The following is a 72,089-nucleotide window of genomic DNA, read 5'->3' on the forward strand; positions in this document are numbered from 1 at the left end:
GCAAAGGGGACTGAGCATAAGCACTGTTCTCCATCCAGTAAAGTTGTTTCTCAGGGATTATGGATTAACAATTCTGAAACCACTACGCATGTAGGATGGAATCGAACAACTAAGTGAATGGATGGCAGGTGGTGGGGGCCACAATTCTCACTGTTGAAGTGGGAGGTTACAGACAAGCTAGGGGAGATTTTGAGAGTGAACCACGGGTAAAGGATTAGAGTTGGAGGCATCAGTATGAACTCATGGTTAGCTTAATGTAGATACAAATGGTTACATACAGAAATATTTATAGATACTTTATATACACTGGTTATTATACACACATATATTTCCTTGCTCTGTCAGCTGAGAGGGCCTGGAAACTATGGCTTCTCAGTAGCAACAAGCACACCCGGCAACCAGATCTTGGTTTCTAACACCATTCTCCACAAAAAGGAATCAAGGCTCGTTGGAGAAATGGTTGATTCTAGGGCTGCGGCAAGGAATATACAAGATGAGCCTGGAGCATCTCATAGTGCCAGAAAGTAAGGAAGTGCTCAAAAAATACAACAACGAGGGTATGTCAAAGGAACACAGGCGCCAACTGAAAGAGCTGCCAGTGGCCAAAGCTGGAAAATTTGCGCAATGAACTAAACAATGTACTGTTGGATTATACCCCAAAGTACATATAAACATCCATGAGTCCATAATGATATAGATAAATGATTGAGTAAATAAATAAATGAAGGAGAATAGACAAATTTATTTGTCTATTGTTGAAAAGAATTCAAAATAATTTATGTAGATACTCTTCCTGCGAGGAGATGGAGCATAGTTATTCATCTTTTAAGTGTGGGCTGCACATGTGACTTCCTTCCAAAGAGTATAGAGTGGGAATGCGGACAAAAGTAGAGTGACTCCACAGTGGAGAAACCTGACAAGCACTTCAGCCAGGTGATCAAGGTCAACATCAACAGTGATAAGCCGTGTCGATAGCATGTACCCCTGATACGATGTAATGAGGATGGCACTTCGCTATTGTGGCCTTTCTCCCCAAACCCAGAACTCCAGTCTAATTATAACGAAAATGTCAGCCAACACCAATTGAGGGACAGTTTACAAAATACCTGACCAGTACTCAAACTGTCAAGGTCATTACAAACAAGGGAAGTCTGAGAAACTGTCACAGCCAAGAGGAGCCTAAGGAGACACGATGACTAAATGTAATCTGGTGTCCTGAATGGGATCCTAGAACAGATAAAGAAAATTAGGTAAAAATGATGGGACAATGGAAATCTTGATAATATATGGGCTACTTTAGTTAATAATAATGTATCAGTATCTGTTCATTAGTTGTGATCAATGAACCCTATGAATGTAAGATGTTAACAGTAGGGGAAATTGAGTGTAGGGTCTATGGAAACTCTGTACTATCTTTCCAAATTTTCTGTGAATCTAAAACAGTTCTTTAAAAAAGCTTATTAAAAATATAAAGCTTAAAATAAAGCCTGTTTTATTTGTGCATTTCCTTTATCCTCATTCCTGTAGATAATGCAAATATAAGTAAATAAACAAACACAAAAGAAAAAAAACAAAAAACCAGGCTGTGCGCTTCCTGTGCATCTTCGCCTACCAATATTCTGGGTGTTTGGAGGCTGAGTTGGTCCTTCACATCCAGGGATGAGCTGGCTGGCACGTGAGCAGCCTGCAACTAACCTTCTGTGGGCCAGCTGCGTTACAGGGCCAGGAGTGAACAACTTTAGAAATGGCATTTGGAGTCCTGTAACTGGATTGGCAGTCACATAAGCACCTGGGTTCACCAGAGACTTCTGAAGTGGAATAATACATTCACCATGCTTAATGAAATAGTGATGATAATAACACTAAAATCATACTCTACTTTTGTATTGTGCTATATGGTTTTAATATTTAATCTTCTCATTCACTGTTTCTAATCAGCCTCCAATGCAGGCAGAGGTTGGCTGTCACTGTGTTGGCCTCTTAACCGTCCTCTTTCACCAACTATGGTTGCCCACACAGACAAACAGGCAAACAGGCAAAACCACCCTGGACAGCATTACCTCTTCTGGAAATTGCCCCTGACCAATTCATTAACTGGCTTCTATTGCTCTGGTCTCCCAGCTCCAAACCCCGGTTTTAGAATGTTTTTGGCTTCCTCCATTTTAACAGACTAGCATATTCTCCTGTTTGTGATATTGGACCAGGTTTAACACTTGTCTCGGAGCTTTGTTCACTCCCTAATTTCAGCAGCTTTAGTTAGAGGTCCCCATCTCCTCCACAGCTGGCCTCACAGAACGCACCATGGCACTATTGCCCACATCCTCAAGGAGGGCTGGGTATTTTATTGGGCAGTGATTCTCAAACTATCTGATGTAAAGGACCAGTTGTGTTCTTTGTTTTCTTTTTTGTTTGTTTTTTTAATTTCCACTTGCTCAATGCTTTCATACAGTAAAATAACAATAAATTACTGGAAAAAAGTAAAGAAGACACACAAAAATATAAGCCTGATTTGTTTAGTATTATTAAATTCAACAGACATAAAGTTACTCTGTCGGATTGCTACTGAAGTTTCTAAGTGCTTTCTCCAGTTTCTGTATTTATGCTGTTGTGGGCGGGTAATGGTTTGTGGGTCAGCAGCAGCCCCAGGACCACATTTTGAGTAGCAGTGTGATGGAGGGTGCGGCGACCTCCCTGAGGAATGCTGAGTGTGAGCAGCTGAGAAAGGACTCAAACCCAGGTCCTCTTACTCCACGTCCAGAAAAGCTTTTGCTCCCCTGCAAGTTTGCCACTGCAACCACCTAGAAACTGTGTCTCCCCCTTAAGCCATGGCCAGAAGGTGGTCCCTGAGGTGGGCTGCAGTTCTCCAGACACAGCAGTTGAGCAGCTCTTGGACTTGAAGTTCTTGGGGAAAAGGAGGACGAGGTCATTGCCCCTGCTACTCTCGCAATGGGCTCTGAACTGACAAGGGTGATACAGAATCCATCTTTGACCGAACAAGGAGAAAATGAATGGGAGAGGGCTTCCAAATGTGGTGAAAGGCACATGAGCGGGTGGGTGAAGGAAGACCCCGAGAGGGGACCCCGGCCCTTACAAATCCCAGGTAAAGCTGACAAAGCCAGCATTTCTCCAAGGAAGGCAACACGTCCTGAGGCAAAACAGAAAAAAAAAATCCTTTCTTTGGAACAAAGGGAAAGAAGTAGGTGGGATGGTGATTGGAGTGTTGCTGAACCCAGTTTGATGTGGAGAGAAAGAGCGGAATTTTTGGCAAATGGGGACACAGGGTAAGCAGCCTACTGTCGAGGCGGGGTGAAGGAGGGAGACGGGCACTGTGGGGAGCCCTGCAGGAGCTGACCTCTGTGAAGGGAAGGAGGCGAGTGAAAGTCAAAACCACCTCCCGCTCTCCCAGCGTCTTACCTCATACACCCGTGTGAACAGGGAAGGGATCTGCTAACCTCCAACAAGGCCCTGGACCCCATCCCTAAAGTGCCAGTGAATAACTTTTCTCAAAGAGTTAATTCTCACCTGTTCACAATCAGGAAGCATCACCTTGAAACATTCCTTCCCAGTCAAAGTCTTCAAATATTCAAAGACAGGTTTCACTCAGAAATGAGTAACAACCAAAGAACCCGCACAGAAACTGTACTCGGAGAAGAAAGAGATGAATGGAGCAGAAGAAACAAATGGCAAATGAAGAACATTCACCAGAAGATTATTGCCCCCAGATTGTGCCAAGTATATGTCACAGTTCCCCAAAACGTAATGAAGCAACCACTTGCACATAACTAAAGCTGAAAGTCTCCATCTAAGAATGTGAGGGAAATGCCTCCAGACAACAAAGGAAGATAAGACAAGAGCTAGTAGAACACAGGAATGGCGTGGGTGAGAAAACAAAGCCGTTACACGACTGAGGCCAAACTGGAGGGAGAGAAAGGAGAATAAACTGCTCAAGAGGCAGAAGGGACTCAGAAGACAGGGCTGAAGGAAGTGGGCAGAAAGGAATGGAAATGGACAAAGTTGAAAAGTATTGGAGAAAAACCAGATGAAAAAGAAGGCGATGAGGGAGAGCCAATGTACGCGATTCACATCAGTGTTTCTGAAGAAGAGAATGGAATACAAGTATAGGAAAAAATAGTTCAAGATATAATTTATGAAAACTTTCCAGAAATAAAAGAAGATTTGAACTTACAGACAGAGTATACATTGAGTTTCAGGACCAATTTATAGAGTTATTAGCAACAAATACAGCCTACTAAAATTGATGGAATGAAACAATTAAAAAAAGAAAAGAATCCTTTGAGCAGTCAGGCAAAAAATCAAATCATTTATGAAAAGAAAAAATACCCAGACCCAGATGGCTTGACTTCTTCAAAAAAACAATCAATTCTAAAAAACAGTAAAGCAATGCCAATGAGATACTCCAAGGGAGAAAATGTGTCTGGGAATTCCATAGGCAATACTTCATTTCTTTTTTGTTGTTGTTGTTGCAGTAACATTGGTTTATAACGTTATATACATTTCAAGTGTACATCATTATATTTTGATTTCTGTATAGATTACCTCATGTTCACCACCCAAAGACTAATTACAATCCATCACCACACACATGTGCCGAATCATCCCTATCACCCACCTCCCTCTCCCCTTCCCATCTGGTAACCACCAATCCAATCTCTCTCTTTATGTGTTTGTTTGTTGTTGTTTTTATCTTCTACTTCTGAGTGCAATCATACGGTATTTGCCTTTCTCCCTTTGACTTATTTTACTTAGCATAATGCCCTCAAGGTCCATCCATGTTGTCATAGATGGCTGGATTTCGTCATTTCTTATAGTTGAGTAGTGTTCCATTGTGTATATATACTACATCTTCATCTGTTCGTCCCTTGATGGGCACGTAGGTTGCTTCCAAGTCTTGGCTATGGTGAATAATGCTGCAATGAATATAGGGGTGCATGTATCTTTATGCATTCATGTTTTCATGTTCTTTGGATAAACACCCAGCTGTGGAATAGCTGGATCATATGGTAGGTCTATTCTTAATTTTTTGAGGAATCTCTGTGCTGTTTTCCATAGTGGCTGCACCAGTTTGCACTCCCACCAGCAGTGTATAAGAGTTCCCTTCTCTCCACATCCTCTCCAACACTTGTTGTTTCCTGTCTTGTTAATTATAGCCATTCTGACTGGTGTGGGGTGATATGTCATTGTAGTTTTGATTTGCATTTCCCTGATAGTTAATGATGTTGAACATCTTTTCATGTGCCTGTTGGTTTTCTGTATCTTCTTTGGAGAAATGTCTGTTCATGTCTTTTGCCCATTTTTTAATTGGGTTCTTAGTTTTTTTGTTATTGAGATGCATCAGTTCTTTATATATTTTGGAGATTAACCCCTTATCTGATGTATGATTTGCAAATATCTTCTCCCAATTGTTATGTTGTCTTTTCATTTGTTGATGGTTTCCTTTGCTGTGCAGAAGCTTTTTAGTTTGATGTAGTCCCATTTGTTTATTTTTTCTATTGTTTCCCTTGCCTGGTCAGACTCGGTACTTGAAAACATGTTGCTAAGACTGATTTTGAAGAGCATACTGCCTATGTTTTCTTCTAGAAGTTTCATGTCTTACACTCAAGTCTTTATTTCACTTTGAGTTAATTGTCATATATGGTGTAAGATAATGGTCTACTTTTATTCTTTTGCATATGGCTGTCCAGTTTTCCCAATACTGTTTATTGATGAGACTTTTCTTTCTCCATTGTATGTTCTTGGCATCCTCGTCAAAAATTAGCTGTCCATGGATGTGTGGGTTTATTTCTGGGATCTTGATTCTGTTCCATTGATCTTTGTGTCTGTTTTTGTGCCAGTACCGTGCTGTTTTGGTTACTATCGCTTTGTAGTATATTTTGAAATCAGGGAGTGTGATACCTCCAGTTTTGTTCTTTTTTCTCAGGATTCCTTTGGCTATTCAGGATCTTTTGTTGTTTCATATACGTTTTAGGATTCTTTGTTCTATTCCTGTGAAAAATGTTGTTGGAGCTTTGATAGGGATTGCATTGAATCTACAGATTGCTTTAGGAAGTATATATATTTTAACTATGTTAATTATTCCAATCCAAGAGCACGGAATATCTTTCCATTTCTTTGTGTCTTCTTCAGTTTCTTTCAATAATGTTTTATAGTTTTCAATGTATAGATCCTACACCTCTTTGGTTATGTTTATTCCTAGGTATTTTTTTCTTTTGTTGCAATTGTAAATGGGATTATATTTTTAATTTCTCTTTCTGCTACTTCGTTGTTAGAGTAGAGAAAAACAACAGATTTTTGTAGGTTGATTTTGTATCCTGCAACTTTACTGTATTCATTCATTATTTCTAAAAGTTTTTTGGTGGATTCTTTAGGGTTTTTCTATGTATAAAATCATGTCATCTGCAAATACCGACAGTTTCACCTCTTCCTTTCCAATTTGGATCCCTTTTATTTCTTTTTCTTGCCTGATTGCTCTGGCTGAGACTTCCAATACTGTGTTAAATAGGAGTGTGAGACTGGGCATCTTTGTCTGGTTCCTGTTCTTAGAGGGATAGCTTTCAGTTTTTCACCATTGAGAATGATATTAGCTGTGAGTTTGCCATATATGGCCTTTATTATGTTGAGGTACTTTCCTTCTATACCCATTTTATTCAGAGTTTTTATCATGAATGGATGCTGTATCTTGTCAAATGCTTTCTCTGCATCTATTGAGATGATCATGTGATTTTTACTCTTCATTTTGTTAATGTGGTGTATCACATTGATTGATTTGTGGATGTTGAACCATCCCTGCACCTCTGGAATAAATCCCAGTTGATCATGGTGTATGGTCTTTTTAATGTATTGTTGTATTCGATTTGCTAGTATTTTGTTGAGGATTTTTGCATTGATGTTCATCAGTGATATTGGCCTGTAATTTTCTTCTTTTGTATTGTCCCTGTCTGGTTTTGGTATCAGGGTAATGTTGGCTTCCTAGAGAGAGTTAGAAAGCTTCCCCTCCTCTTCAATTTTTTGGAAGAGTTTGAGAAAGATAGGTATTAAGTCTTCTTTGAATGTTACGTAGAATTCACCAGGTAAGCTGTCCAGTCCTGGACTTTTATTTTTGGGGAGGTTTTTGATTACTGTTTTGATCTCCTTACTGGTGATTGGTCTATTAAAATTCTCTATTTCTTCTTGATTCAGTTTTGGAAGGTTGTATGATTCTAAGAATTTATCCATTTCTTCTAGATTATCCAATTTGTTGGCATATAACTTTTCATAGTGTTCTCTTATAATCTTTTGTATTTCTGAGGTGTCTGTTGTAATTTCTCCTCTTTCATTTCTGATTTTATTTATTTGAACTTTCTCTCTTTTCTTCTTGGTGAGTCTACCTAAAGGTTTGTCAGTTTTGTTTATCTTTTCAAAGAACTAGCTTTTTGTTTCTTTGATATTTTTCTGTTTTTTTTTTTACTCTATTTCATTTATTTCTGCTGTGATTTTTATTATTTCCCTCCTTCTACTGATTTGGGGCTTTGTTTGTTCTTCTTTTTCCAGTTCCTTTAGGTGCACTGTTAGATTGTTTATTTGAGATTTTTCTTGTTTGTTGAGATAGGCCTGTATTGCTATAAACTTCCCTCTTAGAACTGCTTTTGCTGTATCCCATAAATTCTGGCATGTCGTATTCTCATTTTCTTTTGTCTCCAGGTGTTTTTTTATTTCTCCTTTGATTTCTTCATTGACCCAGTCGTTGTTCAGTACCATTTTGTTTAATCTCCACATATTTGTGGCTTTACTGATTTTCTTTTTGTAGTTGATTTCTAGTTTCATACCGTTGTGGTCAGAAAAGATGCTTGGTATTATTTCAACCTTCTTAAATTTATTGAGACTTGTTTTGTGGCTTAATATGTGATCAATCCTACAGAATGGTCCATCTGCCTTTGAAAAGAATGTGTATTCTTCAGTTTTTGGATGGAATGTTCTGTATACATCTACTAAGTCCATCTGGTCTAGTGTGTTATTTAAGGCCAATGTTTCCTTATTGATCTTCTGTTTGGATGATCTATTCATTGGTGTAAGTGAGTGTTACAGTCCCCTACTATTATTGTGTTATTGTCTATTTCTCCTTTTGTGTCTGTTAATAATTGCTTCATATATTTAGGTGCTCCTATATTGGGTGCATAGATATTTACGAGTGTTATATCCTTTTGTTGGATTGTTCCCTTGATCATTATGTATTGCCCTTCTTTGTCTCTTGTTAAAGTTTTTGTTTTAAAGTCTATTTTTTCTGATATAAGTATTGCTACCCCAGCTCTCTTTTCATTGCCATTTGCATGGAGTATCTTTTTCCATCCCTTCACTTTCAGTTTGTGAGTGTCTTTAGGTCTGAAGTGTGTCTCTGTGTGCAGTATATATATGGGTCTTGTTTTTTTGTCCAGTCAACCACCCTATGCCTTTTGATTGGAGCATTTAGTCCATTGACATTTGAAATAGCTATTGATAAGTCTGTACTTATTACCTTTTCTTTTACTTTTTTTCTGGGTGTTTTAGTAGTTCTTCTCTGTTTCTTTCTTCTTCTCTTGCTCACTTCCCTTGTGGTTTGATGGCTTTCTTTAGTATTATGTTGGGTTCCTTTCTGTTAATTTTTTGTGTATTTATCATAGGTTTCTGGTTTGTGATTACCATGAGGTTCATATATAATAACCTACGTGTATAGCAATCTATATTAAGTTGATGGACTCTTTAGTTTGACCACTTTCTAAAAGCTCTACTCTTTCACTCCCCAACTCCCACATTTTATGTTTTTGATATCATATCTAACCTCTTTTTTGTGTGTTTGTATCCATTACCCTCATCATGGAAACAGGTAATTTTTTCCTATTTGTGGTCTTCTCTTTCCCCCTTAAATAGGTCCCTTTAGCATTTCTTTAAGGCTGATTTCTTGGTGATAAACTTCTTTAGTTTTTGCTTGTTTGGGAAACTCTTTATCTCTCCTTCCATTCTGAATGATAACCCTGCCGTGTAGCGTATTCTTGGCTGTAGGTTTTTTCCTTTCAGCACTTTAACTATATCGTGCCACTCTCTTCTAGCCTGTAAGGTTTCTGCTAGAAGTCAGCTGATAGCCTTATGGGGTTTCCTTGGTTTATAACTTGTTGTCTTTCTCTTGGGGCTTTTAGGATTCTCTCTTTATCTTTAATTTTGGACATTTTAATTATGATGTGTCTTGGTGTGGGCCTCTTTGGGTTTATCTTGTTTGGTGCTCTCTGTGCTTCCTGTACCTGGATGTCTGTTTCCTTCCTTAGGTTAGGGAAGTTTTCAACCATTATTTCTTCAAATAGATTCTCTGCCCCTTTGTCTCTCTCTTCTCCTTCTGGGACACCTATAAAATGGATGTTAGTGCACCTGATGTTGTCCTGGAGATCCCTTAGGCTGTCCTCGTTCTTTTTAATTCTTTTTTCTTTTAGCTGTTCAGTTGGGTGATTCCCTCTAGTCTTTCATCCAGCTCGCTGATCCGTTCTTCTGTGTCATCTACTCTGCTTTTGAGTCTCTGTAGTGAATTTTTCATTTTCAGTATTGTACTCTTCATTTCTGATTTGTTCTTTTTTATATTTTCCATTTCTTTGTTGACGTTCTCACTGTGTTCATCCATTCTTCTCCCAAGATCAGTAATCAACCTATGACTCTTTGTTTGAACTCTTTGTCAGGTAGATTGTTTATTTCTGTTTCACTTAGCTCTTTTTCTGGGGTTTTGTCCTGTTCCCTTACTTGGAATGTATTCCTTTGCCCCCTCATTTTCCCTCTTTCTCTGTGCTTGTGTCTATGTATTAGGTAAGTCAACTACGTCTCCTGATCTTGGAGAGGTGGCCTTATGTAAGAGATGCCTTATGAGGCCTAGCAGTGTGCTTCCCTCTTGTCACCAGTTCCAACTGTTCCAGGAGTGACATCTGTGTGGGCTATGTGTGTCTTTTTGTTCTGCCAGGGTTTCTCTTGCTGCAGGTGCCCAGGGAGGCTGGGTTGTCCCCCTTGCCAGCTGGTTGTATTGTTCAGCTGTGTGTGGCTGCTATGGACCCTTCAGTCACTTTATTGTGTGTGTGGGGCCCCAGCACAGTTGGCTGCAATGTCTAATAGCACATTCCTCTTGTGGTTTTTCTGTTAAGTGAGTAGGCCCCCAGTGTGGCTGGTTGTTAGGCTCAGGGACTTACAATTGCTGTAGGCCTCTGGCCTACAAGGCTCTTGTCAGCTGGCAGCTGAGTGGGCCGGCCCCAGGCACGGGAGCACCTGATTGCTTCAGATTTTGGAAGGTGGTGCTGATCCCTTGTGTGGGTGTTTGAGAAGCACAAGTCTTCTGCAGCTGACAAGCCCCACTGCTCACAGGGCCACACACGCCATCAACACAGTCCTGCCCCATGCGCACACCCCGACCCTCTGAAGTGGACACCGTTGTCCCACTGCAGAGGCCCCACACACTCCACCTGCTCCTCGAGCATGCCCTGCCCCACAGAGGTGGACCCACTCATCCGGCTTCAGAAGATCCAGGCACCCAGCCTATGCAGGCCCACCAGTTGCCGGAGGGCTTACTGTTGGGTGGGGCCAGTCCCTGGGGTGGGCTGCCTGCCCTGGCTGAGCTGGATTAAATTGGTGCTCTAGTGGGTGGGGCAGACCCTGGGCTAGCAGGCCAGAGGAAGAACTCCAATGGCATCTGCCAGCATCTGTGTCAGCACACCTGTACTAGGCCACAATAATGGCTGCTACCAATGTCCCAGTCCCTGGAGAGGTCTCACCTCTCACCAAGATGCACCCGGAGACTATCAGGTGAGTTTCTTTTCACCAAAGGACTGTGTACCTTTCTTTGTGGTGATTTTAGGTTGCTTTCCGAAATGGGTAAATTTGTGCATGGGCCCTTTAAGAGCCAGCTTTTTTTTCCTGTGTGTCTGATAGCTTTTCTGGGGGTATTCCCCACCACTGTTTGCAGCCAGCAAAGCGAGATATCATGACACTTGTCTCAGTTGTGCTGGGACCAAAAGCTGCTTATAGTGGCAAGCTCCCCTGCTCAGGTCCCCCACTCCTCCAGGGAAGGCTGCGTATCTTTGGATTGCTCCCGGGCAGCTGTGAAGCACTGTGGCTTGCAAAGGTGGCTTTGTTTCTCTCCAGAAGGGAATTTCTGCCTCTTCCACCTCAGTCAGCACTGTCCCTTGTTGTGGGGGTTCTTTTTATCCAGTTTTCAGTTCTCTCTCAGGCGTAATTGTTCCAAAAGTAGCTATGAATTTGTTGTGTTCGTGGGAGGATGTGAGTTCAGAGTCCGCCTACGCTGCCATCTTGACACCAGTGGGCAACACTCTAAGCTTTTGCTAAAGTGTAAAGGCAAGAGGAAAATATTTTAATATGTAAGAATACAGGGTGTGTGGTTTCCATGAAGCATTCCTAAAGAAACTAACAGAAGATGAATTTCAGCTAAACAAGAGATGAATCGAGTCACTATCACAAAGAAAGACTGGCAAAATAAATCAGTTTATTTAACTGTGGGATCAAGACTAAAATAAATAGAAGGATTGTGGTTACAGAAAAGAATGCAAATGTAATAAATCCTGATGATATGTATATTATATTTCTAATAAAATTTGGGAATAGGAGATGGGATAGAGGGTAAAGGATATAATTTAAAGCCTAGAAATAAAGTAATGGAAACATATTTAAAAATATAAAGGTAAGCAACATAAAACCTAATATTTGGTGGAGAAAGAGTGCACAGGGAGGGCTGTCATCACAGTGATGCGGTGATGGGGAATTAATGAATACTGTCCAAAGAAACTGATGATTAAGTGCATTACATAGAGTTATGTTTATAAAGGTAGTCACTAAAAAAACCACAATTTAAAAAAATTATTGAAATCTCTTTTCCCCAAATGCAAAGAAAATATAGGCATAGAGTGAAAGAAACTGTACTAATAGGAAGCATAACAAAAACTATGACAACTGAATTAAACTAAAACATGTCATAGCAGTCTATGCAAGTAGATTAAACTCACTGATTAAAGGTTGGATTGCCGTGCAAAATCCAACCCTTGACTCTCCAGGAGACACTCAGAAACACTGCTGAAACAGGATGACTTTGAAAGTTGGAAATTAAAGACTGGACAAAGATATTGTGGGAAAATGGAAACAAAAAAAAAAGCGGAGACTGCAATCTTCATTTCCAGCCAGGTTAATAACACCACACCATGCGACCCACGGTGAAGTTGTAAAATTTGAACATCTCTGCTCCAAATAACACGGGATCAATGTTCATGAAGCAAAAACTATGGGAACTGAAAGGGGAAATAGACAAAAACATGCTCTTACTAAGAAAGCTGACTTCAGTCCCTGTCAGAGCAAGGGAGCAAAAAGGGGGCAGTTATAGAAGATCTAAAGAACACATTTAAAGGTAAATAAATTGACATATGTTGAACTCTATGTTCAGCAAATAGAAGTTAAGAAAATCTGACCATCAATCGGGCCATGAAGGAAATGCCAAATTGTCCAAAAAATTGAAATCGTGCAGATAACTCTGTTCTGTTAGGAGTGTGTATTGGTATAACCTCAATGGAGAGTAAATTTTTAATATCGATAAATTAAAATTGCATATATCGTCTGACTCATCAGTTCTGCTTTTAAGGATTTATCCTACAGATGTTTACTCTCAAATGTGTAAAATAACGTGTACAAGTACATTAATTGTATCAGTGTTTATAACAGCAAAAATTTGTAAATTATCCAGGTATCCATTCATGGAGACTCATTAAACAAATTATGGTAATCTGTACAATGGAATATTATGCAACCATAAAAAAGAAATACGCAACTACATGTGCATCTACCTATGTCTCAAAATAAAAAGTTTATTTAAAAAAAAGAATAAGGCAATCTTATAAATACTGATATGGAGTGATCTCCAAAAAAATTATGGAGAAAAAAATTAATGTGTAAGATCATGTATATAGAATGTTTCCAATGTGTAAAAATATAAAAGATGATGCTGATCTACTTCTATTTTCTTAGTCTATGTCTGGAAGGACATGTAAGAAACTGCAGACAAGTAAGGCAGTTGTCTCTAGACAGGGTAACTGGTTGGTACCTTTTGAATATTGTAAAATTTTGTACCATTGTATGTATTACTTATTCAAAACAATAAATTAAGCAATCTATTTAATGAAAACAAAGTGACACTCCCATGACCCCTGGATAGCCTTGCCTCCTCAGTGTCCCCATGCCGTTCTGTACTCACTGATCACCCTGAGTTGTAAGGACTTTCTCGGCATCTGTCCTTCCCAGTGGACAGTGAGACTTTTGAAGCCATGTGTCACTCATCTCAGTATAGTGTAAAGATTCAAAACATAGGTTCTGGAGCCAGACTTCCTAGGCTCAAACTCCTGCTCCAGCTCTTACTAGCTATGTGACCTCAGGGAACCACCTGAGTCTCTCTACACCTCAATTTCCCATCTGTAAAATGGAAATAATAGCGTTACCTGCCTTATAGGATTTTTGTAAGGATTAAGTAAGACAAATCTCAGAACAGAGTCAAGGCATGTAATAAGTTTTAAGTAATTGTTAGCTCTTGGTGACATCTCTGCATTCAGGTGCAGCTAACAGAGGACCTGGCAGATCGTAGCACTCAGCATTTTCCTGGAGTAAATACATGCATACCTCCCTGTGATCCAGTGCTCACAAAGCTGTCTTTCTTCTATGTAGCTGGTAGATAATTCTGGATGATTCAAGTTGTCCAGTAACTCCACATCTCTGACATGATAAAGGAGATGGTTATTTCAGTAGAAACCTGGAGGCATGTCCATTTGTGCCAACCCTAAAAATATTTTTGTTTATCTCAGGGATCCAGATAACTCCAGGGAAATAATGGGATCTCAGAATGAGGCTTAGTTACCAGACTTTCAGATAGAGAGGCCGGCCTTCATCTGATCACAAAATAGCACCTGAAGCACCAGCAATCCAGGCGCAGCATAAATGGATTTTTCTTAAGTATCCTTCTCCATGGAGTTTCCCTCCAGTGAACACTCCTTGGTCAGGCAATATTATTTAGGTAAGCTGAATTGAGATCCAATTTCTTTTTGAAGCTCAGTCTAGTGGAGAAAATGTTAGATCAGCATTAGAAAATTCCTGCTCTCTGAATGACCTTGGTGGAGTCATTTCATTCACAGTGCTGTGGCATTGCTCTCTCGTCTATCAAGTCACGATAAGAAAACAAACACATAACCAAACCCGTGCTCCCTGGCACCAGGAGGATATTGTGAGGTTAACGTCAAGCTTGGGCTGGGCAATGCCTAGATAACTGCCACGGAAACACGGAGATGATTCTGCAAACGTGTGCTGAGCATGTGCCACGTGCCAGGCCTTGCACTGGGGCCTGGAGACTTAGAAATGGATGAGATTCATGTTAAGTAATGTTTGCAAGAGCACTTAAATCATTTGACAGATATTTACTGAGTCCCTACTATGTTTCAAGCACTGTTTCAGTGCTTGGGATATATCAGTTATCAAAATCCACAACAACCCATCCTTTGGCTTTCCAAGTCACTTGGATGCTGTTGGACACTGGGGCGCTATTGAGAAGAAACAGAAGGAAGGCCTATTTACTTCTCTTGGGAACTCGTGTTTCAACTTTCATCTTCTAACATAAGCACTAACACTTATGAATTATATAAACATTATTGTGTAATTATGGTCTCAAAAAGGAGACATGATTTTTCTGTAACAAAGGGTATGACCATTATCTCATTTGGACACTGCAAATCAATAGGCAATTAGGACAGACTGTGTCTCCTAAACTTATTGAGGCCTGAAACTCATTGACTTCCCCACTCACCCTTGTTCCGGGACAGCACATTTCACTCCCCTCCCACTTCACCCGAGGAAGTTAAAGAACTCAAACAGTGGACAAAACTCCTTTCCCCTACTATCTTCTTCCCTCATCTCTTCTTCACGGCAGCTCCTCCCAGGGACCTCACTCAACGGGAGGTGACAGCTGGCAGCTAGGATGTTGTTTGGGGACTCTCCTCCATGAATCCCAGAATCCTGGAACATCAGGATGGCAAAGGTCTCTAGGGATGACGTGATGCAAACTCCTCACGCAGCAGGTGAGGAAACGGAGGCCTAGAGAGTGCAATGCCTTGCCCAAGTGACGCAGCCAGAGAGGAGAGAGCTGGGATTGGAACCCAAGCAGCCTGCCTCCTCGGTCCGTGCACCACCCTGCAGCTCACGTGTTGTCCAACATGGCCCTGTATCCTGCAGAGGAGACGGAGCAGCAGGAAGTGCTCGTTGCCTGGTGAGTTCAGCTCCAATGTGGCTGACACTCTGAGCTGGACCTCAGTCTGGTCTCCTGTCTGGGATTTCCAAGGCATGAGAATTTCCAAGAGTGGAAAGCCAACTGCTCATTGCCAGTCAGGACTCTGTGTTGCCAACATCAGACCCTGACTCTGGTCTACATGGGCAGGAAAGGAATTTATTGGAAGGATCTCAGGAGCTGCCTGAATCAGTGCAAAGGCCAGAGACTCAGACTTGGAAAATGCACTGAGGGAAATTGGGGGTGCAGTGGGGCTGGAATCACAGCCAAGGTCTTGCTACAAGAAGGGTCTCTTTACGGCTCTGCTGTTCCCTCTACTAGACCCAGGCCATGGCACTCCAGATGCTACCACTACTAGTGGTGGGACAATTTCTGAACTGTCACTAGATTCTCTTGCACCATCACTGGCTTCAGATTCATAGCATCAGGGAAGAGCACTGGGTTGGCCAAGCTTGGGCCACCTGCCCACGCCCAATCTGCCAGGGTTCGGGAGAAGGGGGGTATTGAAATTTCACAATGGCAACTTCCTCCAAAATAAGAAGAGAATTCAGAATATAGGCAGCCAAAAAAATAACAAATATCCTCTGTACCTGCCGAACATACCACCACAGCAGCCTCTGCTTGGAAAAGGCCACTTGCAAAGCAGAAGAGTGAAACCCAAAGGTTCATACTCAACTCAGAGCATGTCCAGCCTGGGGCCCAGCACCCTGGAGATGGCCAGGGGTACTCCTAGACTCACCTGGTCTGCAGAGGCCCCCAGTCTCCAGCCTGACTTAGGGAAGCTCCTAAGCATTGTGGAAGTGCTCTGAGCACCACCACCTGGCAGCATTTCAGGAAATTTGGGCAGTTGCCCACTGTGAACATTGGGCTAGGATTCAGAAGACCTCGGTGCTAGTTTCAGATCTGTTCCTAATGCACAGCGTGGCTTAGAAGTTGACAGCTTCTTCTGGGCTTCATTTTCCTGATTGGCAATCTGCTGACACCAGTGTCTACCCATGTAACTGACAGCCGAGTAATTAGCATTGGGAAGCAGCTCTATACTCCACCTCACCCCAAATTTGTGCCTCATAAGCCTATTACTGTGCCTGAAATCCCTGCCACTGATTAAACTCCTCTGGGAACAGATATTATATCAAAAAGGCTTTCCTTGAGAGGTGAAGTAGAGGGCAGAGATTGCTGTTTTCCTTCAGTTTAAAAACCAGCATTTGAAATGATCTCTGAGATTCATTTCTGCATTATATATATCCTTTCAAGACCTCAGATATGATATAGGACAAGTGAGGTTTAATAGGATGGGATCTAGAAAGCCCCAGGTTCAGGGTGAGGCACATTAAGTGCTGTACTGGCAGGAGACAAGATACACAGGAGTAAGAAGGATACAGGATTCTTGGGCTGCTCAGAGGAGAATCAGAGAGTGAGCTGCTGAGCACTAGTCCTGGGCACCCATGCCAGTGGCACGATTTTTTTATTGTGCTGCTTGCCATTTTGTCAAACCAGCAAAGCAGCATCTCCTCTCGGGGTCTAAAAGATCACAGCTCAGCCTTTCAGCCCAGAGGAGGGAACCATTTCCCTGTGCCTCGGTTCCTTGTTCATTGGTACAATCAAACGTTTACCTAGATGCCCAAGATGTAAGTCTTCCCTCCCTCTCCCTCCCTCCCCACTCTTCCTTCCTCTCTCTCTTTCTTTCCTTCTCCTGCCATCTTAAGAGCCACAAACGTTTGTTGAGTGCCTATTGAGACTCGCACTTTGCATTTATTCAATCTTCCAAACGACCTTATGAAGGTTCCTATTCCACTTCTAGAGATGATGAAACTGAAGCTCAGAAGAGGTTAAGAAATGTCTCAAGTTCACCTAGACAGTCAGTAGATGAGCTAGAGACAAAAATCTTTGTCTAATGATACCGCATCCAGTACCTGTTTCTAATACTTCAATATATCTCAAATGTACCCAAAGGAGATCTAATTACGATGGACCAAAGGTATTAATGTGTGAACATTCACAGCCTCCCCCCAGCTCTGTCACTAAAGAGAATTCTGATTTTGACCACAATTCTCCCCTTTCCCCTCTAGAGGGAGGAGAATGAGTATGTAAATCTACATAATAAAGAAGAGTAGAGAGGGGGAGGGAGAAAGAGAAACACAAAGATGTGTGCTATGTATTCCGAGAGCATTTGGGGGATATTGGAAAGAAAGAGGCTCTGAAACAGCTGAGGTAAGAAGCAACTATAGAAAAGAGATAGAAGAAGATGTTAGTCCCTGAGAAATTCAAGTAAAAGATATGACAAACAATGAATTTCTTTTGGCTGCCGGACTGTATTTAATTGGACACTTTATTGAGACTGGGTCACATGAATCCTCATGGATTTGTTAAGGCTTCATAATCAAGCTCAGATTCTGTAGGATGGAAACCAACCATATTTCTCAGCCCAAATGCTAAATTTAAGTAGAATCCAACATTTCAAATGTTAAAGAAACAAAAACAGGTCAAGTAATTTGTCCATGTTCACGTGGGTAGTTTATATCATTTAACAGATACCTATAATCAGATCCTCAGATTCCAAATTCATTGCAGTTTAGCTTACACTTTATTGGATTTTCACATCTTTACCAATGATATATGAAGTGAAATGTGGGGATCTGGGAAGGACACCATAAGAAATGGGGAGAAAAGTGGAGGCTGGATGGTTACTGGGTACTGAGTCCATTCTCGTCTTCATGGTCTGGTGCCCAGTCCCCATCTCATCTTCTGTCTCCTTCTGTTTCCCAGACTAAAAAAATAATTTTTTAAAATCTTTACTTATCCTGGGGGTATAATGTCGTGAATTTGCATCATTTTTCCCAACTTTTATGCCTTGGGCTCATAGATAAATGGTGACTATTATTTGGTATCCTTCTAGCACAGGAAATGATGCAGAGAAATGACCTTCTCTCTTCCCCAGCTAGGGAAGATAGATGTGGGTACATAGTGTGGGTACACAACGTCCCTCGTGTGTGCAGAAAAGTAAAGGGAATCACAGAATTCCAGCCTCTTCCCGGAGAGCAATGTGAGGGAGAACACCGGTCAGAGGTGTTATCATCCCTGTGCCTCTCCCTTTCCTGGGGAGGGGTGAGAAGCCAACAGAAAGCGAAAGGAATACTTCCCAAGGCTTTAATGGGGGGCTTCTGGGACAGGCTCAGGAAATCAGGAGCCAGGACGGGGAAAGGGCAACCAGTTGAATCCTCTGTCACTATGAACACCACTAGCCAAATTCTGACTAGAATAGAGTTGGATTTTAGCGTCAGAGATCTACACTCTGCGTGTTCATTTCATGCTGTTTTAAATTTAAAATGTTGGTTTCCAAAATGGTTTTTCAGAAAAGAAATTAAATAAACCTCTAGCCTGTCTCAGCCGAACTAAAGGAGAAAAAACAAATTTTTTGCCCATTCTTAGCTTTAGGAAGCTCTGGTTTTTCCTCCTGGAACCTGGTCTCTGTGATGGTATTTTCTGAAGAAATAAGAAAGAACAAGAAAGTAAACTTAGAGGAAGCGAAAGCAGATACTGCACAGCTTCCTTGCTAAGTGGTTGACGTAGGTCTACCATTCTCATTTTGGGGAGAAATCCTCTGAACTAAAGGGCGGACCCTGAGAGTCCCAGGAGCTCTTTGGCTATCCCCAGCCTCCTCCCCTCACACCCCTTATTCCTGAGCTTACACCTCTCTTTGCCACAAACACTATTGAGACAAAAGACAGAGGCAGAACTATTTACGAATTTTAAATCCCTGGGGAAGGTAGAATGAATGGAACAAACTTTACTTCCACCTTACCCTTTCAAATCCTTTTGCCCTTTCCTTAGAAGAGGTTTGAACTCGCCTCCCAATGAGGTACTAAAGGCAAATTAATTTAGAAACTCGGGCAGAGAAGAGCTCTGGGAAAATCAAGTTGTCAACACTTGTCACTCTGATCAGGCAGTATTTAAAGTATCCATATATGAGCAGGTTCACTTTTAGAGCGTTGTCGCCAGCCACATCCAGGCAGCGCATGGAGGGAGGCTGAGACCGCGATCTGCGTTCCCCGGGCCGGCGCTCAGACCACAGGTAGCAAACGCCGGAGCCGGTGTCTTGGCTGCGCTCCGGGAAAAGCCAGCGACCACGGCCCAGGGGAGAGTTCTGTTCCCGGGGAGGTACGCTCCTCGGCAATTCTGTTCCGCGACTCGGTGGGGGACTTTGCTTTCCTTTCGAATTGGGATCCCAAGGGTCTGAAACATGACTTTTTTTGCGCTCTTCTTGACGAGGGGACCCAAAATGCTGTTAATGTGAGCTTCCCCCCAGCCGCGGGGACAGGACCTGTATAGATGGTGACACCAGAGGCAGCTACTGCGTTTCAGCCCCACTGCAGCGCACAGGGTGACTTACGAAAGGCCTCCAGTTCTGATCCATGTATCCAATTTGACTTTTGGAAACCCACCCCAGTTGCGTTGGGCTTGGGGAGTGTGCGTCTGTGTGTGTGTATTTGTGCTTGTTTGCGAATGGGGTGGTCATGTGACCTTCAGTCTCCAATCTGGGTACCAATTACGCCAAGACTAGCCAAGAGGGAAAATCAATGAGCGAAGTGATCACTTTGCCCTGGCCTTGCAAAGGACTGCGGAGTCGGAGGCCGGGGAAGGGCGAGCCGAGCGCACCCGGGAAGAGGAGAGGCGAGGACGTCGTTCGCTCCCGCTCGGCCGCTGGGGGCCGCAGTCACCTTCAGAGCAGGGTAGTGGGGAGACGAGAGCCCCGCCGGCGGCTTCGGCTGCCGGGCTCCTTCCAGCGCGCAGCCTCCGCTCGCTCTCCCTCAGCGCTGCAGGCGCGACCCGGGACCGAGCGGACGTCGCCTTCCCAGAGCTCTGGCGGCGCCCGCACTCCCGCTCTTCCCGGCTGCAGCCTCCAGCCCGGCACCCCCTAGGCGCGTCCGCCGCGCGCCTCGCCGGGCCCGCCCCCTCCGGCCCCCAGGGTGCGCGCAGTCACTGCCCGTGCGCTCTGCCTGCCCGCGCGCCCCGGGCGGGCGACTATGGACAAGCCGAGCCCGGCTCTCTGCCGCCGGCTTCCCGGCCCGCGCTGCTCACTGCCCCCAAGCCCGTGACGTGGCGGAGCTGGCCGAGACACAAAGACCGAGGCGGGGGCCGCCCGGGGGCTGAGGCCGCATCCCGGGGCCGCTGCGAGCCCGAGCGCCATGCGAGCCGGCGCTGGCTACCCGCTGCCCGGGAGGAGCCCGAGGGCCCGCCTCAGCCGCCGTGCGCCGGCCCCAGCCCCGGCTGCAGCCCGGTGGGCGCCGCGCAGGTGAGGGCAGACCCCGACCCGGGGCGGCAGAAGCTGCCCGCGCCCCACCCCCCGGGGTGCAGCCTGGGGCGCGGAACCCGAGCTGCCGGGAGGCGGGGACTGGTGGGCTCCAGAGCCTTTCCGAGGCGCGGCATTGGAGGCCGTGCGGACCACGGCCGGAAAGAAGCGGGAGACCCGCGGGGCGGTGTGGGCCCTGCGCCGGAGGAACCTCGAAGGTAACTTCGGAGAGCCCGGGACGGGCGGGGGGTGGGAGCGCACGTGTGCGTGTGTGCCAGTGCGAGGTGTGTTCGCCGTGTGCACGCGAGCGGGGTGTGAAGTCCAGGGCTGCGGGCGCACCTCCCTGCCTCCCCTCGGCTTCCGAGCACTGCGGGCCGCCGGGGCGCGGGGGGGCTTGCCGCGGCGCTCTGGGCTGTGGCGGAAAGGTGTGTGTGCGGTGCTGGGCTTGACCAAACCTGGTGGAGAGATCAGGGATTCGGGAAGAGAAACAGCGGGAAAGGACCGCAGTTTGGGCGACAAGTTTTCGTGGCTGAAAATTCGCTTCTCCAGAACGATATTTTGAGGGTTAAACATGCGAGCTATGTGTGCAAAAAGCCTGACACATCAGAGGCGCAAAGTAAGATAGAAACCTGGACAAACCCCATATGGACCGACCAGTGCATCCAGTTCTTAAATTGAGATTTCCAGTCACGTTGACGTGGAACGGCATCGTTGTTCTTCCCGAGGAGATGAGGTGATTCAACTTCACCTGCCAGAAAACACAGAGGCCAGGCCGAGGGGGCGGGGCGTGTACTTACATGCTGTCTAACTCACGCATATGCAGCATCTCCTACCTGCTCCACCATCGCTCCTAAAGCCAGCATTCCGAGTCTTCCTCGGGGCTACTGAATCCAGCTCATTGTCTGCTCTCCGGGAGTGCCCGGATCTTCCAATAGCATTTGAGTAGCTTAACTGTAATACCACTCAATCAGCATTGTTTTGCTGGGAGATTGTAGCTGTGTTAAACTGTTGTATACACGTTTGGTGGAAACCTATGGAGAGGGGAAAAATTCAGAGTCTCTGCTATAAACAATAGAGGTCTACCTTAAAGGCTTCAAACCCATTTCTCTTGTGAATGGGGTGGTTTAATGGGGAGATGGCAGAGTCCGTGCTGCCGCCCTCATGGCTGCGATTGGGAGCCTCATTGCTGGGCTCTGCTGTGATTTTATGCATGACATGAAGAGCAGCCATGAGGAGTCTGGCAGCAGCTTATGGGGCCGGTTATGCACCCCTTCCTCCGACAGACAAGCTGCTGCCGCCATCTCTCTGGGCTGGAGAGGGTCGGTGCATCCTTCCCATTTCAGTGACCACCAGCATCAGTGGAGCCTGCTCTGCAGGTAGAAGCCAGCAGACAGCTGTGGCTGCAAGATGTCTTTTGGAATGAGCTCGGGGCCACCGGCTCATCGAGAGCCTGGCAGCAGTATTTTGAGCATGTTGGAATAAGAGAAAGGAGTTAGAGAGAGGAGGGTGTCTGATGTTCTAGGGAGAGTGGCACAACCCCCTTTAATGGGCTTTCTTCTTGTATATCAGAGGAAGGTGGAGCAGGAGAGAGAGGGGAGTCTGCAGAAAGAGCAAATTTGGTGATTTTCTTAGGTTACTGGAGCCTAGAGGGAAAACCTTAATGTCTGGCAAATAAAGTCTGATTTTTATGGTGTGTGTCTGAGAGATTTGTATGGATCTGGGACTATGTGAAAATAAATGTCAGTTGCCAGGGAAAGAATAGATCAAACAGTTTATTTGCATTTCTGATGAGTTTGGTGAGGAAGTGTTGTATAGCACTTAATGCTTGGAAGACAGACAAAGGTTTCTTTGTTGGTGGTGTGTTCTTTTTGAATTTTACATATATAGTGTGTTTTTTTTCCTAGCCAATGCTAGAGGCAAAATTGTTGTGCCTTTCCAGCTCTAAAAGGCTTTGTGTGTATTAGCTCTCTGATACTTCCTCTGAAACATTCACGCTCCTGGAAGGTTAAGATGTCTGTCCTGTCTCTATCCACAGCACACAGAACTGGTCTAGGGGTTGTCTCACTCAGGATTCCCAAAATACGTCCTTTCTCGAATCTTGACAAATGTGAAGCAGAAACCAGTGGTGCAGCTCTGGCTTTGTGCCTGCTGGGCAGGAATTTGATGACCGGGAGACGGAAGGGGGAGGCCCTGCTCTCCGCTCCAGCCAAGTGGTGACGCGTATTCTCAAACTAGCTGGGAAAAGCTTCCAGATTTCTCTGTGAATATGTTACTAAAGCCCACTGGTTAGCTTTTCCCACTGACATTAGGATCTGATTTTTGAAGCTTTACCTGCAAGCTTGGTGTAAACTGAAAAAATAAAAAGAAAGAGAAGAGGGCTCTGGAGTTGAGAGACAGGGAGAAAGTGTTGACGGCCAGGCTCAGGTATGCCTCTAACTCATTATAGGACCTTGGTAAGTTACTGAACTTTTCTGCATGTTTATTTTCACATATATAAAATGAGAGAGCATCAGACCAGATGATTAATTTTCTTCCCTTCTCTCTCTCTCTTTAAGTTAAATCTTATATGAAAGTTAAGTATATGAAATAGATTAAACAGTGAAGAAGGAAGGACATGGCGGTCTGTTCCCTCCCAGTGTGATTTCTGATGTACCCTTTTGGAACCCCTAACAGCTCCGCAGAACACAGTTTGAGAATCACTGGAAGGCTTCTCTCTAGAATATGACATATTCCCTCTTTGAGTGTTTGAAATGAAATATGTGGTTACCTAGTTCTGTGTTGTGAATGTGTCACGTACTTTTCACTTGCTTCTGATCCTTCTTGAAGGCTAGTTAAACCCCTGCAATGGGAGCCCCAGGAGGACCATTACCTTCTCAGCCCTAAGTCTCCTGAGTCTAGCACAGTGCCTGGCACGTGAGTAGGTGCATAGTAAATGCTTGCTGAATGGACGAGGAAGGGAGGAGGGAGGAAAGGTGTTTTGACCAAACAAGGACTTAGGACAGATCCACTACAGTGTGAATCTTAGCAGGGCAGGGACTTTGATTTATTTGTTGCTATATCTCCAGTGCCTAGAACACTGCCCGGCACAGGCAGATTTTGGCTCATTGTAAGACAACCTTTAAACTAGTTAAAGTTGTTAACTAGGAACTGATTGCTCCAAGAGGTAATAAGCAATATATGTGTGGTGGTTATTAATTCCGTTCATAAGGATTCTGAGTCTTTCCTTCTGAGCATGTGTAGAACTGCATTTCCCTGCTCACTTGACATTAGTTGTGGCTGTGTGCCTTGCTTGGCTAGAGAAATGTGCATGAGAGCTTTAAGAGTTAGCAGGTGCCTCCCAGGTTCTTCCTTTTCCTCTGCTCCAGTGACAGTGAAAACTCCAGAAGGTGGCTGCTCCCTCAGCCTGGGTCCAGGATTGAAGATGGTGTGGAGCAGAGCCCCTAAGTGATTCACGTTGACATGTAGCATGGATAAGAAGTAAAGCATAGGTGTTTTAAGCCACTGGAATCTGGGGACTGTTTGTTGCTGCAGCATAACCCAGCCTATCCTGACAGATGCAATATGTAAAGAGCTGAGGACGATGCTGGCTTTGGATCAGAACACATCAGGATAGCAGTGTTGTCCAGGAAGGCCAATGGTTGCTGAGACAGAGCTTCATGGGGGCCAGGACCTGAGTGTGATTGCCACATTGAGGCATGTGGTCATGATTTTTGCTGGTTGGAGAGCTCATTTGATACTATACCCTTTTAGAGAAGGACCCATGATAACCAAAAGCCTGGTGTATAAGCCATAAAATGCTGGTTTAATAGTGTAGTGGGAAGAAAGTGAAGCTGATAAATGTGTTCACTGATCAGGGAGAAATGACCATTACAAGCCAGATAACAAAAAGAAGCTGCTTGGAATTAAAGCTGGAGGTGTGAGTGGAATGAGCTGAACGGCCAGTGTCATATGGCTATGACACGCTGATGTAGCCCTCTTTATCCAAGTTAGAGAACTACCTGCTGAATGGACTACATACATACGCATGTACATCATTTAATACCATTCTTAGTGCTTGATTTGTTGAACATGATTACTGTATGATTTTTCTGGTGCTCTGAGCAATTCCATGCCCTCAGCCAGTGAGAGCTTTCATGACAGCCTTTTCTGCTGGCTTGGCCTTAGAGAACAGCGTATTGCAAAAGCTCTCGGCCAATGAACCCTCCACTGTCCTCTCTGCCTCGAGTGTCTTCCTCAGGGTGCCCTCCGTCAGCTGTGCCCTTTCTTCCTGCCATTCCCTTTGTGTTCTGCTGAGCAGTTTTGACACCTCCAATGGCTGATGTGCAGTAATGAACACATTGCAGCCTCTGTGATAACACTGGGATTTTGAGAAAGAAAAGTTTTATGAAGGATGCTAAACATGCAAGTTTTATGGTTACTTGAGGAGACTTTAGTAAACAGCTGAGAAAACAAACCGAAAAAGGTTTGTTAGGTATTGGTGGGAGTCCTGTGAGCACAAATGGCTTTAGAACATCATGGAAGCCTGGAGGATTGACAAGGGTTGTGAGAATGCCAACCAAGAGAAATGAGGAATAGGGACCTGTCTACAGAGTCGAAGTTGAAGAAAATGGGAGTCATTTGTCAATGTGAGTGCAGGATGGGGAGTAGCTAGGGAATGGGGGTTGGTAGCGAGTGGGTGTGGGGTGTGAGTGCATTGTGAGTGGGTGTGGGGTGGGTAGTGAGTGAGTGGGAGTGGAGATGGGTAGTGAGTGGGTGTGGGGTGGGGGTTGGTAGTTAGTGGGTGTGGGTGGAGGTGGGTAGGAGTGGGGGTGGGGGTAGATAGTGAGTAGGTGGGAGTGGGTAAGTGAGTGGGTGGGGGTGGGTAGTAAGTGCATGGGAGTGGAGATGGGTAGTGAGTAGGTGGGATTGGGGGTGGGTAGTGAATGAGTGGGGGTGGGGGTAGGTAGTAAGTGGGTGGGGGGAGGTACCTAGGAGTGGAGGTGGGGGTAGATAGTGAGTGGGTTGGGTGGAGGTGGGTAGGAGTGGGGATGGGGGTAGATAGTGAGTGGGTGGGAGTGGGCTGTGTAGGAGGGCGATTGGGGTAGATAGTGAGATGGGGTGAGGGGGAGTAGGTAGGGGGACTGGGGTTGGGTAGTGAGTGGGTGGGGTGGGTTGGAGTGGGGGTGGGGGTAGATAGTGAGTGGGGGTGGGGTGGGTGGATAGTGAGTGGGGGTAGTTGGCTGAGGGTTCTTCCTGTTTGTCCCCATTGCCATCAGAGCACTCACTGCACTGTGTTAGACGGTTTGCTGCTCTGCCTTTCCTACTAAACTGTGAGCCCCTGGAGGAATGGGCCAGTGTCATTCATCGTTTTGTCCTGCTGACTAGCTCAGTGTCTGGCACAGGTTGGACAGTTCAGTAAGTGCTGTCAAGTGAAGGAGGGAAGGAACAATGCATTGGATGATTCAGAAAGCACTCTGCGGGGATGGGGGAGGCCTGACTCTGTGGCTGCCGCATGAGGGAAAAAGATTTAATGATTCAGTCCCCCATAACCTTGGTCTGAGTCAACAGTATGGCGTGGCCACCGAAAAGATCCTTGGTGAAAGATGGCGTCCGGATTGAGAGAGGAGACCTCTGTTCTTTTCTGTACTTCCATATTGGGAGGCTTAACTGTAGAAGCACGTGAGCCAATTGGAAATTATTTAAAGAAGAACCATGGATCATCAGCACCAAGGTGTGTCTCGTCCAGAATTCCCCAGCAACTGTCAGTGCATCGACCACACCAAAGCCTCTTGGGGATCTTTATAAGTGCAGATTCCCAGGCCTCGCCGCAGATCTGCCGAGTCAGAATCGCTGGGCACGTGTCCTGAGCCCCGGTTTATCACCCACACCTACAAGTGCTGTTGCGAGTTGCCTGAGAAAGGGGAAGGGCTGAGGTTTGAGCTGACGTTCCGAGTCAGAGACCGCGTCTTGCAGCCATGTCCCTATCAACGGGAAGGATGTGGGGAGCTGCAGCCGGGTCCTGGAGTGAGTGGTTGGAGGAGCCAGGCTGGAAGAAGCATCCTCAAACCTTGGACGAGCTGCCCTCTACAAAGGGCTGCAACTTCTGCGTGTCCCGGGGGCAGGGCTAGGACCAGAGAGTGGGAGAACAACGTCTTGGGAATGTGGAAGAGGCTGCCTTGGGAGACTGTGACTGTTCCTGTCTCAGGGCCATCATGCCCTGCTGGCACGGGTCAGGGTTGCTGTGAGCTCCAAGACTGGGGAGAGTGGGGAGAGGGACATGACAGTGCGGCCTTCCATATTTCCAGGATTTTAGGATGTATTTCAGGATTATAGTAGAGGAGAGTCCTTATTAACATCGCTAGTTATCGTTGTCCTCACCTGCCAGTCAATAGAGGGTTCTAACTGATAGGCTGGGCAAACCAGATCTTATTTTTCAAGTAGAGCAGAGCATCTGTCTTCTGAGGACTACAGACTTTCCAGTTATGTCTACCCTAAATATGAGAAAGTGGAGAGGACGAGCTTTCCTTCCTTCTCCGTGTGCACTGGTGATCAGAGTCAGACCCTCTGCTGAAGGGCCCTGTGGTATAGGCAGAATAATGGCCCCCAAAGGTGCCCATGTCCTAATCCCCAGAACCTGTGAATGTGTTACCTTACATGGCAGAAGAGACTTTGCAGGTGTGATTAAGTTAAAGACCTTGAGATGGGGGGATTGTGCTGGATCGTGTGAGTGGGCCCAGTGGAATCACCAGTCTATAAACGGGCAAGAGCAGGCAGAAGAGTTAGAGAGGGAGATGAGACCCCTGGAGTAGAGGTCGGAATGATGTAATTGCTGGCTTTGAAGATGGAAGAAGAGGCTGTGAGTCAAGCAAAACGGGCAGCCTCCAGTAGCTCGACAACACGAGGAAATAAATCCTCCCCTCGCCCCTCTGGAAGGAATGCAGCCCTGCTGACACTTTGATTTTAAAATCCATTTTGGACTTCTGACCTCTAGAACTCTAAGATGGTACATCTGTGTTGTTTAAGCCACTACGTTTGTGGTAATTTGTCACAGCAGCCGTAGGAAACCAATCGAGCACAACCTCTGAGATGACCAGTATTTGCCACCTAAGGGTGGGGGGGCAACAGAACTTTGCAGAACCAGAGGCAGAACTTTGTCTGACTTCTTCCAGGGGCAGTGGGCGGTCTGGAGAATCTGATGAGATCTTCACCTTGGTCAGTGTTTCTTTAATCCTATAACTCCACCCTCTCTAAACTGAACTCATGGACCCCAAAGATTCCATGGGCCCCAGTTGGGAACCACAACAATAAAAGTTCAACATTGTCCCAAAAGCACCTGTAGACACTGAAACCACATAGCCATACCCAGTTATAAGGTGGCCACACACAAGATCTAGAATATGCATTTAGATTTATTGCTGAAATGAAAGCAAACTGTTAAAAGATAGAAAAATGGCATACCTCTGAGAATATATGCAAGGAGAGTCAGAAGAACTTTCCTGAATGCAAAATGAACCAGAGGATTCTTATGCTGTTAAGCAGCATTTTGGCTTCCCTGGCCAAAAAAATGGTATCTGTCTGTACCTCTCCATTCTGGCTGCCATCATCTGGTCCAGCGCCTCCCCTCTTCCTGGGAGGTCAAAGGTCAGGAGGGAGGCTGACCTAGGGAAGATTTTAGGTGGAGAGAGGGGAAGTTAAGGGAGCTCCTACTTCTTATTTCACTCTAAAATGGAACATGAGCAATGCCTGAGCATTAGGAAGCTTTTTGGAGACATTTTGATAAAGAAAGTAATCATTTTGGAGCTAAATATTATATCAGAGATAATACACTAATAAATAATATTTCTTTGCATACCATATTTTATAAAGTGCCTTCATGGCCAACCAAACGTTCTAGTCATGCTTCTACCTCAGGGCCTTTGCACTTGCTGTTCCCTCTGCCTGGGATGCTTGCCTTCCTCTTCAGGGAAGGAAGGCAGGCATATGGTTTGCTCCATTACCTATTTTGGGACTTCATTCAAATGTAATCTTTCCCCTGAGGACTTCTCTGACCATCTTATTTAAAATTGCAACCTCCACCCCCCTCCTCTCCTCCTCTATTTTGCTCTACCTCTAAAGTGCTCTATTAGCACTTCTACCATCTAATATATGATACATTCTACTTGTTTATTTTGCTCATTATCTGTCTCCCCATCTAGAATATAAGCTCATGAGGGTAGGTTTTCTTTTTTTTGTCTTCTTTATATCCTGCTGTATTTCCACTAGCTAAAACAGTGCCTGGCACATGCCAGTTACAAAACAAATATTTTTTGAATGAATAAATGAATGTCTCATTTGACCCTGTGAGTAATCTCAGGAGGAGGAATTGATCTCTTCCTTTTCTAGATGAGAAAACCAAAGATCAGAGATGATAATTTACTTCCTCAAGTCTTCATTGCCAAGATTTGCCTGTAAATCCTTTCTTTTTTATTTTTTATTAGAAAAATCACATATTTGGAACATTTAGGTAATACAGACCTGAAAGAAAATGAAGAAAAAAGCACCAGGGACTATTGTTAACATTTTGGTATATAGAGGATGTGTGTATATAGACAATTTTATATCATATTACAATATACCATTTAGTAACATGCTTTTTCACTTAACAATACATCATTAAAAATTAAACATGTCAATAAAAATATTTCTGCAACATGATTTATTCATGGCTGCATGGTACTTCATCATATCTATGTACTACAATTTTAGATAACCAGTTGTTGGATATAAAAGTTATTGCTGATTTTTCTTATTATAAGCGACATTGAAGAGAATGTATTTGTAGCACTTTTTTTTTTTTTGCATATATCTGATTGTATCCTTTAGATAAAAACCTAGAAGCATGGATTTGTTTAATTTAAAGGAGATTCAGATTTTCAAGGTTTTTTTTTTTGGTGAGGAAGATCAGCCCCCAGCTAACATCTGATGCCAATCCTCCTGTTTTTTTTTTTTTCCTGCTGAGGAAGATTGGCCCTGGGCTAACATCCGTGCCCCTCTTCTTCTACTTTGTATGGGACGCTGCCACAGCATGGCTTGACAAGCAGTGTGTCGGTGTGCGCCCGGGATCCAAACCTGCGAATCCTGGGCCACCAAAGTGGAGCACGTGCACTTAACTGCTGCACCACTGGGGCAGCCCCCACATTTTCAAGTTTTATTGCAGATCACTTCCTATCACAGCCATAGAAATCTATACCTCTTCAACAATACGCGGGAGTGCCTGCTCTCCACACGCTCCCCGCAGGGGTGTGAGCCTTGTCCTTAACCAGCACTGATGCAGGAGGCAAAAAACCTGTAGGATTTTAGTGCTTCTCCACCTTGGAAAGAAAATATCATTTTTATCTTCCTTAGATTTATAAATTATAATGTAGTCAAACCAATTGCTGTTTTAATTTGCTTTCTTTCTTTATTATGTTGTTGTACACTTTTTTTCTTTGCCTTTCTTTGTAAATTGATCATTTTTCTTTTGGGATGTTCATTTTTATTAATATTTAGAACTTTCAGAGATGCAAAAAGTTTATGCTTTCTATTTTTTTTCAATTTTTGTGATGTTTATTGACATCGTAAGTTAAGTCCTTTTCATTTATCCAAACTGATCAATCTTTTCTTCGTGATTTCAGCTTTTGGAATGGGTTTCAATTTGTGTGGAAAATCCTTTTACAACCTCAGATATATAAAACTTGACCCAAATTTCCTTCCTTTTATTTCACCTATAATTTACTTTTGTATATGGCAAGGAGTGAAGGCTAACTTAATTTTTTGCCACTTGGTTAATCAGTTATTTCAATAATACTTAACTATAGATACATTTATGTTTTACTGAATAAACCATTATTTTCTCACTAACTTCAAATGTTACCTTCATCATATATTAAATCCTTATCTACATTGGGTTCTTGTCTTTCTATTCTGTTCCATTGATTTTTCTGTCTAATTATAATTATAGGAGCTTTGTCATAAGTTTTAGTATTTGACTATCCAAATAGATTGCCATTTTGACCCAGAACTCTTAAACTAATTAACCTAAAGCAAATAACTATTTAGTGTTTCCTCTAACATGCAGAGCCTCTCACCATAAAAATGAAACACAGGAAAACATAAACAACAGCAAAAAACTCTCTCTTCAATTTTCTTAGTGGTTACTCACCTTTTTTAGAGCCTTGTGTATAAAAATTTTCTTTTGGCTCCGTTTTTGATAGGTCTAAGTGGGAACTTGTTTTTCTAGTTTTTAAAATTTACTGTACTTTTTAATTAGTACATATTTTTAAAAATGCAGATAAGTACATAAAATAACCTAAGAGATGTCCATGTACTACTGAGATTAAATAGGTGTTAACATTTTATCATTTTTGCTTCAGTACTTGTTTATTGTTTTTTTTTTTTTTTAAGAAAAGAATATGTGATAGTTAAGTTCTATCTGCCACTGCTTTTGTTTTAATCACCTGCTATTCACCCATTGTAGAGGGAGGATTCCCTGCCTGGGGTTATGGGGATGGGGAAACAGCTGACACCTGACACTGGACAGATGAGATTGACAGCTGTTTATTAATCACATACACTCCCAGCTGGAGGAGGAGGGCGCAGCACACCACACACGCACTCTGTTGCACTCAGGAACCAGAGTGAACAAGCAGGGTCTGTGGGAGGCAGGCTTTGTAGTAACAAGAGGGTGAGGTGACCCCTGGTTCCTGTGGGAAGCTGTGATTGGCTTGTTTGAATAATTCTGTGGGCTGGCAGGGTACCAAAACCTGCTACTCAGGGATAAATAGCAACTGTGCCTGGTCCCCTTGATAAGGAGGGTTATTTGGTTGGATCTTATCTGTGGGAGCAGAGTGGAGAGGGGAACTTGTGGTTAGGTCATTTGAGGCCCTTCAGGTTTCACCAGATGTCAAGGCAGCACATAATATTGGGCCTTAATTTTGGGTCTTTCACCACATCTTTCCTTCCCCTCTCTCTCCCTGAAGGAAACCACTAACCCAAGCCTGGTGTACGTCATTTCCAGGTATGTTTTTGTACTTTCCTTTTTATATATACATCCCTAAACAATCTATTTTTTTTCAAGTTACATCAATGTCATGATACATTGATTTGCAACTTTGTTTTTCCATGCTTTTTATGTTTTTGAAGTTTATCCTTAAATTTATTGTAAATCATTCATTCAGATTAGCTGCTGTGTAATATCATTTATATGAATAAACCCAAGTTTATCTCTTCCCCCACTGTTCTCTTTTACTATTAAAAAGTGTCTTAATGAACAGTTTTGCCTCCTTGTGGACCCACGTGAATGTTTATCTGTGGTGTATAACTAGAGGTGGATTTGGAGGGCAATGGCATTTGTTTATCTTGAGCTTTATCCATATTGCCAAATTACTTACTGTTTGTGAGGCACTAATACATATAACTCAACCATATGAGGTAGATACTATTATCACCTCCATTTTATGGCTGAGGAAACTGAGAACAGAGAGACTAATAACTTGCTCAAGTCACACAGCTAGTAAGTGGAAGACCTTGAATTTAAACTTGGAAGTTTGGCTCCAGAGTCTGTGAGCTTTAGCTATTATACCACTCAGCCTGTAACAAATACCAACTATATTCTGATTTGGTTTTGACTATCTTATTTCATCCTAATACTTTCAACCTTTGTATGACAACGTGTTTAGGTATGTCTCTTATAGGTAGCATGTGACTGCAATTTTTTTTTTTTTTTAATTTTTAAAAATCCCATTTGAGAGACACAGTCTTTTATCTGGTAAATTTAGCCTATTTACATTTATTGTGATTTGATGTATTTGGAAATAATTCTGTCATCTTATTCGTGATTTTTTCTTGCCTTACTTTGTCTTTACTTCTTTATTTCCCTGCTTTCCCACCTTCTATTAATTGGTTCAATTTTATTTATTCCCTGTTTTCTCTACATTGGTTTAGAAGTCCTACATTAAGTTCTACATTTTTTTACTGTCTATTAGTGGTTATCCATAAGTTTTTCTAACATACATTTTTGACTTAACATATAAATTTACTTAACATCCCTTTGCTCCTCCAGAGAATACAACGTAATGCGTAGAAAATTTTAGCCCTTATCACTCCCCCTTCTCTTTTACCTCTAAAATTAGTCCCTGATATAGTTTTATACAGTTGATCTATGTTCAGAATTAACTGTATGTTTACTAGTTTTTTTTGCATCTGGGTTCACTTTCCTTCTCTCTAAAAGAGTTTCTTTAGTAGTTTTTACCGTGAGGAATTGAGTGACAAACTCTTTGTCTTCTTCTGAAAATTTTTTTTTACTTTATTTCTGAACAATAGTTTATCTGGTAATAGAATTACAAACTATAAGTTATTTTTCCTTAGCACTTAATGTGTTTTATTCCTATGGCTTCTGGTCTCTATTTTTATTCTTGAAAAAATCTATTTTTATTTTTATTCTTTTCTGGGTAATTTACTACCCTCCCTCCCCCAATTTTAAAGCTTTCTCTTTGATTCTGGTATTCTTCAGTTTCAATATGATATGCTTTGGGGAATTCATTTTTATATGTCTTATTCGAGGTTTAACTTGCTCTTTGAATTGAGGATTCATGTTTCTAATTCTAGAGCATTCCTAGACATTATCACTTTGGTTACTGACTTTCTACCATTGTCTCTTATTTTTTCTGGAACTCCTATTAGACGTTTGTTAAAACTTCTCCTTCTATGCTCTCTTAACCTCAATTTCATATTTTTCAAGGCTTTGTATCTCTGTGCTGCATCCTGCTAAATTCCCCTAGAGTTACCTTCCAATTCATTAATTTTCTCTTTACTTATGTTTAATATGCTATTTGATCTGTCCATTGTAATTTTTATTTCAATTACTATTTTTAATTTCTAGAAGTACTATTTGGTTCTTTTCCAGATCTGTACGTTGTTTTTTTCACAGTGTCTTCTTTTATTTGGATTTCCTCATTTTTAAAATATTTTTACTTATTTTAAATATACTTACAGCTTTCTTTAAGATTGCTGTTCCATTTCCTGAAGTTTTTTCTTTTTTTTTTTTTTTTTTGATGAGGAAGGTTAGCCCTGAGCTAACATCTGTGCCAATCTTTCTTTATTTTGTATGAGGGTTGCTGCCATAGCATGGCTTGAGGAGTGGTGTAGGTCCATGCCCAGGATCCAAACCTGCAAACCTGGGCCACTGAAGTGAAGTGTGCCAGACTTAACCACTATGCCACAGGGCTGCCCCCCTCCCCGCCATTTTGTAAAGTATCAATCCTCCTGATTATTTTGTGTCTGCTAACTCTTACTCACTGTTGAGTATTTCCTGCTGTGTGTTGTAATTTCTAAAAATGTAATTCAACTTTCGTGTGGCTTCTTTTCTCTGCGGGGCACCCTTGATGGTCCAGAGCAGTTTTGCACTTATATTTAACCTAAAGCCGAGGCAGAGGCTAGCAAGTTTCCTTGTTTCCTGTGCTCATGAGCAGATTTTTCCTCTATTTCATGCTTTCACTTAGAGCTAGAGAACAGTTCATCAAGGGTCCCAGCTTTAAGCAGACATCTGTGTTCCCACTCATCATCTCATGGAGGGCCTTTTCTGTTCTAATTGAGCAGGAACCCTCCCTGCCCCTCCCCCAGAGCAGCCACACTACCAGCTCTCCTGCTTACCTCTGTGATTTTCAGTCCTTCCTGTTTCTAGCACCTGGACATTTACCTTGTTCTCTTGCAAGCTTAGCTACACATGTTAAGGGGGAAAAATGGTATTTTATCCAGCATTTCAAGGAGTTTATAGGGAGAGGCATTTCACATTTCCTAAGCTTGCCTTCTTGCCAGATCTGGAGGTTGTTTCATAATGTCTTAACTTCTTAATCAAAGACTCAGACCAGCGTTGCGCTCTGCAGGGATACATCTTGGCAAACAGAAGCGTAGCCCCCTTCCCAACTCCGTGCTGCCATTTAGCAGTTTTTGTGGAACAAAGCTGCCTCTAGGAGAGAAAGGGGTCTCCCTTCAGTTTGAAATTTTATTACAGGTGACACAAGGGACTGTAGAAATTCCCAACCATAAATTTTAGATTCCTAAATTAATACCTTCCTTTTATAGTTTCCTTGAATCCATAGTTTCACTGAATCACAATAGCAAGCATCATCCTGGAAAAAAACAAAATCCAAAACACAAGCAGGCAGGGATTATGCAAATACTGTAGACAAATTCTCTCTCAGTATGCTTTTCAGGAGCGTGAAGGGAGAGAATTGGGGCCACGCTCTATCTCGGCACATTATTTCGGTTTCTGAAAGATCAATATATTATGGCATATGGGAAAGCTTTGATAAGAACACTTTATAGTTGGGTTTTGCTAATCCAGTTCAAGGTTTAATCATTTGTTCTCATCATCAGATTTTGGGGTTGTTGGCAGAGGGGAGGTGAAACCTTTAAGTGAGTTGGTGGAAATGAAATTCAGAGAGCTTGTCTTCTGGCCAAAGATTCATGCAGCAATCCTGCCAGTTATGTCCTTAAATGGTATCTTTCTTTCTTCTGCTCCATTTTGATCAACATCAGATGTCAACACTTTGAGCAGTTAAAAATGCATAAGGTTGTGAAAAGGTGGACATTCATTTTAGCCTCATAGACTGGACAACAACATTTGTCATACCTGGAGTGTGACGTGAGAAATGTACAAGGTGCCATGAGTAATGGGAAAAAAATCAGGCATCTGGTTCCTGGCCTTCCCGAAGCACAGACTGTTGTGTAGTAGAAACAGCCATGGATCCGGAGTTAGAAGAGCCTGGAGTTCTCCTGGCCCTGCAGATACAGGAGGTGTTGAAGGAAAGAGAATGTGGATCCCAGTCTGTGCATCCTGTAGGCTGAGTGCTCATCCTCACTTGCAGACCTGGCCCCTCCAGCACCTGCTCTGTCCGTGCTCCCAGCTCCCACTGCCTACAGAATCGATTCCAGACGCCCAGCCCAGATTCAGTGCCGTGCCCTCTCTAAAGCCCCTCTGCTTGTCTAGCTCTGCCTCCCTCTCTCCATCCTGACCAAATAGACAGACTCTGCCCTGCCCCACTGCACCTTCTCGCCTCCTGCCCTCTGCCTGGACTCCTTACTTTGTCCCTGTCCCCTAGACCATCAAACACCCCTCTCCTCTTTAGTCTTGAGGCCATTGCAGAAGGCTTCTGCTCTGTGTAGTCAGCTTTTCCCTTTCCCTGTGGCTGGAATTCATCACCCTTTCATAGGCTCCCAGCTATTTGTACTTCTCTGGCACCTAACATTCAGGACTGGCATTTTGCGTGGACACCTGTGAAAATAGGCTCGGTGTCAGGAACCCTGGGTCTGGGGACAATTCTGCCACCAACTCTCCACGTGCCTTTGAAGAGTTATGGCACTGGGCCCAGTTTTCCAACTGGTAAAAATGAGGGCTTAGGGGCCGGCCCTGTGGCTTAGCGGTTAAGTGTGTGCGCTCCGCTACTGGTGGCCTGGGTTCAGATCCCGGACACGCACCGACGCACCACTTCTCTGGCCATGCTGAGGCCGCATCCCACATACAGCAGCTAGAAGGATGTGCAACTACGCCATACAACTATCTACTGGGAATTTGGGGAGAAAAAGGGAAAAACAAAAAGGAGGAGGATTCGCAATAGGTGTTAGCTCAGGGCCAGTCCTCCTCAGCAAAAAGAGGAGGATTGGCATGGGTGTTAGCTCAGGGCTGATCTTCCTCACACACACACACACACAAAAAAAACCACCAAAAAAAAAAAAAAAAAACGAGGGCTTAGCTTGGCTGCTCACTGTGGTCCCATCCGACGCTGACCCTAACGATTGTTTTCTTCTCAGAGATGGTGGGCTCTGTCACAGTAGCCCCCTTATCTTTTTGAGCTGTGCCTAGCAGAGTGTCATGTTCATCCTGGTGCTAAGAAGGTGTGTGAAGGCTGAATTCCTGAAGAATCTTCAAGGAAAGACAAGGCGGATGCATGAGGTGGGCACCAGGTAGGTGATGAGGAGGGGCCGGGCTGGCCTTACAGTACTGTGTGGGAAGGCGGCTGAGAGGACACCTCCATTTATCCTGAGTGGACACATCCAACCTCTGGCCTTCAGAATTTCCTCATGGAATCAGTTTATGCACTCTCGTCCTATTTAAAAAAGAGATGAATAATGAACTCCATAGACAACTTGTTCTTTTCCCTCTGAGGTGGTGTGTAATCCAAAGGCAGTAACTCACGGCTTTTCTACAGTAGGAAACTAAGAGTCTTTGAAGACATTAAAAGTGTAAACATAGAAAGACCAAAATGTTGCTTTCGGTAGACGTGTCTTGCTCTTTGTATAGAATGGAGTCATTTTTCAAAAAATACCTATGTAGTCCTAGTTCATAACCTGCAGGAGGCGCTGTGAGGCATAAACTGACCGAGACTACTATAACCCCCACTGCCACAGCTATTCTGTGAGTGACAGCTGTCATTTGGTGAATAGCTGTCATTTGGGAGACACTTCATTAAGTGCTTTACGTGTACTTGCTAATTAAACCCATTGTTACCGATGAGGAAACTGAGTTTGGGAGCTGTAGACAGCCTACTAGCTACAGTCATGTAGCTGGTGATGGGCAGGGCTGGAATCTGAGCCCAGGTCTGTGGGCCCCATTGCTCATCTTCTCAACCATTAGGTTTCACTACCTCTCACAAAACCCAGCCCTCTACTTTCTAGATGGGGCTTCTCAATCCCTCAGTCTGAAGGCCCACGCTTCAGAAATACCTGGGCGACTTTAAAAAACTCTGATGTTCTGGACCCCTCCCAGGAATTCTGATTTAATTGATCTAGGGTTGAGGGACCAGATCTCAATTTGTTTTAAACCATTCCAGGCAAATCTTCCCTCTGTGGGAAATGCTATAACCAAGGCACAGGCAGAGGGCTGCTCCCACTGAGGAGGGAACAACTGATTTAAACTCTGGGGACCAGTGAGAGACTGGGGGAAGAGGGCTGTCTGAGGAGGGCCTGGGAGAGAAGCAGGATTCCAGGAGTGTGGGCAGTGTGGGGGCCCAGGCCTTCCTGTGGGCAATGCAGAGTGGTCTGTAGGAGATGCAGGGAGGGGAGGCCTGGGCCTCGTTGGGGGAGCCAGGTGGTTAGTTGGGCCTGATGGGGTCCCGATGGGGTCTGATTTCCAGATGCCCAGCTGCTCCTGGCTCCTCCTGCTGGTTTCCCTGCCCATGGGGGGCATGGCGTTCCTCAACATGTAGCTCCCCAGGCTGCGGGGTGGGTTCCGTGTACCCCTCAGTGCCTGTGGGGCTTATCCTGCCCGGTGGAGGTGCCACGCAGCCGTGGCTGGTGCTTGCCATCTCCAGGTATTTACTGCGATTCGTGAGAAACTGGTTGCCAGGAGGTGATGTACTGGGGGTCGCCTCCCAAACTCCAGAGAGGGTGGATGTGTTGGCTTCTTGGCCTTTCCCAAACATGCATCCGATTGTGCTGGGAGCTTAAGAATGTTCAAGCCCTGAGGCCTGAGCTAAGAGAGACCAAAGAGAGAAAGGGCGTGGATAGGAGTGTGTGTGCATATGTATGTGAGTGTGGGAGTAGGAGCATGTGTACATGTGTGAAGTGTGCGAATGTGGATGTATGGCTGAGAATTGTGCAAGTGTGTGAGTGTGTGTGTATGTATGTGAGTGTGTCTCGGTGTTGATTTGTGTGTGTCTCTGTATGTGTGTGACTGTGTACGTGTGTGTCTGTGATGTGTGTGAGTGTATGAATGTGTCTGTGCATGTGTGAGTGTGTGTCTCTGTGTGTGTGTCTCTCACACACACACATACCTGTTCCTTGGCAGTTTTACTCAGCTCCCAGAAGTTTCAGGCTGATGTTTCTGCCTTGCTCTTTTGTCACTGACTAAAGAGCCTGGGCTTTGGATTTAACCAGATTTGGCTTCAGATCACGCATCTCGCTCTTGGTGTAATTTCTGTAGCCTCATTGCCCTCATTTCTCTTGAATAGATTGAAGAGTGGTGGTACCTCCCTCTCCAGGCTTCTGTCGACATTTTGTAAAGTACCAGCACATAGTAGGTGGTCAGGCTATAGTGGCCCCCCCTGTCCCCCCTTCAATTCCATCACTTGGTGATGGAGGCTATTCCTGGCATAAGATTGAGCCTGGTGCTCCTTCAACAGCATCATTAGCCTGGGTCATAGTCCACTTGGGCCCCTAACCCAGAGGCAACTCATGTCACCTCTCTGGATTGGACAGTTAGCCCCCCTCTCAGTTCCTCAGTTTCTTCATCTGCAAGATGGGAGTGCTCTTCCCACACCGCAGAGTTCTTGTGTGGTCCGGTAAGGTAGCCGCCAGGGGCCACGTGCTGCAGGCTGCCTCCTATGACACTGTAGAGAGCCTAGAAATCGACTTTTCAGTTGAGCCCCCCTTTTGCTCCTTACTCCTCTCTGGTTTTCTGGCGTATGATAGAAATCCATATGCAGTGTGTCTATGATGATGATTAATCGTCAGACGCACACGTGCCCCGCATGTGTCCACGCACCCATTTTCATGAGGGCACGTCCCTGCTCCGTTCATAAGCTCCCAAATTTCAGTTTTAATAAAAAATGACTTAGATTTAGCAGATCACTTGTGTTTCCTTTATCCACTTTAGGAGACACTGGCCTTGGTTTTCCAAATACCCTTTTTGAGCTGGGATTCATAATTCTTTAGCCATGCAAAGTAGAATAGAAAGTCGAGAAAGCCTTGCAGGGAAGCAGTCGTGGGTTTTCCTGGGAGGCACAGGGGAGCGCAGCGTGGGGGTGGCCTGGAGGTCCTGGCTCTGGTTCTCCTTGCTCCCAGTTGCTTCCTTAAGCTCTCCAAGCCTGTTCCTCATCTGTCAGAGAGTAATAATAAAAGTGAAAGAGGCTTCTTAAGGTTTTTTAGGAATTCAAGAAAAGAGTGTCTGTGAAAGTGCTTTGTGTCATCAAAGCTGTAAAACACGATGTGCATGAGTTGTATTGCTTTTCCCTCAATTGCGTTCATTCATCCGCTGTTCTGCTTTCTGTGCACGTTTGTTTACCTGAAGCTCAAGTGTGACAGGTTGTCCACACCTCTAACGAACCAGAACATCCTGACACAGGATGCTTTCATCAGATGGATTCGATGACTGGTGCAGGGCAGGGGGTGCTGCGCGGGAGAGGTGGGTTTCCCAGTGACTTGTTCTGGAAAGGAACAAAACCTCTCAGGTCTTCTTTGCCTTTTCCATACAAGAAAATCCAAGCCACTGGTCTCTGCGTGTCCCTGCAGACAGGGAGAGGACACGCTAACGTGTATAGAAACCCATTGGGAACACTGCCCTCAGGATGGAGAGAGAACCCATTGGTGAGAGCAGCTGAAATTTAACCCAAAGAAAAGACACTGCTCCCTTAGAAAATGGGCTGGACCTGTGTGGACTGAGTCAACTTTAAAATCAATAAGCCAACCATCAAAATGCCTTTTCTAAGCAGGGTGGGGCTGAGGAAGCTAACACACTGTGTAATATGATGTTTTGTTGTAAATTTCAGAACGTGGGGCTGTGTTGATCAACGAGCTTTGCTTTCTCTTATGAAATTCGGTTAAACTTTTGGTTTGATGCTTTTAGTTTTTCCATCCAAGATTAGTTAATGTAGCTTTTTCTTTCCATTTCAAAGTAAGATTTATTATTGTTTGGTGATTATAAAATAACACATGCTCATTGTAGATATTTTAGAACAAGTGGGAAATTATAAAGAAAAAATAAACATTACCTATAAAAAATAAGAACAGTGGTTGAATGAGAAAGGGCATGAGGGAACTCTCTGGGGAAATGGGAACATTCTAGATCTTTATAGGGGTTTGGTTACTACACAAGCATACACATTTGTCAAAACTTCAGCAAATGCACACTTAAGAGTTGTGCACTTCATTATATGTAAATCTTATATTAAAAGAAAAACTGTATACTGAACTTGGGTTAATGATATGCATGATGAAATGTTTAGGGGGAAGTGTACAGATGTCTGCAATTTACTTTGACGTGCGTTAAAAAAGTAAGACGGCTTGATGAAGGGTAGATGGATAGATATGTGACAAAGCAAATATAGCAAAATGTGAATAGTAGAATCCAGATGGTGGATATATATGTGTTCACTATAACATTCTTTCAACTTTACTGTATGTTTGAAAATTTGCATAATAAAATATTGAGGAACAAAGATTACTAATTCAGAAAAAAAATCCATATTTACAATCCAAACGTAACCACCATTAACGTTTCAGTGTATATTATTTTCTTTCATATTCATTTCCAAGAATATATAATTTTATATAATTAAGATCTTGCTCCATGTACAAATACATTTTCATATTTTTCACTTAATATTGTATCATAGTTTTCTTTTGTCATAAAGAGTTTTCATTATGTAATTTTTAAATTAAGGTGATGTTTACACATAGTAAAATGCACAGATTTTAGCACACAGTTCCATGAATTTTGACAAATTCGTACAGTCACATAACTAGCACCGCAATCAAGATGTGAAACAGTTCCATCACCCCAGAAAATTTCTCTGTGCCCCTTTATAGCCACCCCTTCACCTCACATCCAGCCCCTGGCAACCACGGATCTGTTTCCAGAATGTCATTAAAGTGGAATCGTATAGGATGTAGCCTTTTGACTCTGGCTTCTTTCATTCAAGCACAACACAACTGAGATTCTTGCATATTGTTGCATGTACTAGTAGTTTGTTCCATTTTATCGATGAGTAGTATTCCATTGTAAGGATGTACATTTTTTTCCCCCCTTTTTCTCCCCAAAGCCCCGGTAGATAGTTGTATGTCATAGCTGCACATCCTTCTAGTTGCTGTATGTGGGACGTGGCCTCAGCATGGCCGGACAAGCGGTGCGTCGGTGTGTGCCCGGGATCCAAACCCGGGCCGCCAGTAGCAGAGCGCGCGCACTTAACCGCTAAGCCATGGGGCCGGCCCTAGGATGTACATTAACGTAATTTTAATGTTTGTAAAAAGGCATTGTATATCATAACGTGTTTTATTTATGCCTTCCCCTATTATTTGGATATTTAAGATGTTTTATTTTTTTTCACTGTTATAAATACCATCATAGTGAACATCTTTATGTATAAATCATCATCATTGATCCTTTCTTTAAGGTAGATTCCTGGGAAGGGAATTACAAAGTTGTATGTTATAAATATTTTTAAAGCTCTTAATACATTTTTAATCATTAGAAAGTTTTTCCTTATATTTCTTTATGTGGTTCATAACAAGCTTGACTTAAAACTCCACTGGTGTTGATAACCCTCTTTTTCCTCCCTCTCTTTTTCGATATCGTCACTGTAGAACTGATTCGAAGTTTCAGTGTAGTCAGTGAGCCTTTGAAATTCTAAATCATGGAGGCCAGTCAGGAAACTTCCCTCTTCTTGGTGAAGATCTTGGAGGAACTGGACAGCAAGCAAAATACCGTCTCCTACCAGGACCTGTGCAAATCGCTGTGTGCCCGCTTTGATCTGTCCCAGCTTGCCAAGCTGAGAAGCGTGCTCTTCTACACGGCTTGTCTCGATCCCAGTTTTCCAGCCACGTTATTCAAGGACAAGATGAAATGCACCGTGAATAACCAGCAATCAAAGAAAATCATGGTGGCAGCAGATATTGTGACGATATTCAACCTGATCCAAATGAATGGGGGCGCCGCCAGGGAGAAGCTGCCCACCGGCCGGCAGAAGGTGCGCAAGAAGGAGGCATCCTTCGAATCGTGCAGGTCCGACACGGAGATCTGCACCTCGGCCGAGTGTGAGCCCCTGAACTGTGAGCTGAGCGAGAGGCCTTTCAGCCGCGGCTACCCCACCAGACAGTCGTCCAAGTGCCAGAAGATGGACTGCAAGGACTGTCTGCAGTTTGTCCCTGCCTCCGAACCCAACTTCTTGCTGGGCGTCAGCAAAGAGGTGAAAACTCGGGCTGCGTCCCTGGACAGGCTGCAGGCCCTGGCCCCGTACTCGGTCGCCAGCCCTCAGCCCTGTGAGATGCAGCGAACCTACTTCCCCATGAACATTGAGAGCGAGTCCATTTCCGATCAGGACTCTCTGCCGGTCAACCAGGGCCTCAAGGAGACTTTCATTTCTAACGAGGAGCCGTTTGTGGTCCAGTCCTGTGTCCAGAAGAGGAACATCTTCAAAGAGGATTTTCACAATCTGATGGCCGTGTCCCCCAGTTTGGTTGGCCCCGCCAGCAAGGCGGACGGTGAGCATGGGGAACCCCAGAGTCGAAAGGAGCCCCACAAGACGCCCTTCTTTAATCACAGCTTTGAAATGCCCTACAACAGCCAGTACCTGAATCCCGTGTATTCCCCTGTTCCTGACAAAAGGCGGGCAAAGCATGAAAGCTTGGATGACCTTCAAGCTTCCACGTATTTTGGACCCACTCCAGTGATGGGGACCCAGGAAGCCAGGCGCTGTCCAGGGAGGCCAGGCAAGCAGACCCCCTGGCCAGCCAAAAGCTGGAGCCTAAACACCGAAGAAGTCCCTGACTTTGAACGGTCCTTTTTCAATAGAAATCCCTCTGAGGAGAAGCTACGCTATCCAAATTCCAGCAGCCAGACCCCCAATTTCTCAGGCCCAGATAGGTGCCCGGCTTACCTCACGCCAAAGGATCAACAGCCAATTCTCCCTGTTGGCTACGCAGCAAAACCAAATGGGCTCAAATCTAAAGAGGTTTCATGCCCCATTGACCTGGAGAAGCACGAACCAGTCAAAAAGTTTAAAGACAAGAGCATTAGCTGCACCAGCGGGCAGCTCAGCTCAGACACCAGTAGCGTGGGCACCCAGACTGAGCAGCATGTGCTGGATCCCAAGAAATGCAAAGACTTGTGCTCCTCGGGGCAGGGCAAGTACAGTGACAGGCACGCCATCAAGCAGTCGGACGATGACTCGGAAATTGTCAGCGATGACATCAGTGATATTTTCCGATTTCTCGATGACATGAGTGTCAGTGGCTCGACGGGAGTGATACAGTCGTCCTGCTACAACAGCACAGGGTCCTTGTCTCAGCTTCACAAGTCGGACTGTGACAGTTCACCGGAGCACAACCTAACCAAAATTGCCAATGGACTCCCCATCAGCAAAGGAGAAAAGGGCAACCGGCCTGAAAACAGCCACCACTCCGAGGAGGAGTTGAAGACCAGTGTGTGCAAACTGGTGCTCAGGATCGGCGAAATTGAACGGAAGCTCGAATCACTGTCGGGTGTCCGCGAGGAAATCTCCCAGGTCTTGGGCAAACTAAATAAATTAGATCAGAAAATGCAGCAGCCTGAGAAGGTGAGTGTGCAGATAGATCTGAATTCCTTGACGAGCGAGGCTCCGTCCGATGAGAGTGCCTCTCCCCGGATGTTCCGTGCACACAATGGCTCCCACGGACCTAAACTGGAGAATACCGCCGACTGGTGCTGCTCTGACGCCAGTGGAAGCAACAGTGAAAGCCTTCGTGTCAAGGCCTTAAAAAAAAGCCTCTTCACCAGGCCGTCGTCTAGGTCCCTGACGGAGGAGAACAGTGCCACAGAGTCCAAAATCGCCAGCATCTCCAACTCGCCCAGGGACTGGCGCACCATCACGTACACCAGCCGCGTGGGCCTCAGTGAGGAAGAGATGAAAGACAGAGGCCCTGGAGAGAATAAGGACTGGCATCGAAAATCGAAAGAGGTAACTGAAATTTAAGCTCGCATAATTGGGCACAACCTTGATCATGGCCCTGGTGTATTCCCAAGCCTTGAACATTACATTAAACAAGATGGAGGCCTTCCCTCCGTGTGCTAGTTGTCCTTCCAGATTTGGCAGGCCTTTCACCTCAGAACAGAGAGGACAGCAGAGGCAGGTTGTTTGTTCCAGCAAGTTGTCAGTCAGCTAGGAGGAGCCCGCGCTGCCATGTTGCCGAGAGGAGAAAGCGCAGTTCAGATATTGGACGGGTGTGGGACACCAGATTTTCATGGAAGGGGGAATGTGTCAGAGCAGGCGAGCACCACCATGATGCCTTCCTGTCCTTTCTGAAACAACAGGATGCAGGCAAAGAAAACGAGGGAAATGACTTAAAAGCAGGCTAACTCATATGTCCTTTTCATGTACTTCATTGCATGCGTGGTGTTCTGTTTTAAAAGTTTGAGTTTTTTCATTATAAGATCAATAGATGATTAGTAAGCAAAAATAAATAAGGAAATTATTCATTGTTCCACCACCCAGGGATAGCAACTCTTAATATAGTGTCTTTCTTTGCTTTTTAGACTTTTTTCCCCTACATGGTTGTATGTTCTGTTCTTTTCGTGGGAGCTTGCGTGTCTGGCGTCTTTACAGCCAACATCTCCCAGTCGGTTCTGGAGTGAGTGCATACACATATACTTGGACTCGTTCTTTTTCCCGTCCTCTGCAGTAAGGATGATTTGTTTTGGTGGAACTTGTGGCTACTCTTCTTCATTCTAATGGGTTATAATGAACTCTTTCTGGCCGAAGTGATGCAATTTCAATTTGTTGCTTGTTTCAGTTTCCTTCCCTGATTCTAAAGGTCAGTGGACAGACCATGAGGCCTCCTGAGATCTCAGAGGACCCAGCCACTAGAGAGAGGGAGTGAAGATGGTGTGCGCTGCAGACACTCAAAGCCAGAGCAAGAGGCTGGATTCCTCAGATCGTGCCAAGAAGGAAAAGCTTGGAAGACTGGGCTCTAAGACAGTTTTCAGGGTCAAAGTAGGGGAAAAGAGTAAATAAAAGAAGTGATTTTTTTCTGATCCCAAAGAACCCTCTGGTAACTGTGCCAGCCACTGCTCTGTCCTTCTGTAGTCACTTACAACATGTGGTGTTGGAGAGAAGCCGGAGTATAACACGTGCCGCTACTCCAACGAGATGCCCAGCTGTTGTCTCTCTCCTCTGGGCCCATTGTCATGTCTCTGCCAGGGTCTGCCAGGGTCTAGCCAGGTTTCTGGAGCCCTGGGTCTTAGATGGCATTGAGAAGTAGTCATTTAGAGGACCCGAATTATTAGGTGCTTCTATAGAAATATAAAGTTAAACTGAACTAGCCATGTTTCCAATCTGTAAAATGTCAAAGCCTTGTGAAACCAACAGGAGTAGCTGAAAGCTTGAGAAAGATCTGCTTGACATGCACAGTGCAAAGTTGCTAATATTTGGGATGAGCTGTCTTCTTCATTTTGTTGCTGTCTCTGACCCGATTTCTCCCTCCTGGTTTGTGGCTGTCACCACCTCTGGGCTGGCACTTCCCATGGTGATGACCAGCCCTGGCCCACCTTCTGAACTTCAGTCCCATATCTCAACCTGCTCCAGGCTGGTTCCTCTGGATGTCTACCCAAGTGTCAAAATCTACAGGTCCTGACTAGACTTTTCTATTCCTTCAAAGCCAGCGTGCCCTCTCACTGTGTCCATTCTGGTGTCACCATTCTAGCAATTCCCCAAACTGAGGAGGCCTCCCTGATCTTTGACTTTCCTTGTGGGCTTTCTCATATCCAGTTTAGCCACTAGACCCTGTGGGTTTATCTGGAGTGATGTTTCTTGTATCTCTGCCTCCCTTTCCATTTAAATCCACCTTCCGTCCCCCCAGTCCAGGCTCTTACCACATCCCGCCTGAGAGTTTTGGGCACATTTATAACTGGGCTCTTTCACTTGTCTTCTGCACCTTCCATCTTGTCTCATAGACTGCTGCTGCGTTCACCATCCTAAAACTTTACTTTGTGGGTGTGCAGTGCCTCCTATTTGCAACTGTTCCTTGGATCCCCTTTGCTCAGTGAAAAATTTCAAACTTCTCAGCCAGGCCTTTAAAGCCTGGGAATTTCACGTACTTCTCCCCAGCAGGAAGGCTCTAGTTTGCCCAGACTGGGCCCTCTCTACCTTGACGAGTCTACTTGTTTTTCCTCAAAAATGCCATGCTCGTTCATTCAGTCACTCATTCAGTTAATACTCATTGAGCATCTGTGATGGCCAGGCCCCATTCCACTGTCAAACCTTTCTTCATACGATTCCTCCATCAAGAATGTCTTGTCCACTTACTCTGTGCTGATCTAGATCCTGTGTTCCCCTCAAGGCCTCTGAATTCATAAACTTCTGAAAGCTTTCCAAGGGATTATTGCTGATCTCTGATCTCTGGCCTTTAGTCCTCTTTGTTCAGACATAGTAGATACAAACTTTTATTTTAAAAATATATTACTGGGACAGGCCCGGTGGCATAGCGGTTAAGTTTACACGCTCAGCTTCGGCGGCCTGGAGTTCTCAGGTTTGGATGCTGGACGTGGACCTGCTCACCGCTCATCAAGCCATGCTGAGGCGGTGTCCCACATAGAAGAGCTACAACTCTACAACTATGATACACAACTATGTACTGGGGCTTTGGGGAGAAAAAAGAAAAAGAGAAAGATCGGCAACAGATGTTAGCGCGGGGCCAATCTTCCTCAAATAAATAAATAAATAAAATATTAAAAATATATATGTTATGTATATATACTGACTGCCAAGTTAGAATGTAATGGTAGCAGCAGGGAGGCAGGCATGAGCAGCAGTTAAACTTTCTGTCTTTAAGAACAGGTTCAAATCCTGGTTATACCACTTACTGGCTGTGCAACACTGGGTCAGTCTCTCAACCTCTCTGACCTGGGTTTCCAGATCCATAGTGGGGATAATAATAGTTACAACCCTGGAATGTGCTTGAGAAGATGAAATGAGATAACGCACATGTGACACTGAGCATAGCGGTGGACACACAGTCAGCCCTCAATTGATTGTAATTATGACTGCAGTGGCTGCTGTTGCCATTGTTGTTGCCATCTGCCCGCTTCCCCCGCTCGGTGCGGGCCCAGCTTACAGTGGGAGCTCTATGAGTGTTGAGTAGCCATGATGAACAGAGTAGATAAATCAGTGAAGCCTCTTAGAAGATACTTGGCTTTGATGAGTTAAAAAGTAAGAGGGAACCTCATTTCCTTGTTTGGCAAAGTTTATCCTGCTTCCTCTGTGTCAGTGCCAGCTTGGTGGTTTGGAAGCACTAAATATCGTGCTATGTTTGGGTAAGAGGTTTCCCGATAGGTGGGCATGTGCTTCTGGTCCAGTCCACGTGTGGGATACACACACTCACACTCACATCTCATTTGCTCATCACATGCTCACACGTAAACTCTCCCTCTCGTGACACCCACCTCCTTCCCTTACTCGTCAACCCTCACCTCCACGCACATCCTGTCTTTCCTTTTCCTCTTTCTGTGACTCACATCCACAGCTCTCTGTGCTCTCTGTTTCATATGCATGACTTCATGTCATTGATATCCATCCCTTTGACAAATATGGATGGAGTGCCTTCTACTTGGTGGTAGATTTTGCTGGAATCAGGGATTAAAAGGGAACAGGACAGTGCCCTGCCCTCAAGGAGCTCACAGTCCAGTAGAGGAGACAGACAGGCAAACAGGCAGTCACAGGTCAGTGGGACAACACTGGCAGAGGGGTCTGCACGCAGTCCTCAGGAGTCACATAGACGGGCGCTGACCCAGCCTTGGTGGGTCAAGGAGTGCTTTTTGGAGGAAGTGACATCTATATGGAGATCTGAGAGCCTAAACTTAGAAAGTGTCGTAACCCAGTTATAACAGGGTTCACTGAGAGTAGAGCCCCCTGGTATGAAACTCAAAGACTGAGAACATAAGTGGTGTCCAGCTGTTTTGGGCCCCTTCCTACCTCCACACTCGTGCCCAGACTGTTCCCTTATCTTGAAGGCCACACAGATATCTCTGAAAATCACTAGGGGCTCCCAACATGTGCTTTCTGGCTTGGCTTCTTCCTTCCAGAGAAGCAGCATGACATCAGTGGTTTCAGCAAGCTCCTTGAGAGAAGGACCCATACCTTTTACTCCTCGGTACCAGGTACAAATTGATAAAAGAAAGAGATGGCAGTAATATGCAGTGATTAAGCAAAGATTCTCTGAAGCCAAATGATCAGGTTTAAATCCCAGCTCCACCCTTTAGCAACTGTGCACCCTGGGCTAAGTTACTGAGTCTTTCTGGGCTCCATTTCCTTACTTGCACAATGAGGAGTCATAATAATACTGATGATATGAGGATTAGATAAAATAATCTCTTCCTGGCACAGAAGTGGTAGCTCATATTCGTACTATTATCATCATAGGCTGTTCTTAGAGAATTCCCCCAGTACTGGTCTACTTTCTACTTGTCCGTAAATAACTGCATTTTTGCTAACTGGGTGTCTACAGAGCCTAGTGATGTCAAGCTCGTGGGCCCAATGCACTGTGAAATCCGATGGCATCTATGCTGCTTTTCTGGACTTCTCTGTGCCCCTCTGCAGGCAGACAGGCAGTACGACATCCCCCCGCAGCACCGACTGCCCAAGCAGCCCAAAGACGGCTTCCTGGTGGAGCAGGTGTTTAGCCCTCACCCCTATCCCACCTCCCTCAAGGCCCACATGAAGAACAACCCCCTGTACACGGACATGCGGCTGACCGAGCTGGCCGAGGTGAAGCGGGGCCAGCCTTCTTGGACCATTGAGGAGTATGCGCGGAACGCGGGTGACAAGGGCAAGCTGACAGCCCTGGACCTGCAGGTGAGCCTCTCGCTGCTCCGGGCAGGGGGAGCCCAGCCACGCCCTGGCAGATGCAAGAATGATCGCGGGTGGCTTAGACCAGCCTGCTCCCTCAACCTCAGCTCCCTGGGTCCCCACCATGGAATTCTGAACTTTAATAAATCATAGAGCAGAGATTTTTAACAAGGGGATTGCTGTTTTGCTTATTTGTAAACATCTAGCGGTGGGAATGCTTGATGGACTGATTCCCCTTGGCCATCCTATTTGCTAACGATGCATTTAAGACTCCGTACCAAGTGCAGATTCTCACATTTGCTCACAAGACCTGAGCCAAACTGTTTAATGAAATACAAGCTGATCTCTCCTTCCATGTGTAGCACGTGGGATAAGCATATTTGTGGGAGCCAAGCTATGGATTATGTTTCCATATGGAGCAGTCCCAGGTAAGAGCCATCCTCGACAGCTCTGTGAATGCAGTTGTGGCTGGAGGGCGTGTTTTTGTTCACCCACAGGCAGGGCTGGGTTGTGGTCACACTTTTATTTTGGTGGGCAGCTCCACCTGGTTCCATTCACACCACGTCTATTTGTCTCCACATCACCATGGGAGCACAGGAAGCACCCTGTCCCCATCTGTGGGTTTAGCTTTGTGGGCAGTGAGGTCATAGTCCCATAGTGCTGGTCACGTACAGGTCCCAGAATGACCCCGCCACTCAAAGGTCAGTTGGAGAGATGCCAGTGGGGGTTGGTATGGCAAGGCCCCCCTGAAATGGCCTCCCTCTAAGGCAGAGAGGGCTGTGAGAGGTGCAGTGTGTTGGAGAAAAAGGAACTTGGAATTCCAGCAGTGCTGCGTTCGAATCCAGGGCTGGCCCATTTGCTGTGTGATCTGGGACATTCACTTCACCTCCTTGAGCTTCGGTTCCCTCACCTGTTAAAGGGGCATAATAATATCTAACTTGCGGAGTCGTTGTGAGAAATGAAAATAATGTATTTAAAGTACTTGGCATTAAGTAGGCACTGAAAAGGCAGTTAGGGGCTGATTAAGTGATGCTGAAATCAGTCAGCTCGGCACGGTGCTTTTCACAGCAGGCTCTCAGGGCACGATGGGGCAGCCTTGAGGCAGGAAGTGCTAAGGCCATCTCTGGTTTACCAATGAGGAAATCGAGGCCCCGAGAAGCTCAGTAACTTGCCCCAGGTCAGACAAGTCTAAATTCATACTGGACTAACGGGCAATAAGTCTCATGTCCTTTCTCTTCTGTTGCCTCTCCACCTTTTCATTTCTCTGTTGATGAGTGTAGTGGAGCTTCATGTCACAAACATGACGGCAATGACATTTGTTTATATTGGACCCTAAATGACAGCAGTTATGGGAAGGGGCAGCTCTGGCCAGATCCTGAGAGTGAGGTTTGTGGCGGCAGCAGGACCATCCCCGAGAGAGTCCTCGCACCTCTTCCCTCCAGCATGTTATGTCCCTGTGTGTGCTGCATGCCACCTGTCCCTTTAGGCCACTTCCTCTCCTGTTACTGCCCTGTTGGCAAGCAGGCTGGGCAAGGATTTGGTTCTTCTGCAAGTGGGGCCCCCTGCAGCTGTGCCACCGGTGTCACACCACTATCCATGGGTATTAGGATACCACGAGCAGCAAGCGAGTCAGAAAGGACCCGGAGGTGTGAACAGCTCAACTAGTGGGATAATCAATATTTCACCAGTATCATGGGATGAACTTGAAAGGGTCAGATTAATTGAATGAGTCATAGATTGAGAAACATCTTTTTAAAGTTTGAGAGGAGGGTCTCGGAGATTTTGTCCCTACAGATACATGCAATTTTAATGTGCCAATGTTTATAGGCATAAAGACAAAATTATGAAAAATAAAAGCAGATCTTTGGATTAGAGAGCTTTAGGTGACATCCCTTACAAATGCAAAGGACAGTTTATCCAGTGGCACAAAATGTGAGGGAGCAGAGAGTTCAATAGCCTTGCGAGGGATTTTGCAGCAAAGCGAACCGGGCCTCAGGAGCTTGCTAAAGGCAGAGGCACCACCCTGTTAGTTTTGATCGCTTTGCAGAGACTCAGGTACTGTCTTAGGGCAGCTTCAGCCTCTGAACAATCTTCTTGGGGTCCCTTGGTGTCAAGAGGTAGATTCGCCGTCGACGGTGGCCACTTGAGGGTGTAGGCAGAGGTGCAAACCCTATTTCCGTTTCCAATGTTGGGCAGGCCTAATTGACAACTGAGAACACTCACCTGTGTCCCTTGAAACCTTGGTATTACCTCTCTGCTACTTGGTATCATTAGAGCTTGCAGTTATGGAAAAAACTAATTAAAAATAGTTTATTTCACAGGCTGAATCGCAGCCCATGAAGTATATGTACTTGTGAAAGGAAGCCAATTTCCCTCTGTCTGAGCTGGAGGGGAGAAGAGAAAATCTGATGTGTCATTTACACACTGTTTACCTCCTGGGCCAGCCATGGGAAGATTCAGAAGAGGAGGTGGTTGTTTCAACCTCCATAGCCACAGCCTGTCTTCAAGGTTCCAGGGCAGGGAGGGCTGGTACTTCAGCCTTCTGCCTGAACCCAACTCACTGCTGCATACCAGTCCCCCAACAAAATATGCCCATTTGGATCCATCTCTCCCTTCTAGAGTGCCCTTTAAATTGCTGAAGGGCTTTCATGCCTATGGGAGCAGACTGATCCCAAGTGCCCCTGGAGGGCAGAGTTTTGAGGAAGAGGAGGTTACAGCTCAAGCATAAGGACACGCGTTCTAACAGCCAGAGCTGGGCGGTAGCAGAACTGCTGTGGGCAGCTCAGGGAGACTGTGGGTCCCGGGACTCAGCAGAGGATGTTATAGTAGGAGTTTCTTGCAAAGGCTGTAGGGTTGGACAGAGCACCCTGCATTTCCAAGGCCTTTTCTGTTATTGAGAGTGTCCTTTTTCTCATGATGGGCATCCTAGATGGCCAGTACTGCCTTCTGCCCCTCCAGATAACATGAAAAATTTGACAATAGTCTTTAAACATTATGCTTCAGTGAGGAAGGGGACCTGAGAGAATTTTCAGCGATCTCTTAAGTCCCATACACTTTTCGTTATGCAATGTTGTATAGAATGTACTTGAACAGGGGTTGGCAAACTCTTTCTGTAAAGGGCTGGATAGTAACTACTTTAGGCCTTGCAGGCCTTACAGTCTCTGTCACAACTGCTCAACTCTGCTGTTGTCAACAGTAGCCACCAACAATTTGTAAATGACTGAGTGTGGCTATGTTCCAATAAAATGTTATTTTTGGGCACTGAGATTTGAATTTCATATAATTGTCACATATTGCGAACTATTACTCGTCTTTGATTTTTTTCAACCATTTAAAAATGTAGAAACAATTCTTAACTTGTAGGCTGTAAAAGGCACATGTTGTGCTGGATTTGGCCCACGGGCCGTAGTCTGCAGACCCCTGTTCTAGAAGACCATTAGTAACAGGAGAGCATTAAAGCAGCCAGAGGAGTTCACGGCCCCTGGGTGGTCAGTGAGCGCCCCAACAGGAAGCAGACGGCACAGTCAGAGAGTGTCACTGTGATGTGGGCAGGGTCTAGAGCCTCGAACAGGGAGAGGCTGCTGCCACCCTTGGATGTGAAGGCCAAGGGAAAGGAGCTGTTTCTGAAACCCACCAAGACCCCCAGGACTGGGAGCGGGTGATTGATAGAAACTAAACCTCTGCCGAACTGCAGCCCAGCAGGGAGGGAGCCGGGGGAGTAAACACCCCATCCCACTGACTGAACCCACCTGGGAGCCCCATAGATGTGTTTCTACAGGCCAGTCTCCTGGGGTCACAGAGCAAGGCGGAAAAGAGCAGAGAATGAGTCTAGAAGGACAGATGGAGGATGACTAGCATGGGTTAGAATCATCAACATTCCACCAATAACATGGTACGATTGAGTTTCGTTAAGTTTGTGGAGGGTTTGTTTTGTAATCCTGTGTGTGTGTGTGTGTGTGTGTATGTGATTTTTAATGTGCCTGTGTTTATGAGCATTAAGTAATCTGAGAAAATCTTCAAAATGGATATTTTGTTTGTGTTTCAAAGATTTAGGTGACCTCACTTGGAATTGCAATGTGTTGTTGCTTTTATGTGACACTTACATTATTAAATGCTTGCCATAAAGTGAGAACACTGCCTTTCTTTATGGAAATAGATTACAACCATCAATGGGGAATGGGATTCATGAGCAATGCAGGTTAAATATGATATTTCTCCTGCAGACAGTTCATTAATCTCAGGGAGACCGGGAGACAAATGTTGGTGGGGGCTCTTCCGTTGGGGACGCTGCACCTGGCATGGGGACGGTCTGCCACCGGTCTGTAGACCCTGACTTTGAGCAGTGGCCTGACCTGCTCAGACAAATGTTTGAAATTGAAATATTTTACGTTTTGTTTGAACTGCTTATCTGAGAGATGCCTTTGATTTTTCAGTAGAAGCTTTCCCAAGGAACTGGGAACTGAATCAGAATGATACAATAGTCTTGCTTCAAACAGCTCTGTTCTTCGGGACTGTTAGTGGAGAATATTTTTCAGACTTTCCCTGCTTCCCCTACGGCAGGGCCAGCCTGTTCTTGGTTGTATGCCCTTAAAGTTTAAAGTCTTGTTTGTCTCTGCCCTATTTTGCTTGCTCATAAATGGAGGAGTCATGGGGTTCCCTGTGTGAAAAACATGATGACATTTGCAGTACGGGAGGACAGGTGCAATCTCTGATGTGTGGGAGCCGGAGTCCTTGGTAGCCGGTCTCAGGCCAGGGCTGGTGGGCAGTGGTGGATGCCTCGGTCATCTCTAACCGCCAGCTGCAGACAATTCTTAGGTGCTTCAGGAGTGACGATTGTCAGAACATCTTGGACCTGGTTGCAAGTATTCGGTATATTTCTAACGTCTTCTCTTCACTTTTAGACGCAAGAATCTTTAAACCCAAACAACTTAGAATATTGGATGGAAGATATTTATACTCCAGGCTACGACTCATTGCTAAAACGTAAAGAAGCCGAGTTCAGACGAGCCAAGGTCTGCAAGATAGCTGCTCTGATTGCTGCTGCCGCGTGCACGGTCATCCTTGTCATCGTTGTGCCCATCTGCACGATGAAATCCTGAGCCGTGGGGGCGACGTTGCATACAGCTTGTGACTAGCAATGTCTTCCTCCATAGTTTAAAACTGCAGCAGTGTGGCAACAGTTGGCTGAAATAGAGATGAAATCATGGAGGCTTTTCTGCCAATGCTGAAGATGGTCTTCAGAAAGTATGCATTCTAGAAAGAAATCTACCTACCTATTAGCTTTGACTTAATTACATTCGGATGCATTTTTAGAAGTGCAATATCTTTTCTTACCAAAAGAATGTAATGGACTACCAGTAGATACAAATTGAATTCCAAGCAAAAAGAAAGAAAGAAACAAACGAAAAACGCAGGAAAATTAACTGGATTCTTTCCATTTTGATGCAGTTTCATGGCGGGGAATATGTCATACAGAAGATATTTAATACGTGCCTCTTTTGGGGGAAGCTAAGGGAGGTAGCAAAATGAGAAGGAAAAAGGAGAGGTTCTATTTTCCTTAATGTTCTTAGACTGTTGCAGGTGAATAATAGGTATGTATCCATAAAGGATGTTACTTCTCTGCTGACTTTTATCAAGGGCTACCGACTTGTCATTCTTGCCCTTCTGTCATCATTACGATCTTCATTGCAGATCTTCATGGACGCATTCTGGACCTTCTTCCTTGCGCCTAGGGTAGGAAGGAGCTGAACTGCCAAAGCAGGCATGGCATGAAGTGTGTTCTCTCTGCTGAATAGGCCAAGGTATTCCGGCCAGGAGACCTTCCTGTGTCCACCCCAAGATGTGGGAGAGCTGCTTGCTAATGGTGTAAGGTCAATATGTAAAAATCATGGCCGCCCCAAAGGATCTCCCGTTCTTGCTTTGGTGTGTGGCTTCACTCCTTGAGCTTCTATCTCCTGGTGGTACTGGCTGCTCTGCTTCTCACACATGAGTTGAAGAGTTTGGAACTTGTCCTTGTGCCTTGAAGAGCAGAGACAATGGCTAAACTTTGACATTCTAACCATTAACCATGGTTTCTGTGCACCCCTGATATCAGCCATCTCCAATGGCTTTAAAAACATTTTGAAAGCTTGTCAATAATAGGATAAAGGCACTGAGGTGTTCTCAGCTACTCTAACACCTACTCCAGAGTTTTGAATACTTGTCAGCAGTGCAAAAAATATTATCTATTTAACCATTTATCTATCTATCTATCTATCTATCTATCTATCTATCTATCTATATGTCTATCTAAATACCTGATTTTGGTTTATTGTCTTGTCTGTTAAATAACTTGAGAGTAAGGTTTCTCCAGTGTACAAGAAGCCGTTGTAATTTCATTAGAATTTGATCTCAGTTTCCACCTGTTGAATGGTGCTTTGACATAATTGTACAGAAAGAATCCTTTTCAGCATTTGATTCTAATGTCTTGTTACACGTTAAAGAAAAATGATTGACAGAAACTAGCTACCTTAATTCTTCTGAGAACAAGGTGGGATATAAATAAATGTTGGTAGTAAGAAGAATCACTCTGAGTGATATACTAAATTCCTGAAAGACAGGTTTGGGAAGCATCTCAGATTTTAAAGCAATAGGAGTCCAGCATCCATCCTAAACACTTCCAAATAGTGCTTAGCTTGCCGTGTCTAATTCTATTGTTCACCATAAGGGGTAGTCAGAACATTTCATGCTGTGAACAAATAAATGATGGATGCTTCCATCTGTAGTGAACTCTTATTTTTAGAGATCTTCATGTTATCTGTTTCTATTCTCATGTTTATGTATGGATTTTCAACTAGGTGACTGAAACTTCAGCCTTAGTAAGGAAAACTGAGGATTTATCATTGAAAATGAATATATATATATATATATATATATATATATATATATATTACCATCTATTGTCAGAATTTTAGTCTTTTGGTGCTCTGTTTTGAGTGTGGGCACATTCAATAAGGTTGTTTCTTTCACCCCAAAGGGATACTTGATTACCTTAATCTTGCCATCCCAACTCTCCTCCCAACCAGTATGGCTCTTATAACACATCCTAGTCCCACCACTCTCCCCTTTATTACAGATTAAGCCATGAGAATATCAGAGATAGGTAGTTCTCAATCTCTTGCTCTATGATTTGCAGAGAAGTGGAGAGGCACTTACCCAGGATAAGAAAAATCTTGTCAAATCCCAACCAGACTCCTCCATTTGCCAGGTAGGATGATGGGAGATGTACCAAATCACTACTGCCACTGCCCTTGGGTGAATCTATTCCTAATGGGCTCTTTTTCGGCCATGTGCCTAGCTACCCAGGGAAGGCGTGACTGTAAGCACCCCCCACCCCCCGCCTCCCCACGTGGAAGTGAAGGGACTCTGTAGAATTTTCTTCTACTGTTTTCATAACTGGGGAGGTAGTCAGAGAAATTTATTCTTGCTCTAAGTCCAGTGTAGCTTTAAAATTCAACTCAACATCATTGCCACCTAATGGAAACATCCAGACCTGGTAATACCCCTGAGAAACCAGACAGTGATGGCTCAAAGGCAAGTAGTTTCCTCTGGAAAGGGGTCATCCTCAGTCTGATAGTTCTGAGTCTGGTGTCCAGTTAAGGACCTTTGCCACAGCTTGAAGCTGATGGATGCTTGGAGTCTTGGGATCTAGAGAAAGTGAAGTTCATGGTTGGGCCCTTTCTCTCCATTCACCCCAAGCTCGTTACAGCCTTCTTTCCCTGGACCCCAGGCGCACTTTAGCTCCTCCATCCTTTTATTTGCAGAATGGGGCAAGGCCAGAGTCTAGCTGGGAAGGAGACATCTGCTCATCCCTCTAAAATTGACCTCTCATCTCCTGCTGCTATGAGGTCCCTGCAGGTGACATATGGACTGGCCTATCTTCTGTACTGGGTGCCATCTTCTACCATACTCTCTGGCATTTTCACATAAATGTGCCTGAGCCTAAAATCACTACACTATCAAAATTCACTTCATTTCTCTTGCATTTAAAAAATGAACAATCAGATGTTATTTAAGGTTTTATTTTGAAATCAGATATCGTTAGCCAATGATTAAATGCAGCATCACTTCATGCTCTTTTCTAGTCTGAATTTGCTTTGAATACAGCCTTGCAGAAAAGCAAAAAAATTTCCCAGCTCACAATTTTCAGATATTTTACACTAGTACTCTCTTCTTTAAACTGCAAATGTATTTGTAAAGCAAATCATACTTATATCACCCATTACTAGCTGATCATAAATTGTTAGTACTTTAGGGCATGCGGCTATGTGATTGATATCTGCAAGGCTAGTTTAATAGATGTGCTAAAATTCACTGTTCTGAATGTGCCATAAGTTCTGATACCCTTATTGGAATCAAGGCAGTGCTGTTTTTGTTTACAGTTTATCAATGTAAGAGCAATGGCATCTCATTTTTTTTTTTAACAAAAAAAGCTCTGCCAACAGTAAATGATTCCGTTAAGTGGTATAAAAATTTGTGAATGTTGAAATTCAACATGCTTCATATTATAACCAACCTGCAAGAAAATTGTGGTCAGTTGTGTGAATACCAAATCAGTATATACTGTATATTGTACTACGGAAATTTGTATTTAAGGCAAAGATATTAGTAATTGTTGGTATAACTGGGGAAAAGGGTATTAGATATTTATTAATGAAGTAACAATGAGAAATGCAACAAACTTCCTTATTTATGCCTTATGAATAAAAGGGTGTGAAATGTAAAGTGAAGTTTTACGCGGGAGACTCTAAAGGAACGGAGATCCTAGAAGGCAGGGACTTGTCTTTTCTATGTTTGTCTGTACAGCTCTCAGCACACTCTTGGTGCTTGATCAATGTTATATAATACCAATAACTAAGCACATTTTTAGATCTTTTTTCAAATGGCTTGTGTAAAATTTGGTTAACGTACAATGGTTGGTTTGAAGCTATCATGTAAAATCTGCCTCTCCAAGTATAATCGAAAATAAACTGAAAAATTATAAGCTATCTTGCAGTGGGATTTTATTCTATGCATAAATTGTAAGTGTTCAGTTTTATGTACAAATCATAAGTGTCCAGCTTGATGATTTTTCATGAATTGAACACATCCATGTAACAGCACCCAGATCAAAACCAGAACATGCGAGCACTCTGGAAGGCTCTCTTATGCCCCCTTCTAGTTGAAACCTTGCAAAGAAAAATGACTATCCTAACTTGTAAGGGCACATATTAGTTTTGCCTGTTTTAAGCTTTATGTAAATGCATTCCTGCAGTAGGTACTCTTTCGTGTTTTTCTTCTACCGATCAACATGGTGTTGTGCAAACATCCATGTTGTTGTGTGTGGTTGTTTTCTCGTTCGCTTTGCACTGATTGTGAATATAACACAATTTATTTATCCATTCTACTGTTGATGGACATTTGGTTAGCTCCAGTTTGGGGCTATGAATATTCTTGTATGTGTCTTTTGGTGAATATATGTGTGCATTTCTGTAATAGGTACATCTGGGAGTAAAACTGCTGAATCATGAGATATGCTTTAGTAGATGCAGCCAAAAAGTATTCCAACATAGTTCTACCAATTTGCACTCCCATCAGCAGTATATCTGGGAGTTCCAGTTGCTCTACGTCCTACTCAACAATTGGTATCATCTGTCTCTCATTTTAGCCGATCTTCTGCGTGTGTAGTGGTACCTCATTGTGCATTTAATTTGCATTTTCCTGATGACTAATAAGACTTACTACCGTTTTGTATGTTTATTGGCCATCTGAATCTCCTATTTTGTGAAGTGTCTGTTCATGTTTTTGCCAGTTTTCTATTAGGTTGTTTGTCTTTTTCTTATTAATTTTTAGAAATTCTGTATATATTCTGGAAATGAGTTATTACTCAGCTATACATTACAAATACTACTTTCCATTCTGTGAGCTGCATTTTTTACTCTCTTAATGGTGCCTTTTTGAACAATGGAAGTTCTTTATTTTAATATAGAAATGTATCATTTTCTTCCATTATAATTGGCAATTTGAGTCCTGTTTAAGAAATCTTTACAGACTCCAAGGTCATGAAGATGCTCTATGTTTTCTTCCAGAAGCCTTATTGTTTTACTTTTCATAGTTAGATCTGTACTCTTTCTGGGATTGATAATTATACCTGGTGTAAGGTAGAGGGTTAAGGTATGTTTTTTCCCATTTGAATATCCATTGATCAGCACCATTTATTAGAAAGATTGTCTTTCCCTCTTTGACATAAGTCTGTTGAACATATATATTGTTTTATGGACTTTTCTGCTCCATTTGTCTATGCATCTATTCTTGTGTAAGTACAAGATCAACATAACTTTCTTCATCCCAGAGGCGTTACGGCCTTCCTCGCTATGAAGTAAATGAACAATAGCTGACTTGGCCAGAAGCTTTAGCACATTTCTTGCTTGTGAAATTATATCGTGGAGGATGTTGAAGGGCTTCTTTAAGATCATTCTGCCATTTGCAAATGTCACTGAGTTCCCTGCTTGAGTCATTAACGAAAAGTGATTAAACGTGAATCATAGCACATAGCAAAAAGCAATTTATATCTTGACACCTAAACACAGAAAGAAGTCTCTGATGAGATCTTGGAGAATGTTAGGGTAACTATGCAACAGTGGGTATAAGAATGCTTTTTAGTTTTACAATAAAATATCAATTCAGGCCCACAAATCCAAAGTTTGCATATAGATTGACTAGACCTGGATTGAATTTTTCCTAAGTGCTCTGAAAAAGTGAATTAAGAAAATAATATATAAGTAATCTTGAAGGGAAAAATGTTTATCCTCCCCATGAGGACAAATCAATATGCAATATGCTATTGTAAGGCATTTAAATCTGTCAGTGATTTAGATTCCTCCCCCCAAGTGCAAGCAAAAGTCAATACTTGGTTAACTTGCTTTACATTATTGAATGTACTTTTTAAAAAAGCATACACCTTTTTCTAGTGCTCTAGAATTCAGGCTTTGCATTGCTCCCACTGGCTTTCTCCATGGTGAGCCTGACTTATTGAGATTTTGCTGTACCTGGATTTGGTTTATGTCTTGATTAGTCTTTGTGATGGAAAGAAGGAGGAGAAGGTACACATCACTTCACACAGAAGTGATAATGTGTTATGTGAGAAATATACTAGTATCTGAAAATGGGAACAGAACTTTCAAGTTTCTGACTGGAACCAGGTACTGCATTTCAATCCATGCAAACATTGTCTCTTTGCTGTCTCAAAATTGACTTCAACTTGTAGCAGTTTTTGAAAATTCTTGAAAGATTCATTAAATCCTGGACATAAAATTATTGTTATAAATCAGCAGTGCAAGTGTGATTAATTGCAAATACAGTTTCCTTTCATTTGTCGAGGAAAGTATAAGTACTTAATAAATTATGCCTGATAAGTTACTGAGTAGTCACCTGCTGATAGAAGAAATGTACGTGGTATTTTCATGCTGGCTACTCAGTCCTGTTCTACATTTGAATGATTTTTGTATAATTTCAGAAGTCCCAATAAGGGAGCCTTTTCTAGCTCATTTTCTCTGGGACCAGTGCTGTTTGATCTGGATGTCTCAGTCAGTCTCAATTAGCATTTTGTTATTTTATTATTAAAGTTCATTTTACCATTAGCAATACATGTGTGACCTATATACTTCTTTCTGATCCAACCTTTTTCCTACCCTTTGGTTTATTCATTCATTTATTTAGTCAACTGATATTTATTAAGCAATTTGAATGTGCAAGGCAGTGGCTTGTGGCTGAAATATTATTCCCGCTGTGTCCTTAGAGCCGACAATATCTTGTACATACTAGATGGTTCATAAATATTTGTTGAATGAATGAATGAAAAAATGAATGAATGAAAGTCTTGGATCTGATGTCTTGAACATCCGTTTTAATGAGTGTGTCCATAAGAATCAAATAAGCAAATAAATTAATTTCAAACAGAAATAAGTGCAATGAAGGAAATCAACTGAGAGAGGAGCAGAGGCACAGCTTGAGTTAGGGTAGCCAGGGAAGGCTTCCTGGAGGATGTGGTATGTGGACAACTGAGGAAGAACATTTCTGGCAGAGGGAACTTACAGTGTAAAAGTCCTGAGGTGGGAACGAAGACTAGGAAGAAGGCCAGTGTGGCTTGAACTTAGCGAACTATACCAGGGAACGTGGTGTGAAGAGAGATCAGTGAAATAGGCAGGGGCTAGATTATGTAGGGCCTGGCAGGCCACAGTAAGGAGGTTCAGCTTTATTTTCAATATAATGGAAAGCTTTTGGAAGGTTGCAAGCAGGGAGATGACATAACCCATAATCTGATTTATATTTTTAAGAGATCACACTGGCTGCAATGTGGAGAATGGCCTAAAGGGAAGCAAGGGTGGAACGGGGAGACCAGTCAGGAGAAAGTGGCAGCAATACAGGGGAGAGATGGCGGCGCTGGGCCTGGGTGAGGCAGTGGAGGTGGAAAGGACTGAACTTGTATTTGTAGGTGCAGCCAGTTGGACTTGCTGATGAGGAGAGGGAGAAAATGAGATGAGCTGATTCGGGATGACTTCTCAATTTTTGGCTTGAGGAACAGGGTAAGTGATAGTGCTGTTTAATTTCTTGGAAAAGACTTTGGAAGGAACAATTTGGGGATGGAGAACGGTACCTAAGGCTCTGTTTTGGACGTGTTACATGTGAGTTTTCTTTCATCTGGCCCCTACAGGATGAAGTTTGACATACAAGACTCGATGGTTTGGCTCCTGCCTACTTCTCCCACCACCTTCTACACTAAAATGTTTTATGCACTAGATACCCCACACAGAGTGCTGTCTCCAACCTCTTCTCTGCCCAGATAATTCACCTTTAGGACTCTACTCAGTATCATTTCTCCAGAAAGTCTTCTGTGTCAGTCAGGTTAGGCCAAGATATGCCACACTAACAAGCAATCCTCAAATCTCAGTTGCTTATAACAACAAAGGTCTGTTTATGTCCCATGTTTCATGTCCATCATGGGTCAGTGCAGCTGGATTTCGTGTCTTCATTACAGACCCAGGCTCAACGAACAGCCCTATATCTGGGACATGCTGGTCTCCTGACAGGGAAAAGAGAGATGGCAGAAGTACATAATGGCTCTTACAGCTTCTGCTCCAAAATGACACATAGTCCCATGTTTACATCTCATTGCCAAGTTGAGTCACCAGGCCCAGCCTGATATCAATGGGGAAAAACACTTCTTGCTCAAGGAAGGTCTAAGGAGGGAGGAGCCTGGTAGGGAAAGGCAGCAGTTATCTTTGAAAAATAATAACTAACATAGTGCAGGTTAGCACAGGAGCATGTTAGAAATGCAAATTCTCAGGCCCCACCCCAGATCTACTGAATCAGAAAAGCGTGGAGGCGGGAGGAAGGATGGAGACCCAGTAATCTGTGATTTAACCAGCCCTCCTAGTGATTCTAATGCATGCTAAGGTTTGAGAATCATTGATCTCACACACCTTCTCTGACCCTCTTCTTCCACTGACTGGGTCAAGGACTATTCCCCAGTGCACCCACACTTCTATCACAGTTGTTATTGCATTATTTGGAAGATTAAGCCTTTTCAATATCAAGACTGGCATATGGTAGGTGTGCAATAAATATTGGTAGAACTGTAAAACTAAAGTATCATTTGACCCACAGGAACAAGGTAGCATTTGCCATCCTTGCCCAGGTCTGGGGGTCCGGTCTGTAATGCTTTTGGAACCTGTGTTTTGTGCAGGACGAAGGAGTATCTGACTTCCTAGAAGTCACTATTCTCTGTCTATACACTCACACCCCTGCCATTGCGCCACCTGCTGGGCTGGGTCCAATTCTTGGGATACACTCAGGTAGAGAATGGTCTTGGTAACTTCGTGAATAGACATGTGCTCCTATAATTTAGCTTTGACCAATTACCCTCTCCTGACTCCTGGCCTATGATCTTTTGCCTTGCATTGACCTTGCTCCTTAGCAAGCCTGGCTCACTGCTGTGTTCTGACTTGAACCCTACTTTGACACCAATGTAGCAGCCATCCACTTGCCCACCCATTCTCCAGCCACCTACGTGGCCAGCAGCACTCTGTGACCCGTGCTGGTCTGGTACTGCTAACCATCCAGCACAACTGCTCCTTCACGTCCTAAGGTTAACCAAGTTCCACTCCTGGCCTCTCCTGAGCAAATCTATAATTAATCAGAGCCCTGGCAGCCCCACTTTGTGTTTGGATGACCAAGGAAACACATGGAGAAGGACCCTTACCTGCTTGTCGTTGTTCAGGTCAGGGTCATGCCCTGTCCACCCCTGGCTTTCGCATGGCACCGTGGTGGGTGCTTGGCAAGCGCAGAATGTACAGCTGCGATAATCACACTAATGATCCCTCTCGTTGACCACTTAGCATGTGCCAGGCAATCTATTACTTAACCCTCACAGCAACTTTGAGAAGTAGAAATGGTTTTTGTCCCCATTTTATAGTTGAGAAAATGAAGGCTCGGAGAGGAGAGGTGTGCCTAGGATTATACAGCTGGGATCTTGAATCTTGGATTCAAAGCCTGTTTTAAAATAATATATTAACAGAAAAAAATTGAGATATGGTAAGACCAACAGATCAGGAGATGATTGCCACTGAAAAGATCATTCCCAAGAGGAGGGGGCAGGCCGCACCATGAGGGGCCACACAGGGAAGCACCGGGCTCTGCCCCCTGCCAGAGCGGGAGAGAGAGGGGGGTGGGGAACTGTAGGCAAAGGGCCTGTATGTGGTTTCCAAGGGAAGGAACGGATGAGGCAGGGTGGGTAGGCAGGGTTAGGATTGACTGGCCAGTAGGAACAATTTCACAGGGGCTGTCCCTAGTTGGGGGTAGGTGGATAGTAGCCAGAGTGTGCAAGTCTGATAAAGGAGGGTGTTGGTGTGTGGGCTCTGGAATGGTTGGTTTGCATTCATAAAGCGTGCACTCGAGGTGAGTTCTTTACTATCTCTGGGAATTGGCCAACCCTGGGAGGGACAGTCTCTCCAGAGACAGCAAGGCCCCAGATATCAGAGTGTCCAAACGCAGAAAATACAACACGTGGTTAATACAAAGCCAGGCAGTTGGATTCCAGAGCTAGTCTGCCGTTGGGAACTCAGTTGGCCCTGGGAGTGTGTATGAGGCTCTCTGGGGTGGGGTGTTATGATTGGACCACATTGACTTGTGCTCTCTTCTGCCAGACCTTTCCATGTGGACCATTTTATTTCCTCCTCACCTCAGCCTCATGAGTAGGGATTATTATTGCAGGCCAAAGAAACCAAGGATATGAGTCTTGCCCCAGATCGTCTGGCCTATAAGCAACACAGGTGGGACTTGAACTCAAATTTGGGTGAGCACAGCTGCTTTAACCCCAAATCCCAAGCAGTGTTTGGCCTGGAGTTGGAATCGGGGGAAGACCTACTAGGCTAGGAGCCCAGACAGATCCACTCACATATTTACACCAGGAGTCTAAGTCAATTGGCCCGATCCGAACATACCCCAGGTCCATGATGGCCGCATGACCGCAAGGGCCCAGGAAACTGAGACCAGACAAAGGAAGATGTGGAAGGAGCATGGGTCTCTGGAATCAGCCAGACATGGGCTCGATTACTGAATTGGATGTTTTCTGTTTAAGCTTGAGCACATTTTAGTCCTTCTGAGTTTCTGGAAATGGAAACAATAACCCCAATCTCACAAGGTTTTGAGAGAATTAAATGCAAATTCATATACAAAGCACCTGGCTCATAATAATTACTCAACAATGTTAGTTGCCTTCCTCTAATTCAAGGGGCAGAGCCAGATGGGAGGTCATGGGCCCAGTCGGTCAGCCCTGGAAGGGTAGAGATGGGAAATGAGGGTCAGGTTGAAAGCCTGTAGTCAGAACTGCCAGATTTCTAGCCACAATCACAAAGGCTGGCAGGTCAGTGAGTGACTGGCCTGATGGTTTCATGTGAATGTCCTGAGTTTACAGAAACCCTGGAGTAGGAGTTCAGAACCCACAGAGAAAGTAGGGGACAGGGTCTGTTGGAAGAGAAGTAGACAGTTGCTAGAGGAACTCTAAACAGGCTTTCAGGGATCTAGCGTCAGGGGTCAGCAGTCTCAGAGAGAGAGAAGGGCTCTGTCATCAGGAGGCAGAAAAGAAGGTAAGGAATGGGCCACAAAGGCAAAGATCTCATCTGGGATGTGCTTACCAAAGGCAGAGAGGGATGGTCAGTTTGCTGGACCATCACTCAGCCCTGCATCGATGTCCATTCACCCATCTGTTCCTCCAACCAGTGCCTACTGAGCGCCTTCCAAGTGTTAATTCTGTTGATCAGAGGACAATAAGAAACACAGTTTCTATTCCCAAGGAGTTTGGAGTCAGCCACAGGAGACAGGTAAGTAAATAAATAGTTGTAGCACCGTGAGATGTGGACACCGGCTGTTGGGAGAGCAAAGAAGAGGGTGAGTCACCAGGGAAAGCGTCAGAGAAGAGGAGACATTGATACCCACTTCTCAAATGATGAATAAAAGTTCATCAAAAAGAGAAAATAAGAAAGCTATTCCAAGCAGAGAGGACACTGTGGGCTGGTACATAGAGATGTGTAAAAGAAGGCGTATTTTAGGAGTTCGGAGTTCCCTCCTGCTGGAGTGCAGAGTTGAGAGTAGAGTGGGAATAATGGAATGTCATTGTCCGCATTTTACAACTGAAGAAACTGAGACCAGTGGGTTGAGTGACTTGCCCAATTAAGAGTTAAGCCAAGGTTCTTCGCCTCCAGGTCCCATGTGATCCTATTCTTGCATGTTTTCTTTCTGTGGAGTGTGCTTTAGGACTTCATCGGTCAGTCAGTATTTTGGAACTCAGAGTAATTTTCCTATACTGCTCGAGCAACAGGAACATGATTTATTTGAACAAAACGAAGAGTCAAGATATAGATGCAATTATATGTAAAATCTAGGTATGTAAAGGAGGCAATTTATACCTCTGAGGAAAGGATGGATTATTTAGTGTGTTAGCACAATTGGCTAACCATTTGTGAAAAGCTAGACTGATGCCTTACGTCTTTCACCAAAATAATTCTACATGGTCTAAAGAACTTAATGTTAAGAAATATGAAGTCATTAAGGTACTGGCAGAAAAATATATGTAACAATAAAGGCATTTTCTAAGTGTGACACCTTGTTTAGATCAAGTTTGGGAAAGACGACTTCATGATATAAAAGAGTCAACATCTGCTTCCAGCTGTGACAGAGAGACTGGCACCAGACTTGCTCTCCCACAGTACACATCTAGAAAAGTGGACAAAGTAGATGAAATAAATGAAATAATTGTTTTCGGACATTTTACACTAGGCAGGACTGTGATATCTGAAGAAGAGTAACAAACAAGGCCAGTGCTGTGGTCACCCCAGATTTGTCTAGCGGCGCTTTCTCGACTGTGACGCAGGGAGGGGGGGCCTCAACAGAGCAGAGCAGCCTCTGCTTCCCCAGCCCCTCACCTGTCCTCAAACCACTCCAGTGGTCCCCATAACCGTACTGAAACTGCTCCTGCCAGGGTTCACAGTGACTTCCATCTCGCCAAATGCAGCAATCCCTTCTCTGTTTTTGTTTAACTCAACCACGCAGGAGCATTCAACACACCTCAACCCTCCCTGCTTAAAACACTTTCTTCTCTTGGCTTTTGTCACACACTATGGTGGCGTTTCTCGTTCTCACTGGCCTCTTCTTTTCTATCTCCTTCTCTGTCTCCCTTCCAAGCTCCTCTGCTCTTCCTGCTCTCTCTATTTTCCCACACTCCAGCTTAAGCCTGGGCCCTCCTCTTTCCATCGACACAGTTTCCTTAGGTAGTCCCACACAGTTCCTTCGCTTAAAATACCATCTATATACTGATGAACCCCACATATATATCCTCACAGCTGATTTCTTTTCTGACCTCCAGCATATATATCCAAACACCTACTTGACATCTTCATGGGATATGTAATAGATACCTCAAATTTAATATATCTAAAATGGGAAAGCATGAGTCATTCTCTCCCAAATTCTCTGCCAATCCTCCCCCTCTCGGTTGTGTCACCAACTCTCCAGCTAAAAGACTACGGGGCATTCTTGATTCCTCTCTTTCCCTCATTCTCCACATTCAATCTGTCATTCATCCTATTGACTCTATTTCAAAAATATATTTTGAATAATGCCCTTCCTGCATCTCCATTGGCACCACCCTTCTCCAAGCCACTACCATCTCTCACACAAATGATGATAATATTCTTCTCTCTGGTATCTCTGCTTTTCCTTTTACCCCTACAGTTCATGCTCCACCCAGAAGCCAAAGAGATCAACCTAATCGGATGAGATCTGATTCTGTCCCCCTCCAGTGGCTCCCCATTGCACGTAGACTAAAATCTGCAGGACCTGGCCAGGCTCTCTGACCTCCTCTCCGACCGCACTCACCTCTTTCACCAGGCCCCAGGCCCTCTGGCCTTCCTTCTCTTCCTCAAGCACACCGAACTTGTTCCCCCTCAGGACTCCGACGCTTGTCGTTTGCTTGGCCAGGGGTTTTCTTCTCCCCTAGTTGTCATCATGTCGCCTCCTCAGACAGGTCCTCCTCAACCTCCTTACCAAAATCACTCCCTACTCAGACACTTTAGAAAGTGTCCCATCACTGGTTTTAGTTCATTTGTAGAACTCATCATTAGGCAGACATAATTATTTATTTTTTATACTGGAATAGAATCTCCATAAATGCTGCACCTTCAGCACCTAGAACAGTGCCAAGCCCAGAGGCCTTCAATGAATATTTGTTGAAAGAATGGATGGAGTATTTCTTAATATTTGTGTTAAAGGTGAAAAATAATACAAGTTGCTGTTTAAAAGAAATGTTACCTACCGTAGAAAGAATGTTATTAATGTGAGGTTAGAATGCTCAATGAGCTTACAAATGCCTGTAGATAAACTTCTGTTAATTAACTGGAACATTCTCCATTTATAATGAAAAATAGCATAAAACAAAATTTTTAAAATGATGCATATAATAATTATAATGGTCCTTTACCTAAACACAGCACTACAAAATCTACGACACACTTTCACATTGTTGTTTACATAGTTTTCTCTGTATTTTCAAGGCTAAGGTGTTAGTTTGGAGACGGTGTCTTGGTTTACGTTCTCCAGCAGACAGGCAATGGGACAGAGGTTGTTTTCAGGAGTTCATTGGGGCGTGCCTGCAGGATCGGGGGCCTGGAGGGGTGAGGAAGTAGGTCTGAGCAGGAGGAGGAGTTGGACCACAATGCACTTGCAGCAGAGGCCTTGGCCCTGCTCAAGGGGATTTCTTGAGCTGTTGTCCCACCTTGAAGCAAGGGGCCTGGGCGTTTCTGCCTCTGCAGGGAATGGTGTTGATAGGCAGTTCACCTCTGGGGAGAGGGTGTGGCTTGGAGGGAGGAGGCTTTCTTCAGCTGAATGCAATTCCCAGACACCAACTCACCTGAGAGCCATCAGCCCCGACACTCTAGAAGCTGAGGGATTGGTCAGCTCAGGGCTGAAGAGAGGATCCGGGCAGCAACTACAGGAGGCTGCCCCAGCTTCACTTGGGAGTTTGTTAGAAAGGCAAATTCTTAGACCTCGTCCCAAGCTTACTCCGGATTTTAACGAGCCCCCTCAAATGATGCTGATGCACACTCAAGTTTGAAAACCACTAGGCTAGAGGTTCTGAAGAAGGCTTTGGTCACTTCAGAGGACGTTAAGACCCATCCTGCTTCTCAATCTGTATGACACTGCATGCAAACTGATGATTTTTCTTTCAGGGACCCAAATGTGAAACTAGCTCTGCTCTTGAGTGCCTCAGCCATACTCAGAGTCAATTGGTAATGGAAATTAAAATGTAGAAAAAAGGAATTGAATTGCTTTTCCTTGTTTTCAAAGACAGAAAGAGGAGTAAGGGAATCAAAAGAAGAGACACAAGTGTATATATGTGTAGGAAATGGATTTCCTGAGGTGTAGATAAGCAAAGAATGAATCAGCCGGGGAAGAAATAGTGGGCATTCCCTTCCACCTCTAGATGGCACTGTTAACACAAGACAGCTCTGTTGTCCAGTGTCTTAGTGGAGTGGGAAAGCGTCCTTTGTATGTAAAGTGTATTTGCTAATTAGTTATTTATGACTGAGGAAGTGTGTAAATTAAATTTAGAAAAAGTTGGAATGTGTAAGTGGTTTCAGTACACTATTTTTTCATTAAAGCATCCAAGCTGTACTCTATTTTTTTTTTTTGAGGAAGATTAGCCCTGAGCTAACATCTATTGCCAATCCTCCTCTTTTTTCTTTTGCTGAGGAATATTAGCCCAAGGCTAACATCCGTGCCCATCTTCTTCTACTTTATATGGGACGCCACCCAGCATGGCTTGATAAGCTGTGCATAGGTCCGCACCTGGGATCTGAACCTGTGAACCTCAGGCCACTGAATTGGAGCATGTGAACTTAACCACTACGCCACCAGGCTGGCCCCCAAGCTGCACTCTATTAGTCTAACCCTTTCGCCTTTATTTCTCTCCACATTCTAATAAAAATTAATTTAATCTTCATAATTACCATTTTACATCATTGAAATAATATTTTAAAATGATAATAGTAATTCCTTACATTTGTGCGCCACTCGAAAGTTTTAACATTCATATTGTTAAGTGAAGAAAGCGAAGAGCAAAAATTGTATCTAGTATGCTACTATTTTATAAAAACAAAGAGGTGAAAAAGAATATAGCATCTATATCTATATACATAAAACATCTTTAGAAGGGTAACTAATAACAGTGATTACCCTTTGCAGAGGGAAGGGAATTGGAGGATGAGAAAAATAATTTTCATTATGTATCCTTTTGTACTTTTGGAAGTTCAAACTATGTGAATGTATTACTATTCAAAGAAAAAAAAATTCAGAATGTTTTCTTGTATCCTCAGGAACCATGAAAAATAAGTATTGCCATTCTCATTTTACAAGGGGTCACGCACTCCGTGTGTAGGAGAGATGAGACTTTAACCGTAGGCTTCTCATTTCTGCGACAATACTCTTTCTACAAACAATTTCGCTTCGAATTTTACCTACCTCTGTAATTTCTGGGTGCAATATCTTATCTTGAAGCCACTCATACTTCTCGGAAGTAAACCCAGGCTTACTAAATCGACTATTGCATCTTTTATACTATTTTTATGGAACTGAAAGTCAGTTTCCTCACAGAATTTCACAGTAATATATGATTCACAAACGAAGAACAATTTCCTTGAAATTATCTTTTGTTATCTGTGGAAGATTGCACTAAACCGTGAAATTTACTGGATTATGAAATATAGAGCTGCTTTTTGGTTTGAAGAGTTCTCATAATCCACCCAAAAGAAATATAGTCTAAAAGTCTAGTTTTCTCCTCGAGGATGAGTGTAAAAGACATCTCTGCCGAGACTTGCATTAGGGTTTGGCCCCATCAGCAGGGGGCCTTATAGAAGATTCTATCTTATCTTCTATTTCCAGACTAGGTCTCTTCAGAATTTAGTTATCTATATGCATACATAGAAAATGTGGCAGGGAGGAGGGAGGAGGTAGAATGAAGGGAGGCAAGGAGGGAGCTTGGCTGTCAAATAAGGTAACTCTTTCATCAGTTGAATTCAACTTGAAATTCGCCCCACCTTGAGAAAGTCGTGGAAACTCAGTTTACACATCTGTAAAATGGGAATAATTCCTTCTGAGGGTCACTGGAACAATTAAAATAGTAAGATAACTGGCACAGTGTCTGGAGAAAAGTATCATTAAAGTAGATGTTGTTTCAGGTGTAGAGTGACCGAGTTGAAGTTAGATGCATCTCTATTCCCTCGTCTTTGAGGTGGGGTCAATAACGCTTACTTTGCAGGACCATCATTAGAACTAAAAAAAATAGGATGCTTAGTAATGGTTACTGAGGAAAGTTTCCCTTTCCTTTGCCCTATCAGCAGCTGTCTCCTCATCAGGCTGCCATTTCCAGTCCCTATTTCCTCCAGAGACTCTTAGGATAGAGTAGCCTGATCATTTAGCTCCCCTGCTCAAAAACCAAAGATGGCCGTCTAAACCCAGGCAGTGGGAGTTCAGCTCCCCTGATCAAAGACCAAAGATGGCTGTCTAGACCGAGGCAGTAGCAGCCCCTGCCCATGTAGAGCTGTGCAGAAGTCCCACACCGGTCCAGGCCTGGGACACAGGAGAAGCACCAAGGCCAGAGTCATGGAGGTGGAGTCATCGGGGAGGAGAAGATGGTGGCAGCTGTGGAGGGGGTAAGACTTGCTAGCACATAACCTGAAGCCTATAGACAGAGCCCTGTGGAACTTCCACGTGTGAGGACTGGGAAGGAAGTCAGGAGAAGGACCAGGGCAGGCTGGAGGTTCAGGACTCTGGGGAGGAGCAGATTCTAAGGGTCATAATAAGAGATAATGATGATCGAGCACTCGTTACACGGGAAACACCTAGCATGCGTTACCTCATGTAAGGCAGGTGCTCCTCAGAGCCCCATTTCATAGATGACGAAACTGAGGCTTAGAGAGGGAGTGTGAGTGGCCTGAGGTGGCACAGCTGGTGAGTGGCTGAGCTGGGGTTTGAAGTCAGGCAGTCTGCCTCTGGCCACCCCACACTCCATCCTGAAGAGGGCTGGCGATGGCACCAGAACTGTGGCAGCATTGAGGGGATGCAATTGAATTGGGCACTGAGGACCCCACGGCAGCCATGACTGAGTGTAATTTAAAGAGAGTGGGCTGGAGTGAATGGAAGGCTCACTGCGATGGCCAGGAGAGGAGGAAGTAGGAGAAGGAGATGAAGGTTAATATTGTAAATATTGTGTTAATATTGTAAATGAAAAGAAGAGGGTTCGCAGTGGAGTGGGGTGTTGTCAAGGGAGCCTGTCTTGAGGGAGCAAAAGATTTTGGCCTGATCACAGGGCAAGGGGCAGAAG

At 44.1% G+C, this 72,089-nt stretch overlaps 1 protein-coding gene across 1 annotated transcript; it reads left to right on the forward strand.

Annotated features, from left to right (window-relative positions):
* Positions 1-20,349: 20,349 nt before the first annotated feature.
* MINAR1 (membrane integral NOTCH2 associated receptor 1) lies at positions 20,350-56,045 on the forward strand. The gene is made up of 4 exons (XM_058542210.1): positions 20,350-20,830; positions 41,907-44,257; positions 48,890-49,144; positions 54,040-56,045. Exons 2-4 carry the CDS (start codon positions 41,957-41,959, stop codon positions 54,235-54,237), a joined length of 2,754 nt encoding a protein of 917 aa, XP_058398193.1. The 5' UTR covers positions 20,350-20,830; positions 41,907-41,956; the 3' UTR covers positions 54,238-56,045.
* The last annotated feature ends 16,044 nt before the right edge of the window (positions 56,046-72,089 follow it).

Source organism: Diceros bicornis, chromosome 5 (genome assembly GCF_020826845.1).
Source record: "Diceros bicornis minor isolate mBicDic1 chromosome 5, mDicBic1.mat.cur, whole genome shotgun sequence".
NCBI classification, from domain to species: domain Eukaryota; kingdom Metazoa; phylum Chordata; class Mammalia; order Perissodactyla; family Rhinocerotidae; genus Diceros; species Diceros bicornis.

Coding starts and splice junctions, on each gene's coding strand:
- MINAR1 (XM_058542210.1), top strand. CDS start 41,957: ATGGAGGCCAGTCAGGAAACTTCCCTCTTCTTGGTGAAGATCTTGGAG. Junction 44,258..48,889: donor GGCATCGAAAATCGAAAGAG/GTAACTGAAATT, acceptor GCCCCTCTGCAG/GCAGACAGGCAGTACGACAT. Junction 49,145..54,039: donor TGACAGCCCTGGACCTGCAG/GTGAGCCTCTCG, acceptor CTTCACTTTTAG/ACGCAAGAATCTTTAAACCC.